Source organism: Podarcis bocagei, assembly GCF_964188305.1.
Source record: "Podarcis bocagei genome assembly, chromosome: Z".
NCBI lineage: Eukaryota > Metazoa > Chordata > Lepidosauria > Squamata > Lacertidae > Podarcis > Podarcis bocagei.
Genome location: NC_138140.1, coordinates 41,867,873 through 41,939,961, shown reverse-complemented (window position 1 = coordinate 41,939,961; position 72,089 = coordinate 41,867,873). Strand labels below are relative to the sequence as shown.

The following is a 72,089-nucleotide window of genomic DNA, read 5'->3' as shown; positions in this document are numbered from 1 at the left end:
ACCTACTGTTGTTCGTCCTGCCTTCCACTATACCAGTCCCAAAGAGCACCAGTCACCACTGCATATATACCCCTTTCTCACTGACAGTAAATGTACGGCTGTTGGGGGCCATGGCCAGTTGTCATGGGAAGGGAGGAGCCAGTGGGTGCAGTCCTATCACCCAAAGGGTGTGGAAGCATCTTCATCCTGAGAGATCATGTCCTCCTCCCAGAGTGCACGTGTTGTGGTGAGATTATCAGGACTGCCCTCACTGCTTGTGTGGGTGGGAGTGATTGAATGGCCACAACAACCCGATTGGTGGTCCCTCGGTTGCTGGGGTAATTCTGGCCATTGGGATTGTTCATGCATTAACCGAGGGACCTATATATACCACTGCACATTGCATTGAACTTCCTCTTTTTGCCTCGTGCATCGGATCACCCACCCACCCTCCCTATATTTAGGGTCCATTATGACCTTGCTATGCCGCTGTGGGTCGTCTGTTTTTGGGACAGGGTCCCGGTAGGAATTTTCCCATTTGGTGGATTGGCTGGTACCACTTGGGTTTCTCCTGCTGCATAGCAAATCGTCACAACTTTGTAAGGTTTGGTGGTTAGGCATTGGTTCAATGTGGAGTTGAGGGGAGGTTGCCACATCTGCCCCTCCAATACGTGAAAGGGTATTCCATTAAAGGAATCCAGGGGCCTGCCTTGCTTTTGTCCGATCCCCTTCCAGGGGTTAGGGCCACCCCAGAGCCCCTGGGAGCATTTGGGGTGAGCTTGAGGCTGCGCCTAGTCCAATGCTCCCCCACGATGTTTACCTGCACTGACCTCTGCTGGTGTCCAGTCATCAGTGCTGCCTTGCTAAGGTCAGGTGCAGCTAGCCAGGAACCGATGCCTAAGCAAACCACTCACGATCTGTAATCAATAAAGTTGTGGCAAAATTATGCCAATAACCTTAAACTAAATTCTGTGTCAATTGTTTATTTATTGGGGGTGGTCTTGGGATTTTAACATGCAACTGTGCAACCTTCCAGGTAGGTCACACGACAGAGGCAAAACTGAGTGGAGCAACAGATTTAGATTTCACCCGTTTACTCAAGGCTGCAATCTACATATACAACCACTTTCTCTATCCTCAATCCACAGTAGCAGGAGGCATTATTAGAGTTAAAGGCTGCATTCCAGCCGAGGTGCTGTGGTTGAGTGTTTCTTGGGCAGAGCCCCAGAAAGAGATACAAAGGCCTGGATGACTGTTTTCACCCCCCAGAGGTTTCCTACCCTTGTGCTACCCCTTCACACCTGCACTTAATAACAGAACAAAAGAAGAGCCCTACTGGATCTTGCCAATGGCTCATCTAGTCCAGCGTACCCTCCAACATTTCTCCAATGAAAATAGGGATGCCCCATTCCATAATGATAATTTTACTCTTTACACCCCATACATCTGACTGGGTTGCCCCAGCCACTCTGGGCAGCTTCCAACATATATTAAAACATAATTAAACATTTTTAAAAACTTCCCTATAGAGGATTGCCTTCAGACAGCTCCTTTGTTGGATAACTCCATACCCTCCAACATTTCTCCAATGAAAAGAGGGACATCCTAAGGAAAAGTAGGGCATTCTGGGATCAAATCAGAAACAAGGAAGGCTTCTCTAAATCAGGGACATCCCTGGAAAAACAGGGACACTTGGAGGGTTTGGTCCAGCATCCTGTTCTTGCAGCGGCCAACCAGGTGCCTTTTGGAAGCCTCAAAGCAGGACCCGAGTACACTTGTGATTCCAAGAAACTTGCATTATTTAGAAACATCATGGCTCTCACAGTGGAAGAAGAATATGGGCATTGTGGCTAGTATGCACGTGCAGGTTCATATCAACCCCCTATTGCGCCAATTCCAGGAAGTGTGACTGCACTCACATGGATGATTAAAGTTGCATGTGTGTGACCTCCCCTGCTTTTTAAGGCCATGTAGATTTTAAGCTGCTAGGAGTGAGGAAATGCAAACATTAGAACACTAATGCATGCTAACTACAACCTTTTCTGGGTGGTTAGATCTTGCCTCAGTTACCCAAGCACTGTATGGCTAAATTCCAACCAGTTTCCCTATGGCACAATTTTATGGAGACTACAAGGGAGATTTTACATGTTATTAGGCCGCAACGGCAAATGTCTTCATTATCCAGCAAACATGTTAATTAGGCATTCTTCTAATTACTGTGATTACAATGTACTTAGTTCATTCCTAAGAAGAATTGTGCATCAATTTTATTGCCCCCCCCAAGTGTTAAATATTTCCTTGTCACATTTAACAGACTGACTTATTGAGAATATCCAAAAAGCTGAAATGCAGATACAGTTTGTCTCTGGTTTTAAAAAGACTTTAAAAGGTCACATGGTTCTATGAAGTAAGTTACCCAAAAGGAAACTTAAACCTGACCTAGCCAAATGTAGTCACGAAGCACGAGTTGTGAATATGAAAGTCTCTCTCTCTCATTCGCAGCACACACCTGCAGTTAGGGGATAATTATGACACCCTGCCTTGCAGGAGTATTTGTAAGGATTACCAAAATAATATATACAAAGAATTTTGATCATTCAGAAGTTGTTGTTGTTGTTGTTGTCGTTGTTGTTATAGGACTGGTGCAATAGGCCCTGCTGCCATGATGCCAGGCCTTTAAAGATTATTAAAGGTAAAGGGACCATTAGGTCCATTCGTGACCAACTCTGGGGTTGAGGTGCTCATCTTGCTTTATTGGCCGAGGGAGCCAGCGTACAGCTTCCGGGTCATGTGGCCAGCATGACTAAGCCGCTTCTGGTGAACAAGAGCAGCGCACGGAAACGCCGTTTACCTTCCCGCCGGAGTGGTACCTATTTATCTATTTGCACTTTGACATGCTTTCGAACTGCTAGGTTGGCAGGAGCAGGGACCGAGCAACAGAGCTCACCCCATCGCGGGGATTCGAACCGCCAACCTTCTGATCGGCAAGTCCTAGGCTCTGTGGTTTAACCCACAGCGCCACCCACGTCCCTAAAGATTATTATGATACCTTTAAAGGTCATAATGGTGCAGTGCTGTAAAACCACAGAAATGTGGCTCCCATTGTGCCATGGATGGAAGGTGCCTCTGCAAAGATGTTGCCCAGAGGTGTCTGGAAATGCTTATCTCTCTGTGTATCTTTATACCACAATTACCTTGCTTCCGTTTGTCCAGGCCAAGGCTGGATCTACACTGACCCATCTAAAGTTATTTCCCTCTATTAGAATGATATTAGATATGTCATTCTAAAATGTCACAGGGCATACTTGTAAATTAAAACATTTTTTATATTGGGTTAAACTCGGCCACGCCCTTTTCCAAACACTGAATCTCTACTTGCTGCTGGTCGGTGGTTGCTCTGCTCCTCCTTCTGGTGCCACATTTTAATTCTTCCTCCCTCCATGTCTTTTGTTATTTGTACCTCAAATACCACTGGAGTGGGGGTCAGAGTTGGAATACAGTTTTTTAAAAAAGGTAAAACACTACATACAAGCAGTGTTTCACCAATGTAGCAGCATAAAATGATTAAAAATGAAACAATAAAAAGGCAAGGTAATAGCGCATTATGAACAGAAAAAGTAGGACATCATGTGTCCATCTGCATTATCTTAATGTTAAAAACCATGACTATAGATCCGTCCCAAGTATTTAGCCATCTTACTTGTAGCCAAGAAGATATAGCAAACAGGTTTACGTATATTAATTTGATTTCTAACATTTTTATGCCTCCTTTTCTTTAGACATTCCGTTTGTCCCCCAGGCCACACCACACATTGATCTTGCTCTGCACCCTTCCTGAATGCTTGAAATGTGATAATACCCCCTTCCTTGCCTACATAAGGATGGAGAGAACGTGCGTGCAGCTTACAGGACAAAGGTAAGAGTCACATCCATTGTTCTGCCCAATCTTGACCCCTGGAAGACTGCTGAGAAGAGAATGCAGCCCTCAAGCAGAAAAAAATTATCCACCTCCACTAACATCGCCATAAGCATTATGCGCCAACGAGTTCAGATGTCAGCAAGGCCTATGAATTCTTAAACCTCAGATGCTGCCCATTAGCCTTGGCTTACCCACCTGCGTCTTGTGTTACAGTGATTGTTTTTGTTAAATTCTCTTTTTATTTTATCCTTCATTTGCTGCACTTCAGTGATGAGAATGAAAGCTTTTACCAAAGAGTGTGAAATTAGCATCCCTGTTGCTTGGGGGTAAATGTGAGAGCTGATTTATAATGTTGCAAACTGAAGACAGATGGAACTATTAAAAAAACCCCAAAAAACCCTCATTTCTTTTCTCACATATACATAAGTAGTCTCATTAATACTTGTGTGCCAACATGGGTCTCTCCAACTTTAAACTCCAGTGGGTCAAACTCAAACTGTTTGACATACAGAAAGAAGAAGGTGAGGTGTCCAGGTTTGATTCCCCCTCCCCCCCCCACCCGGATTTATGAGGTGTAACTGAAAAGGCCCCTAGTTACAAGAAAAGTTGCTGAAGGTGAAATTTGTAGGGGGAAATGGCAACGATGAGAAAGGTGGGAAACCTACATCCTGGGGGCTAGATGTAGCCCTCAAGTCCTCTTTGTCTGGCCCCTTCCCCAAGTCACACCATGTGACTCTGCTCCGCATCCTCCTCAAGTGTTTTTGCCTGGCTGGAATGTGCCTTCAAATGATCAAAATACCTTTGGGTGACCTTGATAGAGCATCAATAGATGAGCACACACTGACCTTTGCATGGCTGGGATGTAGCCTATGTATAAAGGTAAGAGTCACATTCAGTGCTCTGCCCCCTTTCACATCTGATTCTGCCCATCACTGGAATGTGACACCCAAAAGATTGCCCAGAATAGAAAGCAGCCATCTGGCTGAAAATATAGTTCACCAACCCTTGGTCTTTCCCAACTCCCCACAGAAAGTGGCAGCCTTCCTCCACTGCTTTGCAGCTATTTAGTGTAGCGGCTCAAATTATTGGGGTAAAATATAGGAACTTTTGTTGTTTAGTCATTTAGTCGTGTCCGACTCTTCGTGACCCCCTGGACCAGAGCATGCCAGGCACTCCTGTCTTCCACTGCCTCCCGCAGTTTGGTCAAATTCATGCTGGTGGCTTTGAGAACACTGTCCAACCATCTCGTCCTCTGTCGTCCCCTTCTCCTTGTGCCCTCCATCTTTCCCAACATCCGGGTCTTTTCCAGGGAGTCTTCTCTTCTCATGAGGTGGCCAAAGTATTGGAGCCTCAGCTTCAGGATCTGTCCTTCCAGTGAGCACTCAGGGCGGATTTCCTTCAGAAGGGATAGGTTTGATCTTCTTGCAGTCCAAAAAGATAGGAAAGGATCCCTTAATTCAGAGATTAGAGAACCCTTTTCAGGTCACGCACCACATGTCCTCATGGGCAACTTTCTGGGGAGGACGGTGCTTACTAATCATGGGTGTTGCCAGAGACAAAAGTAGGTGGAGCAACCAATGTGATAGCTTTGTACAGTAGGGTATGTTCTTGCCATGGAAAAGTTAGAGGTCAGCAAAAGTCATCCAGATAAGCAGGAAGCACCTTCCATCCAGATGGAACCACTCCTGCATGGCACAGATGAGTGTAGCCTAGAGAGATTTCCAATAATTGGGTAGAGGGGTTCAAATTTAGCTCTATGACCAGAGGTTTCCCACCCCTGGCTTAATGAAATCTACAAGCCACATCTCTGGACGCCTACCAGTTTTAGCCAACTAAGACCCCCACCCCTCCTGTAACCATCTACCTCACAAAATGGAAGTATGCCAGGGTTCTCTGCTACCCGCACCCCTTTAATGTAAACAGTGACTCAGCCAGGAACCGCCAATCTTAGAATGATCTCAGCCCACTGTTATTCTCCCCTATTGTTGAATTCCCTTTCGTTTTTTAAGACATGCCTATTTCTTCTTTGCCTTTCAGATTATATTAAGATGTTGACTCTCACGGTCATAGCACAGAGCACAAACAGCCCATCAGCACTATTACAGAGGCTTGCTGCCCCTAAGTCAATAAATGAGTTGGTTTGGGTTTTGTTTTTGTTTTTTTAACCAACTGCATTATAAATGGCTCACAGTGAGAGAATGAGAAGATGCGTGGGGGGGGGGAAGAGTATTTTTGCAGGACCATGTGGTTAGCATTTGGGTTGCAAATCAGTTCTAGTATATTAATCTTATACTGTCACTGTCCATCAGCATCTAAAGCACAGCATGAAATAAACAGCACAGAGATGGAGGTAGAAATGGTTTTGAACAGATGTGTGAGTGTGGGCTCCTTCCTCCAGTGGTAAAAATGTGTTGGGTCTGTTGTTTGAATTTATATTCCACCCTTCCTCACCAAAGAGCCCAGAGCAGCAAACAGATATACAATTTCAAAAGAAGAAGAAGAAGGGAAAACCATTCTAAAAGACATCAAAACATTGTGAAAGCAATTATAATTAAAAATATACTTCCATACAATTATCTCAAACATTATTCTTCTGTGACCAAATGCCTCGGTAATCAGAAATGTTTTCAAGTTCCTCCTGAAAGTTAATAATGATGGAGACAGGCACATCTCACTAGGGAGAGCATTCCACAACCAGGGAACCAGCTCTGAAAAGGCCCTGCCATGAGTCAGTGCCAACCAGACAACCACCAGTGGCAGCAGCAACAACAAAGCCTCATCTGCTGGTCTGAAATGGTTGGTATTTAGGTATCCCATACTCATTGTGAGAAGGAACTGGGTTGTTATGAGAAAATATGGGGATATTTAATAAGTGTTTACCATTCACGTGAAAAGGATAGGATCTCACAAAAGTTTCCTGAAGGAAAGGAAGGGAGGGAGGTTGTTTGATCAGCCCTCTTAAGCCCAGGGCTAGACCTGCAACACCTGAGATCATCATCTGAGGCCCTTCTACATGTGCCTCCTCCACGAGAGGTCTGGAAGATGTCAATAGAAGAACGTGACTTTTCTGTGGTGGCTCCTATTTTTGGAATGCTATCCCCAAGCAGGTTTGCCTGGTGCCTTCATTATACGCATTTGGGCACAAGGTGAAAATGTTCCTGTTTAATCTGGCCTTTGGCCGATTGACATGTGCCTTTTAAATGTGTTGTGAGCAGGGCATTTTTTCAGCTGGAACTCACTGGAACTGAGTTCCGGCACCTCTTTTGTGCATTCCAACATCTCTGAAGGCGGCTGTGGGTGTCACAGTGACATGACAGAGGCTGTGGGTGGCAGCTGTGGAGGGGGCGATGCAGAAACCCGCGGTGGGGTGCTCCCCCCCTAAAAAAAAGTCAACATGTCCCAGCACCTCTTTTTCTAGGAAAAAAAAGCCCTGGTTGTGAAAGAGGGGATTATTGGGTTGTCTTCATTCTTATTATTTTTATTATGTGTTTTTGTGTTTTTCATATATATTGTAATTTTATGTTGTGAATCACCCTGGGATCTACAGATGAAAGGTGGTATACAATTTTGTAATGATGATGATACAAACTGAGTCCATATTTAGTGGGTGTGATTAGCATTTCAAGAGACCCACATGTCATGAAGTCCTTGAACAGAGGTCCAGTCAGTCATCTCAAGGCCAACACCTGTGACCATAGAGCACATGGGAGTTTATAGCCTGCTGCCTGTGCTTAGGTGCCACCTGTTGCCAGAATGTAGAGCTGCAGCTCTCGACTGAGTTGTCAGGGGACAAAAAGGGACCATTCCGCCATCCTACAAAGCCTCAAACTTTATGAGCCATTCATTGCCTGAGCAGTTCAGTGCCTTAGTAAAGACTGAGCTGCTCTTGTCCTTTTTTTGTCTGTGTTGTCAATGCCAGTTGCTTGGTCAGTGCTTGCTTTGCATCCAGAGGAGCTTGCCAGGCTTGGCAGCACGTTTTGTTCATCTCTATTTATCTAACATGCTATATTCCATAAAATGCAGTTGGCTCAGAGCAAAGAATTTTTACTTCTTGGCCCACTAAGATGAACCATTTGCTCCTTTTCAGTGCCGCAGCCTAGTAAGTCCCCTCTTGCGTGTTGCAATGAGATACCACATGTTATTTTCAAACCTGACTGTGCCGTGTGTGACAGTAACTTGTTACATGTGGCAGACCAAACAGTTGGCTCTCAAGATTAGGTTGGGCAATAAAAGGTAATTTTATATGTCACTGAAAAGATAATTAATTTTTTTCCCCCGAAGGGAACTCATCATCTGAAGAAGTAATCTCTGCATCAGGAGCCGGAGGCTACCTCATCTGCTTCCAGTACACTCTTCATGTTCAAGTGACACAGCAAGGTCACCCCTCTATTACAGCTTCTCTTGTTAGGCATGATTCTAGTGATGACAGCATGTGCCTTGACTGTTTGCCTGCTTTTTTGTTTCTTATTTGGGTATACACAGAAAACGTTCCTCGAACAGCAATGATCAACAATGCTTTCGCTATGTGGAGTGCATTGCTGTGCAGGAAAATCTTTGTATATTGTCACTTTGAAAGGGTGGCAATGCACAAGGGCTTGTTTTGCTATGAGTATACGATTTCCCAATATTTCAAAATACATGGGATCTGTTCCTTTCCTGGTTACTGCTCATTTTTTTCCCACCAGGAGATGCTCAAAGAATTGTTGCATTGAAGCCACAGACACAGCAGTTATTTATTAAAAGTACCAGCTGGGAGTGCTCAGCGCTGCTTGGGTGTTTTATTTTATTTTTGATGTGATTTTAAAATGGATAGTGCAATTTGTGAGTTTGGATCTGTCAGTGTCCTGAATTGGATAAATCAATCCAAAGTCATGTTTGGTCCACCATCTTGATTCAAAATGACAGCAGGCACCACCTTAGGAATGTTCGTGCCAAGTTTGGTGACAAAATCTCAAGAGTCAGCAGAACCTATGCCCGAAAGCAGGTGAAGTCATGTGAAAATCATCTTGACTTAAAATAAAATGTTGTCCAGGACTCAAATATAAATAGAGACTGTTGCCTCTACCTAAGGACCCGCCATGCTGAGTTTGGCAGTGATATTATGAGAAACACCTGAACCCATGCCAAAAATGGGCAAACTTATGCTAAAGGCATGTTTTGATTCAAAATGGCACTTGGCACACAGATGTTAAAGTAGGCCCTCACTCCTATCTTGGTGATGATATCTTGAGAGGCAATTCAGCTTGGTTATGTTGCAACATGCTTTGCTAACATCAAGTCAACTAGCCTTGGGTGTTGAAAAGGAAAAGGAAAAAAAGATTGCGGCTTTAAGTATGGACTCTTAGAAATCTGATCATTGGTGCTGCCATGAGGACTATGAAACAGATGAAATAGATGGCACCTAGAGGATGAAAGGCAGCTTTGTAAATATCAAGTCATCTCAGAGTGAAGGCAGGAGTGCAAGTTCACCTACATTTCAAACTTATTTGTGGGAAGTACCGTATATTCATTTCGGCTCATTAGTAATGTTTAAAGCCAGTCAGGACAGAAAACTTTAGGAATCAGCTGCAATGTGCATCCAAGAGTGACTTGGGGAGTTCAAAATGAAACCTTAGATACTTGGCCTGCTATGGCCAGGCTAGCAGTCCAACTAGCAGTCTTTCCACAGCCCGACCAAGTGGAACTCCTCACAAAACACTTTACCACACAAGGCACATGTTTCTGTGTTTTGCTGACAAGATGACTCAGAGGCAACCGAATGCACCAACATTAGCTCCATTTGAGGCCAAGACATTTTTTGGCACAATCTAGCATCACCAGGAGACGCTGTACAATGGGTGCTCTCTACATCTTGACAATGTCTGCATTGCTGAGACACTGCATTCCATGTACTCCGCTCTAATGTGAATGATTTGCAATGGAAAATCATAACAATTTGGATTGTGTCTGCTGTCTGCATGTGTATTCAGGGACTTTAATTTATCTACCCTCTCTTCTTTGTTCATTTTAGGGTGATTATAATGTTGGAAAACAGCTGCCTAAGATAATATTGTGTGTGGAGGGGGGGGGATTCTCTTGAACTTTCTGTACACTTTGAGAACATTTAAACAACTACTGCCATTCACTGGGATGTTTATTTACAGAGGCTAATACACATAAACAGCTTCTGTGGGAAGATGCCCTGTAGCCTCTAGTAGCTTTTAAAGAAATGTTAGCAAACTGTGCATGGCAAATCTACACTAATCTTGTATGCTAGAGTATATTATTACAATTTTGTTTTAAACATTTCTATACTGCCTCTCACATCAAGTCTCAGAGCAGTGTATAACAATTGCATATTAAAAGGAAGATGATGCAACTGAAGAAATTGGGCAGAGTTAGAACTATGATATATCAAGCAGAGGCCTGGGAGCACAGATGTGTTTTTAAAAAGACATCTAAACTTTATTGCGGATTCTAGCTGCCATCAAGTCAGGGGCTGATGGAAGAATTGTGTTGCAGGGGCCGCCCTGTCCTACTGGCCTGGCCATTGTCACAAACTCTGTTCCTTGATCTGAATTACAGCTCCCATCATTTCTGGCCACTGGTCAAGGTGATGGGAGTCAGAGTTCTGCAACATCTGAGGTCCAGGTTGCCCACACTTACAATAGCGTGAAAGGCACTCCTTCAGGTATCTCACCATATTCAAGTATTTTACTTACTGGCTTTTTTTTTTTAAAGATACTTTATATACTAAAACGTTCTATGTTTTTATATGTTAAAAAGAAAATTCTCTTAACAGTTCACAGGTATTACCGTAAAACCAAAATGCAATTGAAATACGTAAGATATTACAGATAAAAAATTAACAATTATAATTAATACATTGCAGAAATTCCATTAATTAAAATAATTAATTTGCATTGGATGATCTCCAGAGTCCCTTCCAACTCTACATTTCTATGATTCTATGATTCTGTGTATTGTTATTGGCCAACCCAATCCCTGCCAAGCCATTCATTATAATCTAGGGGGCATGATTCTCAACTAGGGTCATTACTCCTTTGGAGAATTGAAGACACAGTGGAGGCTGTCTTGGAATCCAGTGTGGCAGATTGCGTTCTCCCTTAAAGAGGGCACATGTTGTGGTGAGACCTGGAGACCGACTTCCTGTGTTGTGGGTGGGTGAGATTGGACAGCCACAACACCCGATTGGTAGGTCCTTCGATGCTGGGTTTAATCTGGCCAATGGGGTGCAGTCCAAACGGATTGAGGGACCTATAGATACCCATGCATGTGACCCAGAGCTTCCTCTTTCGGCTCATGCATTCAGAACACCTGCCTACCTCTCCCTACTTTTAGGGCATTTTTTTGCAATTGACCTTGCTATGTGTTGTCTGTCGTTGGACAGGGGCATGGCAGGAATTTCCCCCACTTGGCTGATTGGCTCTTGCCATTTGGGTTTCGCCTGCCATGTAGCAAATTGTCACAACTTGTAAGGTTGCGGATAGGCACTGGTTCAGGTGATAGGGATGGGAGAACGCTCTCGCCATCCCTATGTGAAGGGTATTCCGTTAAAGGAATTCAGGGACTCAACTGGTTTGGTCAACCCCCGAGAGGGGGTTGTGCCCGTGCCTGAGTCCAAGGGGGCATCTGGGTGGTGAACATAGTTTGTTCCTGGCTTTTTGCCTACCCAAGTGTTCACCCTTGGCTGACCTATGCTGGTGCCCTGGGTCAGCACTACCTGCAAGGTAGTCAAACCAGAGCCTATGCAACCACTCACTTTCTGTAATCAATAAAGTTGTGGCCTAAATTCTGCCTAAAAAGCAAAACTAAAATTTGAGTCGAATGTGTCTTTATTTAGATGGGAGATCTCTGGGTCTGAACATGCTACACCCCCATTTGTGCCATGCCAGACGCTGCTGCTGCCGGGGAAGTGAAAAGTGATGGCTGCTTCCGGCAAAATCTCACGAGATCTCATGGAGCTGCTGCCTCGCACTAAGTGAGGTTTTAGCAAGGGACTGGGGAAACCTCCCTCTTTCACCTGAGGTGGTAAAACAGGATGGGCCTTCCCCGTGTGCTAATGATGAGTCCAAAAGACACACTCTGCAAACTTTGAGAGAAAGAGAGATAATGTGGATGCTGAATACAAGGAGAAATTGTAGGCCCTGCAGGTATAAACAGTCACATTTATGAAAACAGTTCCCTGACACGATTCTATCTCTCCTCTTCAGATTTCGACTGCCATTATCTTGAAGTAGGGGAAATGCTATCTCTTTGTCTTCCGTGTGGAATACATTTGTTTCTCGGGATGCTCAGTACCGATATTGTAAGACTATGAGACAAGCGTCCTTTTGGCAGACGTTCCAGTTTGTGCAAGAGGGGCCATTCTGTTAATCAGAGCCCATCGTGCTGCTTCTTTTTAAGCAAATTAATCGTATTATAGAGATAATATGTACATGGAGCTTGTTTGAAGCCCCAGTTTGTTCAACATGAGAGAGATTTGGTTGATTCCCCGTGTTAGTCCTTTGCAGCACAAACCCACTGAAATTGATAGAAATGATTAAGTTAGGTTTATTAATTTCAGTGGGTCTACTCTTGACTAAAACGTAGGTTAGATACAACCTGTTATATATAAAGTCCAGAAACCAATGTTCTAAATGCATTGCTTTCGGGACTTTATAACAGGTTTCACAACAGTGTTCTATATTTGCATAATGCTATTCAGCTGCTCCTTCCCTCTAAATATATAACCTCTTGTACTCTTCTGTAAACCTCTCCTATGAACATAGGAAGTTGCCATATACTGAATCAGACCACTGGTCTATCTAATTCAGTAATGTCTACACTGACTGACAGCCCTATCTGGAGAGTAAGTATGGAAGTTTCTGCATGCAGCACATATATTCTACAGCACAACTGTGACCCCTTCAAATGTGTACTTAGGCAAAGTCCCTCTTAGGAACAGAAGTAGCTGCTTTATGACACATTGGATTATTTGTCCACCTGACACAGGATTGTCTACTCTGAATAGCAGTGGCTCACAAAGGTTTCAGGCAGAGTTCATTCACAACACATCCTACCTGGCATTTTAAACTGGAGATGCCAGGGAAGGAGGGTGGAACCCCTTTTGCATGCCAAGTATGTGATGCTCAGCTGAGCTACAGCACTTTTCTTCTGAAGGTCTGACGCCCTCCAGAGCAGAATATGATGGAACACTAGGGGCTACAGATGGATGAAGAAATCAGCAATCCTTCTGTGCAAGTAGAAAAGTTCCTAAATGGCTGAAAGGAGTTTTTCAGATCCTGGCCAGAGTTGGAAACAAACATGGCTATTCCATGTTTTATAATAGCTGGTGCATTGACCTTCACAAATGAAAGATGCAATTGCTATATAGGGCACAGGACTTTACATGCCTTAACTAGCTTCGCAGTGCCACAGCTGGTTGAGAACATATATATTAGTGATGAATCCAATAGACTTTTAGTGAAAAGAATAAAGCATGAGAACAGTTGCATTAAAAATGGAATGCACAGCATCCTATTAGCAAGAATGTTGCTGCAGAAGACATTGTTTAGATCCAGTAGGGCAGATTCAAAAATATATTTCATAAATTATTCCTCCCATGTGAATATATCCCATCAAATTTGCTGCTGTGTTAGGAACTCCTCACATATCCAGTCCCACTTGCACCCCAAGTATAAATCTCAATCCTCAGAATCATAACTATAGAATGCCAAATGAAGCCATACAGATCCAACTTCCCGCACCCTCTGCCAAATACAGGACATTTAGCATGCATTAAAGTCTTGACACTTACATTTGTATGCAAGTAGGCCCAACACGTACTGTCCTTTCATGACATTTTGCAGTGGGCATGAGTGGGAACTATTTGTTAAATCTTGGTTCACATACACCCATAAGTAGAGAAGGAGAGCATGCAAACTTAAGGATTCCTCCACAAGAAGGATCCATAACTCTTTAATAAAGCAGCTGTTTGACATGCAGAAGGTCACAGGTTCAATCTCTGCCATCTCTAGCTAAAAATGAAAGAAAAAAGAAACCAAATGATATGGTTTCTTGATATGGTGATATGGAAGACCTTTCTGCTGGAGAGTCACTGCCAGTCAATGTAGAAGATAATTGGTTTTCATCTGGAAGGTTGAAACTAGGGCTAGACCAATACATTTTGGCTCCTGGGTAAATAAGGTGTCCCTACTCCACCATAACAAGGCTGAGAGTAGACCAGCAACACCTCCTATTCATTAAGAGGCCACTGTAGAGGTGATATCAAAGGGGAGAAGATCTGGCCTCCAAGGAATGTGCCACAGCTGTTGCTACCACTGTGGCAGCAGCAATGAGTGATGCATCCCTTGCCTCATGGGTAGGCCAGTCTGGCTGGGACCCAGTACCAGGTGGGTTGAAAAACAGCACTACCCACATATAAGTCCATGGGGTGGGGGTGGAGAGAGATATGGGTTCCCAAATGTATGTTTGAGTTAAAGGTGAGTACCGGGTCAAGAAAGGCTGGATACTACTGGTGTAGATAATCTGCACTAAATAGATGGTTTGACCTGGAATAAGGCAGCTTCCTGTGTTCTCATGTGAAACAAATGCACCCAGGAAAAAAAGAAAATCAACAAAAGGCTTTATTGCATTCCCAAAGCATCATATATTTGAATATTCAAAGGACACATTTGCATATCTGCAAATGTAATTATTAACTGCTTAATGAGAGATTCAAGATGGTTAGAACACAATTTGGTTTCAAATGTTTGCCTTAAAATTCCTCCTCTTGCCTTTCTTCCTTAAAGGAATATTGCTATGCATTTTGGTAAGACACTTGTCATTTTGAGTGGTTCTGATTTTTGTGTGATCTCAGATGAGGACCCAAAACGAGAAACCAAAGAAATTACAAAGTATAAGGCAAATGAGCAAGTCGTGTAAATGATCAGCGAAAAGTCCATTATGAATGATATTGCTGATGTCAGTTTAATGTTGAGCTGCTCTAGTTATTGGTGCCCCGAGGCAGACACAGAGCTTCTGTCAAATCCAATTCGCTCACACAGCCAGTGACCTTCATGCTTTTGTACTGTGGTCTGTGCTATACATAGGTGGCCTGATGCAACCAGCATCAAAGGGTAATAGTTAGAGGGGTCCCTATTCCTTTCTTCCTGAAGCTTAAACAACAGAAGCAGCCTTAAATTCCCAGGAATAAATTCAACATTGGGGGAAGGGATCTGATTTGCACAGTTTATCTGAAGTTAATATTTCCTGCTGCACTGGACATGGGAACAAGGAATCCAGATTCTCTTTCTTCCTTTTCTTTCATTACTACAACTGTGTTCAAATGCAATTTTCACACTTAGCAAATGGGAATACACAATTCATTTGACTTTCAAAACCACTACCAGGTGAAATTGGTCTGGAATAGGTATACGTCTCTCATTGCCCTGTCCCACCTCTGCCACATCCTCACTACACCCCTGGAATGCCCCTTTTTGGACTCACACTAGCATAAGTTACATGGTCTTATGGGCTGCTGACTGAGCCAGGGTGACTTAGCCTGGTGCATCTCCAGCTCAGTTGAGGTAAAGGGCTTTAGATCCACGTAAGCCAAACTCTCTTGTCCTTCTCATATCTTGTGTGTGGACTGTGCTGTTAGTGTAACTAACCCAAAGCAAAACAACCACTTCCCCTTTCTCTGCCTACTCATGCCTCTTATTTCCCCACTTCCTCTGTGTCTGTTTTGGATTATAAGCTTCCTGATGAAGGAATTCCATATATTAAAGGTCCATGTACATAAACATTATTATTATTATTATTATTATTATTATTATTATTATTATTATTATTATCCCCTGCTTGTCCTGCCACTGCAACCTAAAACAACTTCCTGAGCTATTCAAGCTACTGCAAATTATAAGGACTGAGGCACAAATGCTGAAGGTAGTGTACAGCTACCATGGCCTCTGACAGCCTTCTTGAAGTTGTCTAAACCATTTTTAAAGCTATCCAAGTTGGTGGTGGTCACCACTATGTCTTGCAGTAGCTTCATTTGACTATGCATGGTATGATGAAGCATTCTCTTCTGCCTCTTCTCTTGAGTTTTCCGCCGTTCAACATCAATGGATGGCCCTAGGTTTTAGACTTATCTGAGAGGAAGAAAAAAACAACTCTCTATCTACTTTCTCCACGGGATGCATCATTTTGCACATTTCTATCATATTCCCAATTACACAGCTCTGTCTCCTGCCCTGCAACACTTCTGGCCTGACTATATTGACGATTGGTCAGGCTCATTATGCTGCAGCATTGGCAACAAGCCCCAAACTCTCTGGCTCCTGGCTAGGGTTGGCAGAATCTATTCATTTCAGTTTGTCTCAGTTTCTCATATTTGTTTTTTTCCCCAGTCTTGAATTTAGTTCTCCACATTTCCTTGTCAGATTGCAATTTATTTATTTTTCAAAAAAGTACCCATGAAAATTCACCAGCATTTAGATGCAAGTTTATCCCAATATACACATACTTTTCTTTTAATATGTACATTTTTGAAAAGCAATTTCCCTTGATGTAATGCATTTATATATGTTATTTTCTCTGATATATACATTTACATGCGCACTGTACCCTCATGTATTGTGTTGGAAAGTGTGAAGTAGATGCGTTTGCCTTTAAATGTGAACTGAGTTGAATTTCTCACCCAGCTCTGCTCTTGGCACAACCTCAGAATGAGGCTGAAAGAAATAAAACAACAAGAAATATACAGAAGAAGAAAAAGAAGACAGTGGTACACTGTTCACAAAAGGTACAGAATACACAAAAGAAGTGCAATAAATAATATAAAGAAGTTAACAATTCAATCATAAACACAAACAGAACTAGGCAGCAGTAAGAATGATAATTAAAATGTCCAATTTAACCAGATAACAGGAAAAAATACCAGGGTGTTTGAAAACAACCAGATGTTGGAAATGTTACAAGAAGGGAATTATTGGACAAGGCCTGCTGCTGCTGCTGCTTGCATCTTCTGGTGAAAGATTTGAGAGGCAGTGTTGGTGCTGCTGGTGAAAATTGTTTATAAGCCAGTCTTAAGATTGTCAAGTGAACATGAAGAGAGAATGTGTGGCGATAAACCTTGGTGCCTCAAATTTCAGCGGCATCCTGTGTGATGCCAAAATTTGGTGTCCTCCCCCCTCCCTGCTGCTTATGCTCCACTCTAAATCATAGTTGTGGCACCCCCCCCCCCAAGGTTTGGTGCAACCGAACTGGTCACGCTCCCCTAAATCTGCCTCTGCAAGCACTGATATCATGGCTCAGTACGTAGAGCTTGAGACTCTTTATCTCATGGGTTTCAACCTACACTGGGCAAAAGAAATTCTGCATTGCAGAGGGTTGGACCAGATGGCCATTGTGATGCCTTAAAATCCTACAATTCTATGATGATCAACACACCATCATCAGTAACAGAATTCCTTGCAATCTTGGTTTTCTCCTGCAAAATGCTGGCATCTAAAGGCTAGGCCAGGGGTGGGACCCTCTAACTGTTGCTCTAGCTTCCATTATCCTTTGCAACTGGCCATGCTAGCTGGAGCTGACAGGAGGTTGACTGCTACAATGACCAATGAGCTAAACATTTCTCACCCCTGCTCTAGGCAGGGACAAACTTCCAGAAGCTCTTGAAAAGCTTTCTGCTTTGCTCTGCCTCCGCCCCACTGCACTTTTATTTCTGGTACCATCAGGTAGCAAAGTGTTTCTTCTAAATTGTAGACCTCAGCAAAAGCACCCTTTTCTACTCTCATAATGGGTTTTTAAATGAAGATCCTCTTTCTCTCTCCTGAAGATGTTCCCTTTCTTTGATGCTGTCCCCTGCCATCCCATGAATTATTTAAATTCCCTCAGCAGATTTAATTTGTTTAGTGTTTAAAAGTTGTTTGTGTCCTAAGGCAAGGAAATGTCCCTGCCCTGAAAAAAAATAAAAAAAAATTAGAAGTCTTGCATATCTCCCAGATCTACCAAGGGGGTACGCCTTGGGACAGGCTGCACTGTGATATATAGCAAGGTCTGATGACTCCAGTGTCTATGCAGCAACCTGAATGTGCATTTGGATCTCTAAGTGAATAGAGGTTGCTTTTTTATCTTCAGTGTTGGGGGCTGGTCCATGTATAGAATTGCATTGAGGTAGAGCATCCCCTACACCAGTGTTTCCCAACCTTGGGCCTCCAGCTGTTTTTGAACTACAATTCCCATCATCCCTGACCACTGGTCTTGCTAGCTAGGGATGATGGGAGTTGTAGTCCAAAAACAGCTGGAGGCCCAAGGTTGGGAAACACTGCCCTACACACATACACCACAAGCCTGATTAGAGTTCCGTATGTGCAAAAGGGACCAAGAACTTCAGATCACAGTAATTCCATTTTAGAATTCAGAGGGGGGGGGGTTGGCCTTGGATCCACAAAGTGGATACAAGTTGCATGAATGTGTGTCTCCTCAGCAAAAATGAAAATGCATAGCCATTTTCCTCTGACAAGCTCAAGAATAGTTAACCTGTGGCCCTTGATATGTGCTTGGGCTACAATTCCCATCATCTCCGACTATTGGCTATATTTGCTCGCACTGATGGGACTGCAGTAGATGGAGTGCTACTGGTCTAGGACATCCAGTCTTAGTCTACAACTGGAAAAGAGACATTCCATTATGGCCTGGGAACAGTCTCTGCCCCAAGTATTTAAGACTTCTATTTTTGCTGAGCCTTGTAAAGCTTTATCTTTTTGCCCAGATGTTCCCTGACCCATAACTTTTGTCCCCTGCTTTATGTGTTTGAATCTCCTGAAATTCTGTTTTGTTTTTATGTGCTCTTAAGTTGCTGTTGTATTGGTTTTAATGATATTGTTTGTTTTTTATATTGTACACTTCTTTCAAGATTTTTAGAATGCTACACCACTGATGTGGGGAATTCCAGATTTTGTAGGGCTTAAACCCTAGTTCCCATTTGCAGAGTATGCAGAAGTCAGCCCTCACTCATTTGACCCTTGAATTAGTTCTCTTTCCCCGTCCTCTAAAAACTGTGCAAAACACTTCTTTTAAAGTTTTTTTTAAACAAACAAACAACTTTTACTTATTGTGCTTGCAGTTGCAGATTAAATATACAATGCAGGCGGATGTTTCTTAAATTGCTAATTTGCGTGGCCACGTGTGCTGTTTTTTCAGGACACATCCTCTTTTTCAGGATAAAATTTGAGACAAATTGCATTTATTTGCTTTGAATGGCCATCATAGCATCCCCTCTCTTTTGCTCTTCAAAATATGGCAACCCTAACATATATGACTAACATTTACAGGCTGACTGATACTCTGAGGCAGACAGCAGCACAACTTAACATGCTTGCTGCTCTAACCATTAAGACTGTTTACTAATTGCCATAACTGTATCAACTGAAAATAAATGTCTCAGCCGTATGGCATCACAGAGTTCTACAACTCTTGCAATTAACACTTTACATATGCATTTGGGATGCTAACATCCCACAGATTTGACCCCCCAGGCCTGAAATTCACCACCCCTGTTCTGGGGATGGTGGGGGTGCTGTCATCTTCTCTACAAAAGGGCCAGCGCTTGGAGAATGAGTTCACCATACTTTTACCACCCACCAATTGGGCACTGCATACTTCCTGTGTTTGCTGAGTGTGGGCATAGAGCTGTATGCTCTTCTCCCCTTCTTAAATCAGTTGTTAATTTGAGAGCCCCAGATATAAATGGTTACAGAATTCCGGTCCAGGGAAATAACTTTAGAAGACCTATAGAAGATAAGTGTTTGCACTGAATAATAAAGCCCAAATCCGCATTTTTAAATATGGGATTAATTTAATCACATCTTAATTACAAATTAGTAAAAGAAAGAAAAATACAAAGCGAAAAATTTCAAAAAGGGATGACTCAAACTAGATAATGAGATCACTGGTTTGTAAAGGAATGCTAATTAGGCGTCACAAGTGGAGATCTTGTAAAATTCTGTGTGTGCGTTTTCACAACACCAAACACTGCCTGAAAATTCCTTGCAGAGAGAATGTACCATAGAATTAATCTTTCTGCAGGTGACACAAGGCACAGAGTGGAATGTTTTAACAAATGTTTTATTTAAAGACAGGCTTGGAGAGTCTGTGGGAGTAATTGCCAGTTTGTCAGCTGAATCATTTTAGCCTTTGAAAGAGCTTTTTATCATTATATTAGATGATTCCTGATGTCAGTCCAGAGTGTTTTACTGGATAAACAAACCCCAATGTCACTGTGCTCCATTAGTATACATCAAAATTGCAGATTGGGGCTTGCTGTACAATGTCGCTGCACCATTCCCATATGAATTCCCATGCTTTTTAAGGCTGGGCAACTGAAACCTCATGTTGCTTTGGCTAAATAAATATCATTTGCCATTTGACGTACATTGGATGTTGCTTACACTAAAATGAATGAAACATTTGCACAAATGCATTTGCACACAGAGATGCTTGAGCATTTTCATCTTTGCAAATTCCAGCCTGATCTGACCTTCTGGACCAATGCATGGATCAGGTTAGTCATCCATGAGCTTTCACCCTTCCTAAACTTTTCTATGCAATTTTCCTTGAAAAATGCAAAAAATGTATGTTTGTTTGTGTTTTAAAGAAAAATGTTTAGAACTGTTTAACATGTATTTAGAAATCTGTATTTTAAAAGGAAAAACATTCAAAAATTGGTATTTAAACATATATCTGAACGTGACTTTTTTATAGATTCTTTTTATTATTATTTTTAAAGAGGAGGGTTCCTTGGCATCTACTTCTGCTGGTAAATCTTTGTTAACATTTCAAATGTCTGCTTTACATAAAAGAAAGAAAAACCCACTGAAACTCTCTGCTGCCTCCTATCATATGGAAAGTTCTCCACCTCCTGAAAATGTATATAATTTGTATCCCCTTTCCCACTTTCCATAGAAGAGGATGAAAGCTGCCTCTCTTTATAGGACACAAAGGTTGCCAGTTTGATCCCCATATGGGACAGCTGTGTATTCCTGCATTGCAGGGGGCTGGACTAGATTATCCTCAGGGTCCCTTCCAACTCTACAATTCTATGGCCTCGCTAGGGCCCCATCTGCTCTATGCATTTAAAACACTGATGCCACTTTAAAGAGTCACAACTTCCCCAAAAGGATCCTGAGAACTGTAGTTTGCTAAGGCTACTGAGAGAGCCTTATTCCTTCTCCCAGAGCTGCACTTTGCAGTTTGGTTAAGCATTCAATGCACCCTCTGGGAATTGTAACTTCTTGAAGGAATAGGGGTCTCCTAGCAAATCTCCGTATAGTTCATAAGGTCTGTATAGTAAAGCTATGGTTTTCCCAGTAGTGATGTATGGAAATGAGAGCTGGACCATAAAGAAGGCTGATCGCCGAAGAATTGATGCTTTTGAATTATGGTGCTGGAGGAGACTCTTGAGAGTCCCATGGACTGCAAGAAGATCAAACGTATCCATTCTTAAGGAAATCAGCCCTGAGTGCTCACTGGAAGGGCAGATCCTGAAGCTGAGGCTCCAATACTTTGGCCACCTCATGAGAGGGAAGCCTCCCTGGAAAAGACCCTGATGTTGGGAAAGATGGAGGGCACAAGGAGAAGGGGACGACAGAGGACGAGATGGTGGGACAGTGTTCTCGAAGCTACCAACATGAGTCTGACCAAACTTCGGGAGGCAGTAGAAGACAGGAGTGCCTGGCGTGCTCTGGTCCATGGGGTCACGAAGAGTCGGATACAACTAAATGACTAAACAACAAAAACAAATCTCAGCACGCTTAACAAACTACAGCTCCCAGGATATTTTTTTTTTTGGGGGGGGGAGCCATGACTTAAATATTGTATGATGCTGCTTTAAATATATGCCACAGATAAGACGTAGAACTGGGGAGAAATGGAGATTAAACAAAAATTGTGGAATTGATTGAATAATTTGAGAATTATTATTATTATTATTTTGAAACAGTCCATCTTCCAACTTTGTTTCTCCAGGTAATTTCATTAATTCTTCAGCATATAAACTCCATTGAATTCGGTGGGCCTATTTCTGCTTATACATGCAAAAACACCCAATCCCTCCCCCCAAAAGAAGCTTCTTTTTTGGCAGGTATGTTGCAAGACATTCTTAGGGAAAAAAGAGAAAGAAATCCAAACATAAAGAAGTTTGCCCTAGTAGTTCAGAGTTAAAAATAGGGTTGCACAGAATAGCACACTGTGACTTTGTATTTCTAACAAGCCTACTTCAATCACTACCCTTTCTTTATAGGGATATTCAACACTATACCTCTTAAATAAAATGAGTTGCTGGATGGATGGTCTGCCCACTCTGTAACAGTGTGTATTTTTCTGCAGATATTCAGCTGCTGTCTACTACAATGGTATTTGCCATTTGTAGCAAAGGAGGCAGTCATGTTTTTTAATCCTGGTAGCCATCTTGAATGCCCCAAAATTAAAAGAATGGCAGCTCCAATTCTCTTCACCCCAAAAAGGATTTCACCTCATTGCCCAAGTATAGCTGAAATGAAAAAACTGATTTTGAAAGGGTGCTTTCCAATTCTGTACAGTCTTAGGCACCGCAAACATAGAGTGGGTCCAGAGATCTACATTGTTTGCTTGTTAGGCATTTATTTCCATTAAGTATTTAGACAAGCAAAATTAGAGCTTCATTGCCAGTAAGAAGAGTTGCATAAACAAACTTAATCAATCTAGCATTCCCTCTGCTTCGCAATATTCTTTTCTTAAATAAGCCACTTCACTTGCTTTATTTATTTATTTATTGTATTTTTAATTTATTTTTCAATCTTTTGATTTTTTCTTATTTTCAATTCTTTCAATTCTTCGATTTTGGATATTTTTAATTTTTTTAAATTTCTTGATTTCTTGATTTTTGATTTCTTGATTTTTTTAAATGTCAAAATCCAAAAATCAAGAAAGCAAAAACCGAGAAAGCAAAAAATAAAAAACACATACAAAAAGGAAACAAAACAAACAAACAAACAAATAAATAAAACAAATAAAATCACCTGCTTTTTTTTTTAAAAAAAGAGAGGAATAAATTGCTTCCAAGTATATGTGTACATGAGCTAGTCTTTCCTTTTTACCTAGTTGTTTACAAAATTGAAAGTAGACATTTTGTGGGTCAATTTGTTCAGACATGATTGTGTCTGAATGACCAGACTCTGTAATAATATAAGCTATATAAATCAATATAATTTCTCCATCCCTTTTATTTCAAGATCCGTCAGTCTTAAGAGATGAATGAATGCATCATTCATTATTTCATCTCTTAGCACTTTGTACCACCCCCAGTGCAACTGAGATGTTTGTGGAGGAAACATCAGAGTCCCCATCAAGAACAGGCAACATCCCAGCCATCTGGTCTCGGGAACCACCCACCAACAGTGCCCCAGTCTAATCTGGATTGAGCTTCAGTTTGTTGGCTCTCATCCAGTCCATTACTGAGGCAGGACACTGGTCCAGCACTTCCACTGCCTCACCTGCAGATGTAAAGGAGAACTAGAGCGGAGTGTCGTCAGCATACTGCTGACAACGTACTCCAAACCTCCAGATAACCCCACCCAGTGGTTTCATGTAGACGTTAAACAACATGGGGGATAGGATTGAGCCCTGTGGAACCCCACATTGAAGGTTCCACAGGGCTGAAAAGCATTCCCCAAGTAACACCCTCTGGGAACAACCATCCAAGTAGGACTGGAAGCACCTCAAAGCAGTGCCACCAACCCCCAGTTTAGAGTCACTCATGAAGGATACCATGGCTGATGAAAGGTATTGAAAGCCGCTGAGAGGTTGAGAACAATTAACAGGGACATGTTTCCCTTGTCTCTCTCTCGACAAAGGTCATCATACAGGGCGACCAAAGCAGTTTCTGTGCCAAAACCAGGCCAAACCCTGTTCCAGGAAATCAGTTTCTTCCAAAAGCGCCTGGATCTGGTCTGTGACCACTCATTCCAGAACCTTGTCCAGGAAAGGGGGATAAGCAACTGGCTGGTAGTTAGGTTTTCTGAATCCAGGGAAGGTTTCTTAAGGAGTGGTTTTACCACTGCCTCCTTCAGGCAGGCAGGGACCACCCCCTCTTGTAAAGATGTTAACAATTGCACCCCTTATTCTGAATCAAGATCAGGGCCTCCACAAAACCCAGGGCTGAATTAATCATTAAGCAAAATAAGCACATGCTTAGGACATCAAGAGAAGGGGGCACCACACAAATTTTCTATTACCAGATTTTTAACTTTAGTGGTCACAAATTGATCAACTGGGTGTTCATTTACGCAGCTGAAGTATATTAAAATTCCAGCAGAAAAACTATGCAACAAGGGAGGCTGGATGCATCAACTCTACTAAGTATAGAAGCAGATATATTATGTAAGATTAAAAAGGTAAAGGTAAAGGTACCCCTGCTCGAAGCCCAGTCGTGTCCGACTCTAGGTTGTGCGCCCATCTCACTTAAGAGGCCGGGGGCCAGCGCTGTCCAGAGACACTTCCAGGTCACGTGGCCAGTGTGATGAAGCTGCTCTGGCAAGCCTGCACCAGCGCAGCACACGGAAACGCCGTTTACCTTCCCGCTAGAAAGCGGTACCTATTTATCTACTTGCACTTTTAGGGGTGCTTTCGAACTGCTAGGTGGGCAGGAGCTGGGACCGCAGACAGGAGCTCACCCTGCCGCGGGGATTTGAACCGCCAACCATGCAATCGGCAAGCCCTAGGCACTGAGGATTTACCCACAGCGCCACCCGCGTAAGATTAGTTCTGATCAAATACCTTGCAATTAGAAAAAGTAGGAGAGTTTTTTTCAGATATAAATAAGGTGAAAATATGCAAAGATAAACATTATTTGCAATCTTGCTGTAGGTTTTGCTTCATTTTGAAAAGCACCATTTTATTTTACTGTTTATTATTATTGTTTGGGGCCATCTAAACCTTTTAAGTACTTAGGGCCTCAGAAAGTCTTAATCCAGCCCTAACAAAACCACATCTTTCTGCCACTCTGTTGATTCTGTGCTTTTGTGTACCATATAATGTACCATTCAGGAAGGCAAAGCATGTGGCTTCAGTTCAGGTGGCAGAATGGATGGAGATTGCAGAAACGGATGGCTGAGTAGTCCAGCAAGACTTTTTAAGCATGCCCAGCTTAGGGAGGAGGGAGATCTTGGTGCTCTCCTTCAGGCCAGCACTGCCTGGGATTTCCCTGCTACCGCATTCTACCGCAGCCTGTAAGATATTGAAGCAAGGCCCTGCTTAGGAACCATTGCTCTAATGCTTGGCTTGCAGAGCTAATTAGGGCTCGTGAGATCTCACTGAAATCTTGCAAGATCTCTCAGGCTCCATGCAATCTCACATAATTTCAGCAAAATTCCACGAGATGTTGGCATAAATCAGTGCTGATCCTGGTGCTGCTTCTTTGCCAGTGGCAGAGGTGGTGGTGTGGTGCCCACATGGTTGCCTCTTTGGGGGTCTCTACCCCTGAAGTGGCTGCTTCATCCCATCTCATGAGCAGGCTGACCCTAGACCCAATCAATATATACTGTACAGGGAATCATTGTCCATTTTAAGAACCAAATGAAATCTGATTCTTTTCCTTCACTGGTTGGATTTTTAAGGCTTGTCTACAAAATTCTGCAAGTAGGAGAAGTATGAAATATGCAAAGGTACAGGTAGCCTTGACATACTTTTTCCATTATCCATTCTTTTTGGCGACAGGTAAACTGAAAAGGGAAAAAGCTGAAGAATGCCAAAGTACCTCTGGCCAATAGGAAAATGGAAGCCATTGGAGGTTTTTTTCCCCCAGAGTCTTTTTATTAAAAAATGAAGCCTGTTTTCATATGATGTCTTTTCATATGAGTAAAATGATATCTGTGAAAGAAAGTACTGTAGAAAATATTACAGTAGCATTTAGGGTACACCTTGTTGAATCAATCCCATTTCTCTTTTATTAAACTGCTGAGAATAATATTCCAGCAACCAATTCTGGTAGTTGTACAATATCATTGTAATATTACTGTCGCACTCACCATTTTATTTGATTTTGTCCCTTCCTGTACTGGTACTTATCTTTGCATGGTTCCCACATGAAGAGGCTTTCCCTCTTGGTATAACAGCTTAGCATTTTATTTTTCCTTCGCTAATAAATGCTGAATTTGCAGACTTGTTTCCTAATAAATTTGCTAAATAATGCTTAACAAAAAAATTGCAAAGCAGCCAGACTCTAGGATAAGGGATGACAAGTGGGACCTGCAGCAAAATCATGCAGTGTATCCTCGCTTCCTAACAGCAGTGCTACAGTTCAAGGTTTTCAGCTAAGTTTCCCTCAGAGAAGACTCAGTTAAATTACTCAACCTATCCTACGCCCCACCTGCACTAGACATTTAAAGCAGTATCATACTACTTTAAACAGTCACAGCTTCCTCCAAAGAATCCTAGAAATTGTAGTCTGTTAAGGGTGCTGAGAGTTGGTAGGAAATCTCTATTCCCTTCCCAGAGCTAAAATTCCCAGAGTTCCCTGGTTAGAGGTACACTCTGCGAGTTGTAGCTGTCGTAGGTGAATAGGAGCAGCCTTCTACAACCTTAGAACATTAAGAAAAGCTCTGCTGAATCAGTCAAGAATCCACCTAGTCCAGCATCTCGTTCTCATTGTAGCCAACCAGATGCCTATTATATGTGTGCAACAGCAAACACCAGACTTGTAATTCCCAGCTCCTGGCCTTCAGAGGCACACTGTTTTCAATAGGGAAAGTAGACCATAACCATTATGGCTAGAAGCCATTATTATCCTCCACGAATTTGTCCAATCCTATTTCATTTCACTATATGAACCCCAGCCACCATGGCCAATAGTCAGGGTTAAGTACCTAAGAAGAGCCTGTTGGGTCAGGCTACTGGCCCATCTAACCTTGGATCCTGTCCTCACAGTTGGTAACCAGATGCCCATGGGGAGCGCAGAAGGAGGAGCTGAATGCAACAGCATTAGTCTTTCCTGCAGTTTTCAGCAATTGATCATCAGAAACATACTGCCTCAGGCAGCGGTGGTAGAACATAATGATCAAGATGAGTAGCTGTTAGATAATGGAAGTCCTAGTCTAAACATCAGGAGGACACCAGGTTAGAAAAGGCTGCAATAGAGTGTGTGTATTCTTCCAAACAGATGGCGGTGTTTATAGCTGCTTATCACTTAATATTTATTTATTTTCCCCGCCCGAGAAGTGAAGCATGAACCGTAGAGGAGTGTGCAAGAAGCCAACCAGATCTATGGAGCTGCACACAGCCAAGTGTCTCAAAATATATTATTGAGCTCAAGCAGCCAAACAATTTGGCAAGCTATTCAGCTAAAGCAGGGAGTTCCGGCTCACTGCCTCTCCCCCCACCCTCCGCTTGCTGCTCAAAGAGGCAGTATGGAAAGCATCACCTGTAAACTGCAAGTGGTGATGTCCGTGCGTAGAGATGCATTCAAAACAGGCAGAGGCATTATACTGAACTTGAACTGAGATTGGCAATTGACAGTCCTTTTGCGGTGCTCTGCTTCCTTCCTCTGGCTGTCGGGGCGTGATAATGAAGTAAGCTCTGCAACACTGCATAGCAAGACAACAGCATGCAGTTTCATTTAAGAAGTACATCTATGGCAGACACTGTAGGATATCACAGCTTTACAGCTCCACAGGTTATAAGAAAAACAAAGGAAGGAAGGGGGGGATGCAGTAAAGCCATGGAGGCTGATCCATTAGGTCAAATGGGGACTGCCTAACCACCCCCAGTGTGCTCTCAGCCAGCCACCACTTGCCTGCCATCTCATTTGCAGTCAACTCAGAAGGTGGCTCCGCCTGTCATTTGCTTTTGATCCACCTACCATTGGCCTCCCTGCCTTGCACCCTACTAGTTCCAATAGGCAACAGTCAGCACTGCTGTTGTCAACATATACCTCCTTTGTTGTGTCAGTCAAGAGCCACAGCATCATCTCTATTCTTTCTACGCAAAAGGAAGAAATCTGATTTTACAGACTAGGCAGAGATATGAACCAAACTTTATGTGAAAAAGCCATTCCAGGTGGGGAGCATGCTGGGTGGGGAGCAGGCTGGCACAGTGAGCAGTTCAGTTGCTAGACTAAACTCTAACCACATAAATTAACCCATTGGCCTGATGACTTGGGAATTCAGCAATGGATATATAGAATGCTTGCCCCAGCATGGGCAATACAGAGTATTTTTGGCCCCCAAACATTCCTCTTCACTCTGGCATGTGACAGTATGTGATGGTGTCTTGTCGCTGATCAGCGGTCTTTGTTTTTGGTCAACTGTAGATTCGTCTAGTCTTGATTCTGTTGCTTTTCTTTATGGGGTAAGTGCTTTTAGTATATGGCTTCACTGTTTTTTATTGGGTTGTATCCCACTAAGTTATACTGAGACCAGACCCATTTAAATTAATGTGCCCAAGTTAGTCATGCCTATGATTTTCAATGGGTCTGCTCTGAGTAAGACTAGCTTTGTATGCAGCCCATTGTTTGGTTTTAAATTTTGTATTTCTATAAACTTCTGCATTTGTAGGAATTTGATCGAGTGTCGCAGTGCCTGTACTTTGGAACTCCCTGCCTATTGAGGCACCTTCACTACCCTTTCTGGTGACTGCTAAAAACATTCTTTCTAAGCATCTGGGCAAGCAAGCTGTAAGAAGGTCATCTTAATCTGCTTTAGTATTTCAACACTGATATGTTGTAAAGTATAGTTGTGAATTCTTTCTCCATTTTATTGCTTTATCTTTTTGTGATCTACTTTGAGATTTGTTTGTGTGTTTTTTTACAATCAAGTGGTGGATAATATTTTACAGGCTCACAAGGCAGTTTACAATATAAAAATGCAAAAATACATAACATAGTAACAAACCAAAACACTAATACCCATAGTGTTATTATTTTTTATTATTAATTTTATGAAGTAAATTGTGTGTGTGTGTGTGTGTGTGTGTGTGTGTGTGTGTGCCCACCCTTGGGTCATTTTTTAGAACGGTGACTAAGAAATGTATAATAATAATAATAATAATAATAATAATAATAATAATAATAATAGCAGTCGCCAGGAAAATATATCAAGAGCAACTGTTGGATTAATATAATACAGACAGACTTCACAGTGAGGTTTCTGAATAGCACAGACCCATTTTGCTCTAGTGTAGAACTAGATAATAGGCTTGCATTTCTAAACACTTTCTGTTTGTCCAAAAATCAATGCCTCCCTGATTAATTGGGGTCTTAATGATATTTTTTCCCCTATCAGTGTGCTTCTTTGATTACAGGGAGAGATGAAATGAGTTGGAGTCAAGTATCAGTCAAATAATTGGGCAATTGCAGGGAGAAACAAAAGATGGAACACAGTTTTGCAATCCTTAACCATTTGCTATATTTGATACTTGATGGCTCTCTGCTTAGTAAGGATCATACGCTGATGGGAAACTGATGTCCTTTAACAGCTTTTCATTGAATTATAAAAAAAAAACCCAAATACTTTTCTCACTGCTGACATCTATTTTTCCTTTAATATTATTAAGCACTGGATCTGATTAAGAACACAGGAAGCTGCCTTATATTGATTCAAGCCATGTAGCTCAGTATCGTCCACACTGACTTGCAGCAGCTCTCCGTAACTTCAGGAGCAGGTCCTTCTCGAGTCTACCGGACATGCTAGGGATTGAAGTAGGGACTTTTTCTGCATGCAAAGCAGGTATTCTCCATCCCCACGTGGATAACTCTGGAGCTTAAGCAGACCAAACCTCTGGCCTGAAGGTAAGCACTTCTCTTCCATTTCACAGACTCTTTCCTAGGCACGTCCTGCACCACTGGACTGGTAATGTACAGTGTGAGGCATATCACAGCCCAGGAGAAGGGTTGTGAGGGTTTGGGTTCTGGCACTGCATGTCTTGGTGGTTAAGTTCTTATGAGGGCTCCTGTTTGACAGCCTCATGTGCAGTAGTCTTTTGATCTCCAGCAGTCAGTTCAGAGCCCTGAGTTTGGTCTGTTTTCTTAGCTGCTGTGGATTCAGGAATCATAACAATGCTATTTACCTTGGCCATTTTACCCACTATTCTCCACTCTGAGTTGCAGTGGCATGCAGTAGTGTTGAACACAGGTCACCTAATCCTTTTGAACTGGAGAGCTATCCATGGTCCTGAAAGCCTCTAACCTGTCCTGCCACTTTCTCTGTGGGTTCTGGCTTTGAACCAGAACTCAACTCCTATGTTCCTACCTGCACTTTACTACTGAACTAGGACTCATTCCCAAATTTATCCAGAAGGTTTATTTAGTGCAAGGTTTTATACACCATAAAATTGGTGGCATGGCCTAGCTAGATCTTGCGACCAGTTTTTTCGTGGTACAGATCTCTCACTGGTGAACCGACCTGGATAAATTAGGGGGAAAGATTAATTTGCTCACTTCAGTTAAACATGTTATCTAAATGGTATGTGCTTGTCTCTTCTTTTTTATTTTATTTTTCTAGGCTATTCAAAACAGCTAAGGAAGTGTTGTGAAGGATAAAACAGTGGAGGAAAAAACACACTTCGAAGGTTTTAAATTAAACATTTTTGTATTATTATTCTTTTTAAAAAACCACCTTAATGGTGGGATTAAGATGCAAATGAAAAGAAAAGAGAATGCCAGTCAGAAAACATGAAATCACTTCTTTCCTTTGACCCATTCATAAGCCATAAGCAGGCAAGTTAACAGATTAATTATTTCAATATACCTATTTAAATGTCACCATACTGTAATTAATTTTGAACATCACCACAGAAACACAGCAAATATTATTGGGAGGGGAAGACTTTTTATCTTGCTTTTGGGGGGGATGTCGTAATGTTGTAATGCATTAATTAGTTCTTTAAATGAGTGACAGCCAGAGCAGTCTTGAACAAAGTTGTCGCCAAAAAGGTCTGTTCCTGTCAGTTCTCTTACAAGTAGATTTCTTTCCTTATGAACTACATCTGCACCCCTCCCCCCACCTGTTCTTTTCAAACATAGCTAGGAAAATTTTGTGACGTGGCTTTTAGGAAAAAATAGATTTTGTGGGAGTAAAACCTTTTAAGGATGTGGCCTTTCTCCCTCTTTATTCTTTTAAAAGAGACTGGCAAAATTCATTTGATGCATTCCAAAGCAAGGGAAGCCAATGTTGTGCTCTCCAATTTAGTTGGATTATTGTTTCATCATCCCCAGCCACCATAGTCTATGAAAAGTGAGGGTGGGACTTAAGGCCCATCTCACCATGTTGGCTACTCCTGTTCTAACGTTCAACTGACTAAGGCATATGGAGTTTGCATCTCTGTTTTCTTCTCATGATCACATATAAAAGTGAAAGCATTCATCAAGGTTGGGTAGGATTCCTTGGGGAATGCCTGCAGTTCAGTGGCAGAGCACAAACTGCTCGCCAAAGGTCCCAGGCTCAATCCCATCATCTCCAGGTATGCTAGGAAAGACCCATGTCTGAAAACCTGGAGAGATGCTGACAGGCAGGGGAGACAGTGCTGAGCTAAATGGACCAATGATCTGACCAAGCAAGATTCTTTTGCTCCTTCTTGCATTGTAGCTCCTCCTTGTCTGCCTTGACTCAGTAGTAAGCACTGGTCTTATCACTTAGGAATACTAGGTGGCTGTCACAGGCAATGCTTCCTCCTGGGGGTGGGATACCTGTGTACCTGAAGGAGCATCTCCACCCCCATCATTCAACCCAAACACTGAGATCCAACACCAAAGGCTTTCTGGTGGTCCCCTCACTGTGGTAGAAACCATCATAGGGAGACAGTGTAGAGAAAAATGTGTATCTGTCTCTCATAACAGTAGAACCTGGGTGTCATCCAAACAAGTTTAATGGTGGGAGGTTCAGGAGTGACAAAACAAAGGACTTCTTCACACATTGTCAAACAATAAGATTGGTTTCCACAAGATGTGGAACCAACCAGATAAATTCATGGAGGATAAGGCTACTAAGTGGCTGCAAGTCACAATGAAGCCCTTGCTCAGCATTTTATAGCATTTCAATAAAGATCAGGCTTTTGCCCACTGATGTCATTCAACAAAGCAAACATGTTTGTATTATTGGCCCCTCTGCCATTATCTTGATGAAAATTTCATGACCTGCAGTGACCTTGCTCAAAATATCTCTTGTGAAAACCAGTCTTAAATCCTGTAAATCTGCCACTTTGGGAATCTTCAGAAAGAAGACATTGACCACATTGATATATATATTTGTGTGGGGGGGAGGGGTGTGCACACGTGTGCACACATGTGAGACAATATGACATCATAATTAGAGTTTGTACAAAAACTCATTTTTCTGAGATTGGGAGAAGGTGATTTGGGGTCAAATCCTTAAGTTCCTGTTTATTAATAATAATAATAATAATAATAATAATAATAATAATAATAATAATAATAATACCCCACCCATCTGGCTGGGTTTCCCCGGCCACTCTGGGCTGCTCCCAACAGAATATTAAAAACATGATAAAACATCAAACATTAAAAACTTCAGATGTCTTCTAAAAATCAGATAGTTGTTTATTTCCTTGACATCTGATGGCAGGGTATTCCACAGGGCGAGCGCTACTACCAAGAAGGCCCTCTGCCTGGTTCCCTGTAACCTCGCTTCTCACAGTGAGGGAACCGCCAGAAGGCCCTTGGCGCTGGACCTCAGTATCCAGGCTGAATGATGGGGGTGGAGACGCTCCTTCAGGTATACTGGGCCGAGGCCGTTTAGGGCTTTAAAGGTCAGCACCAACACTTTGAATTGCGCTCAGAAATGTACTGGGAGCCAATGTAGGTCTTTCAGGACCGGTGTTTTATAGTCTTGGCAGCCACTCCCAGTCACCAGTCTAGCTGCCACATTCTGGATTAGTTGTAGTTTCCGGGTCACCTTCAAAGGTAGCCCCACATAGAGTGCATTGCAGTAGTCCAAACGGGATATTACCCCATAATGCCAATTGATTTCATGGTCCCAATTCAAAATCTCTCTCCAGGTATGCAGTGGTGCCTGGTCACCAGTGGCTATTGAAACCAATAGGGTGGAAGGCAAGGAGGTGAAGTGTAGGTAAAGCCAGAGCTAATTACAGGCACAGCCAACTCATCTAAGATTTGTCCCCATTCTTCTCTCAGTTGTGTTCAACAAGGGCAGCGCTGATAATTAGGAGAAGGGAGCTGACTGCCAATGACACCACTATGACAAGTTGTGAGAAGGCAAGCATAGGTTCTGGCTGAGAGCAGACTGGGTTTGGTGGAGAAGTGCCCCAGTCTCCCTAAAAGAGGAGCCACCACCGTAAATACATGTGTACAGTTCTATCTATAGTCACAACTATGTATTTTCTGTGTGTTTTTAGTTCCTAGACTACAAATTATATTGCAGAAAGATCAGGGGTGAAACAATGATGTTTCTAGGATCTTGTTTATTTATTTGGTAAAAAAGCTATAGTGTGCCATGCTATCAATCTTGACATGTACCCAATGAATGAAACTTAGGTTAGGGGTGGCTTTAAGTGTAAAAAGGGTACCTTCATGTCACCCAGAGGCAACACCAATTAAAGTGACCTATGCCACCTCATCACACCCTGTCTGGTATTCATAAACATTCCCCAGAGTTTGCTGTTCAAGGTATTCCAAGCAGCTGCTCTGATCAACATGAGGAGCAGCTCCATGCAATAATGAGCACATTACATTGACAGCTTCCCCATTAGGGGTCTACGAAAGGTTATTTCCACAGTTGGAAGTGCCTTGAGTGGTGTGCTTGATGTGGCAATCTTTCACAGGAGCAATGTGGGGGTCACTGTATCTCGCCTTCTTGCCAGATTTTGTGAAGGCACTCTCAAGTGTCAGCAAACCACCACTGAAATTGTAGGGGTGCAGACTGGTCACTCTGATTCCACAGCAATCTTTCTGCTGCCCTTGTATTTATCTGAGGCACAGCCACACTTGAAAAGTTCACATTTCTTGCTAGCAGACAACAGAAAAGCAAACCTGTCATTTTCTTCTATGCATTTTCCCATCGGAAACTGTTAAATGTGTTCTGCTCTGACAGGTCTCCTAAAGCCAGGCTTTTGTTGTGAGCCCTGATCTGATTGACTCAACTTACAAAGGTGGCTATGCTTGCAGTTGTGTTTTGTAATTTTCAATGTAGGTTTCTGTATCAGAATGAGAGTAGGATGAAAGCCTAAATCGCAGAGCAGGAGAAAGATTCCATATAGTTGTCTGCATCCTTATCTTCCCCACCCCACCTGCCATGGACAAAGTCTGACAGGTGGGCAGTGTGGGCCTCCCACCTGTCATTCACCCAATGGCATCTGGTGACTCGGTTTTGCACATTCAGTGTGAAATTAAACAGTGAGGGCAAAGGCACAGCTGATTTTCAGGACTTGAAAGTACAAATCACACCCCTTTGGCCCATCCACATCCTGGCCTGCCTCACAACTGACCTCGTATATGACATCAGGCATACCTCAGTTAACTATGGCAAGGCCAAAACAGACTTGCAGGGCAAATGGGGATACTTAATTACCTCCATGGACTGAAGGATCTTCACCACTGTTGTAGAGCACTGCAATAATAATAATAATAATAATAATAATAATAATAATAATAATAATAATAATAATAATAATAATAATTTATTATTTATACCCCGTCCATCTGGCTGGGCTTCCCCAGCCACTCTGGGTGGCTTCCAACAAAATATTAAAATCCTGTAATACATCAAACATTAAAAGCTTCCCTAAACAGGGCTCCCTTCAGATGTCTTCTAAAAGTCTGGTAGTTGTTCTCTTTGACATCTGGTGGGAGGGCGTTCCACAGGGCGGGTGCCATTACTGAGAAGGCCCTCTGCCTGGTTCCCTGTAGCTTTGCTTCTTGCAGTGAGGGAACTGCCAGAAGGCCCTCGGTGCTGGACCTCAGTGTCCAGGCTGAACGATGGGGTGGAGACGCTCCTTCAGGTATGCTGAGCCGAGGCCGTTTAGGGCTTTAAAGGTCAGCACCAACACTTTGAATTGTGCTCGGAAACGTACTGGAATAAAACAATTAGAGCTCTGCCATTTTTGGGTGTGCAGTTTTTGACCATTCTGCACCAATTATTGAGTAAAAGTAAATGTACCCCCAAAACATCAAAATGGAAGGAAAATCTGTCTGCAATTCTGATGGGTGGGGTACAGGTTCCTTTTGTCACTTTTTCTTGTTTTCCAGGTGCTTTTCATTCGACAATGGTCTGCATTCTGGAGCCTTTCCATGGATCAATGTTTCCTGAAAACCCAGCCTTTTCTGTAATGGGAGGGCAGGGAGGCTGCTTACTGTGCACATGACGGATTTTTTTTTTTAAAAAAGTGGATTCCTTAAAATGCACCCTAGGCCACCCCCAACCTCTCACCACTAAGGAAACACAATGAACGAATAGTAAGAGAATCCACACAGGTGACGCTGACACAACCCCCCCCCCACTAAGTAGAAAAATAGAAACATAACCACCTGACCCCACTCACCATTCCCCCTTCTTTCCCCCTCTTTTCTTCCCAACCTAACATTGTATGTAATACTAATGTTTCACACCAAATGAAACTGAATTGTAGAAAACACAACTTGAAAAAGAGACAACGCATGTGTTTTTGTACACAAAGAAATCTTTAATAAAAATATATTTTTTATTTTTTAAAAAAGAAATATATCTTTCTGTACTGGTGTGTGTGTGTGTGTGTGTGTGTGTGTGTAAAGGTACAAAGTAGATTTTCTCCTAAAAACTAAATCAGCAAGGCACTAATCCCAGGCATTCAGCAGACAATAGACAGTCTCTCTAGCTTCCTTTACTAATTAATTAATTAAGCCAATTGGAAGTGCAACAGCTGAGATCATTCAGCATGTAACTTAAAAGGTTAATTTTGTTCTCAGTAAGTCAACTCGCCAGGACTGAGTAGGTGCAAGTCCAAGATAGCAACCATGGTCTGGGTGTTCACTGTGAGAACGGGATGCTGGATTAGATGGGTCATTGGCCTGATCCAGCCATGGGACTTTTCTTATTGTCTTTACTGAGGTAGAACATGGTCAGCTGTTGGTAAAGTAAAATGCACAACTGAACAGTAGTACCTTGGCCAGGCACCTAAGAACAAACAAGCAAAGAGCCTGGCAGGGCTTTAGGGTCAGTGAATTCCAGAGCGACATAAAAGTGAAATAAAAAGTGACTTGGAAAGTAGCAGAGGGAAACAACCTTACTGCATTTCAAGCTTCTAATGTACATATACATAGTTTTAGTCATTCTCAAAGTAGCCTCATTAATGGTGGCACATTATTGGAAAGTCCTGACTTTCCAGTTTGAATAATTTGATGCCAAATTATGGCAAACTAAATTGACAGAGAAGCTCACTCTGATGTTTGGGATATTGAAAGGAATGAGTCACACAGACACTACCGATAGGCACGATTTTATGTTGCGCACCAATAAACTGACAAGCAACAGGAGCATAGCAGCTGCATACAATAAATATACACAGATGTGAGCTCTTCACAAATGTAACTAGCTCCTCTTCAACTAATGGACATGAAATCTCAATTTTTGGACTATTTCTCTGAAAGTAAAATTAAAGAAATAATTGACAGTGGCCAAAAATACACTCTATTTTGAACAAGGTACTACTCAATTGGTTATTGATTTGTGTGGTGTTATGTCAAAAATGTGAATAACACCACCACCACACCCACAAAGTAGACTCATTGAAATTAAGGGTAGTGATTAATTGAGGTTCACTGGTTTTAATTGGTCTACTCTGAGTATAATTTCATTGGATACAATGAAAAAGTCATGAAATCCTTGGATCAGGAATTTGATGGTCTTTGTCAGAACGGTAAAATTGACTGCATCTTCTTTGACAGCCGTGAAGATACAACTAAAGTTAGGTTGAAAGCAGACAATTTAGATCAGCAGTTCCCCAGCATCATCACAGAATGGCATTATTCTGTGTGCAGTGAGCCAGGTGTAAGATATCTTCACTCTGGATAAAGGCTCGAGAGAAAAACCAGCTAATAGTCTTGTAGATTTCATGAACAAGGACATTGATAAGAGCCTGCAGGCCATTGGAGATCATTCTACAAATGTTAGCACTGGCTGGGAGGGTGATACCATGCACTGGGTAGAGGTCTAGCTTAGTCATAAGCATCTGGTTGGTTTGTGTCCTCCACACCCCTGTGGCACTTAATCACAGTGCTTAATAGGAATATATTTTCTAAATAGCAAGTGGGCAGGTAGCATTGGCAAGATGCTATAGATCTTGAAATTGATCCTTCATTTACCAAACTCTCAACTGGAGAACCTCTTACTTCACTGTCATAAAGGATCTGTCTGCAGATCAAGCATATGGGAATTGGATCACACAGGCCATAAGGACAGGAAAATTTCACACAGATCTGGCATTTCTTAAAAATGGTCCAGTGAGCCATTCAGGGTGGTTAACAACAGTAAACAGGCTTTGTTGCATATGGGTTTCAAAAAATGGTCTCAAAGGCAAAACCCTCAACAACTTAAGACTGATAGTAGAATGCATTGTTTGCATGTACTACCCCTGCTTGTTCAACATCAAAGTAAAACAATCTTGGGTGGAAGGTCCACACCACGCCTTGTTTCAGGCTGCAGAAGAAGGCTGTAGTGGATGCTGTTTTGCCAACCACACAGTGGTATGCATTCAGTGAAATGATAATCTAGCCACTCTTGGGCTCAGATGACAGTGAGGAGAGGAGAGCTAATGTCCAAAAGATTGATGACTTGAGGGGTAGCGATGATGACACATGGGGAGATTTTCTGTACCCCCGAGGAAGACATATTCCATCAACCCTAATGCTTTGTCCATGTTGGAGTTGATAGACTGGTCTGGTGGGGTATATGAACCTCCTTAGACAAGTAAACTTACTACAGTGAAAATTCATTGATGAAACCATGTAAGTTCTACAGTGGTCCTGTCCTGCTCAGTCTATAGTGAGGTGTGTGAAACAAGTTATAGAGGTAGCAGGCACATAGGGACTGCATCACTTAAACCTTTCTGCATCCTGGGGACAAAAGAGTTTGGAAGATTTCTGCTAGGTTATTGATTGTGGGGCCAGGGAGAAAACAAAGCAGTGTCACCCCACCGGCATCTCTTGCTTTTAGAAGAGATTTAGGAAACTGGTGATAACAGACGCAAGTTTGTACTTGGCCTGAAAACATGGCAAAGCTCTATTGCATCTTTCAGTGCAAGTCTTGTATGCACAGATAGGGATGCTTCAGTGCAGACTGAGGTGATTCATCACTAACCAAGAGGATGCTCTTCCACATCAGCAATTGTTCAATTTCCAAGCTCGTTCAAGCATCTATCCACCTATCATCTCTTCATGTCTGAAGAGTAGCAAATCCCAGTTGAAAAGCAGTATTTTATTTTTTTATAATGTGATGGATAGACTTGGGCCAAGCAATTTATTTCAAGGAGGGCACCATGTTTCCAATGCTCTTTACATAACACATGGCCCACGAACATAAGAAGTTAGGAAAGGGATGAAAGCAGCAAATGAATCGCCCTGAGGCAGAAGTTAGGATGCTCCCTGACCATAGCGTGCTTTGCTTGGGATTCTCCTCTAGCATCGTTGCCCTGTGCTATTCCTTGCCAAGCAATCTGTCCTTGTGGATCAAAGTGGCGCAAGCATATTTATATATTGGCTTAGGATTCACAGCCCAACATCATCAAGTAGTGCTTGGATGAGGCATGGACAGAAAAGACATTGATTAACTTAATTCAGTCCTATGTTGTGTTTTCCTTCATCAATTATAAAAATATAACTGTTTTAAGCAGCAATTGTTTTAAGCAGCAAAGTCAAAGAGGCAAGCCTTCTGCGTTTATTCTGTCCCTCAACTGCCTGATATGCAGCCTGACAGAATTACGAGAGTTGGAAGGAAATGCAGAGATCATCCCAAGCCAATGCAGGAAATCTACTGTTTCACCATACCCCAGCCTCTAATGAAGAAGAGCTTACCACCTTCCAAGGCAGCCTCTTCTATGTCCAGCAGCACATACCATCAGACAGTTCTTCCCAATGCTGCTGCTTTGAAAATGGAAGAGGTCCTCCAGGCCACTCTTCCTGCTGTTTCATGCCTGTTTCCAAAGTGAACAAGTGAACAAGACACCACAGCTGCAGTGATATTGCCAGAGACTCTGCCTCCAGCAATAGGGCTTGAACTAGTCTACAAGCCTCATGTTCCCTGCCCTAATTGCCAATGCAATAACATGTAAGTGTGTTAAGCCTTAAAGTGGTTACCAGTCTATCATTCATGGGTACCAGAAGGCCCACCAGCAGGCCCATTCAGAGCTTGCTTGAGGCACTGGGTGGGAATCTTGTTAGAATAAAATTATAAATTCAAACAAAAAGGCAGCCAAGTCCCTGGTGGGGCTCCCTGACCAGCTTAGCCCTCTAAGTCCCTGAGCTCCCCCTTCCTCTCTGCATGGGTCTAGGGTGCCTCCTAGGGTGTCTGCAGAATATCTCAGTAACTATCCCCTCAAAACTCAGCATTACACAAGAGACTGTTTGCTTTTCCTCCTCAGGTCCTGCATTGAAGATGCTCTCCCTTGAACATACCCACTATTCATTAGATGCCAAGATTGGATGCCTGCTGTCCTACCTGTTCTGAACAGGATGGGTGGGCAAAGAGCTTCTATCTGTGAGGGTGCCAGTGGTTGATGTAAGTGCCTTTTCCCCATTGATGGGGTGGCTGATGGGGAAAGCATCCAGTTTTGTGGTCCTGTATTTTTTCTGTTCTTTTAGTAGTGGCTGTCATTATGCCATGGCCCCACTGCAGCCATTTTGTGATATGGGACAACAGACTTACGACTGTTGGGCTTTCTCAAAATTCTGAATGTGCTCATTGAATGTGCGCAAAAGGTTGGCAACCTTTGCATCTTGTAACATTTCTACTTCTGAGCATGTCTGGTTCTCTTTCTCTAACCCTCTAAACTCTTAAGGGTTTTCCATAACTGTATAACGATCAGTCCAAAATTCTGCCTCATATAATTCTGCCTCAATCCCTAGTGAGGTTTTGAACAAATAGCACAAATTTGAAAACTAACAGGGGTCATAGACAATATTATGCATAATCTCTCTGTCTAGGTATAAAAGATCTCAAGATGTATTTGTTTGAATTACTGTGTACTATCAACGTAGGCTTCTTCAATTGTCACATTGTGGAAGGAGTTTGCATCACTCTTCACATTTCAGTGCTCCCTTTTTAAAAAACAGAATGCTAGGAGTCATGTTGCCATGACAATGCGTTATGTTTGTAAAATGAAGTTGTGACACTTCCTTCGCTGCTTTTCATTTATGACGCAGACATTGTTCCTCCCCATCACTGCACCTCCAGCATTTAACATTTGCTAGGTTTGGCAACTAAAATTGAAGGCATCATTTAGGAAAGACCTGGGCCCCATCTGCACTATAAATCTAAAGCAGTATCACACCACTTTTAACAGTTGTAGCATCCCACAAAGAATCCTGGCAGCTGTGTTTTGTAAAAGTTGTTGAGAGTTGTTAGAAGACCCCCTATTCTTCTCACATAACTTCAGTTCCCCGAGGAATTGATTGTTAAATCACTCTGGGAATGGTAGATCTGTGAGGGAAACAGGGGCCTCCTAGCAACTCTCAGCACCCTTAATTCAAAACAGTTCCCAGAATTCTTTGGGGGAAGCTATGGATGTTTATAGTGGTATAATACGGTTTTAAATGTATGATGAAGTTGGGGCTCTAATGTGTTTTCTTCTTAATGAAAATGATACTGTGGGGCGTCTTTGTACAACAAGGGTAGAGAAACTCAAGTCTGGTGACTACATGTGACCCTCCAAACCTTTCTACCTGGCCCTCAGAATTCTCTCTGGGCAACAGTCCCTCCTCCCAGGCTGCTTCTTCTTATCACCTCTGCTCCGTGCCATCCTCAAATGCATTTGCCTGACAGGAATGTGTGTTCTTGAACTGTGATACTGCATTTTGCTTACCAAGATGGAGGAATGAAAGGAGTGTGGGTGGGTTGGTCTTAGAAACCTCTGACTGGCTGGAATGTAGCCTAAGGAAAGAGTCGCATCCAATTCTCTGCCCACTTTTGCATCTGGCTTCACATGCATGGTTTCCGACAAACCAGTGTGGCCTTTGGACTAAAAAAATACCCCCACTCCTGCTACACAGGAAAACTGGCACTACTGAAGCGGGGAGATTTGGCCTGAAACATCACCTTAATGGCAACAGCAGTCCGCAGAAGAATGATAACAGAAGAATATGAATCGGGCATGCTATTGTCATGCTCAAGTCAAAAGTCTATGTAAGGAAAAATAGGCTGTCTAAGAGCCCAATTTAGGCAAAGGGCTCTCATTTCAGACGCTCCAAGTGTCTCTATTTTCCAGGGACAGCCTAGGATTTACAGAAGTCATCTTGGTTTCTGATTTGATCCTGGAATGCTCCACTTTTTCTTATTTTCATGGAAGAAATTTGGGAGGGTATGGAGTTATTCGACTCCAATACCGAGCGATCTGAAGACAGCCCTGTATAGGGATTATTATTTTTTTAATGCTTAATGTTTTATTATGTTTTATATATGTTGGAAGCCACCCAGAGTGACTGGGGCAGCCCAGTCAGATGGGCCAGATATAAATAGTGTTGTTGTTGTTGTTGAATAGGACATCCCTATTTTCATTGGAGAAATGTTGGAGGGTATGTGACTTAGGCTGCACACTGTTTGCATATTTTATGTCTATTAAAAAATGCCTTCTCATAGTCTAGTGATTTCATTGTTCTGTACGGAATAATGACAATAAAGATTATCATATTGTATCGTATCGTATCATATAGTTCCATTTGGAAAACAAAAGCTCAATACAGATTGATTCTGCACTACCCCATGCTGCCCAAGGTGTGTCCATTGGAATATGGCTGTAGTAAGTCCTGGGAACTGAAAGTGCATCCCCACATGCCCTATAATGTTCTTCAGTCACCTGGCAATCTGCACAAGCTTCTGTTACAGAAGCTTTTTGTTGCTTTGTTTTACTTTATTGTATTTCATTTCAACAACAAACCATCTTCCAACAAACCACCTCAGAACAATTTCACCATGCAATTAACAAATTACAAAACAATTTCCATATATAAAAATAGTTTACATATCAGCAGTTTACATAGCAACAAGGAGCCTTTCCACGTGTAGGATGAAGGCACTAGCCTTTGGATCAGGCATGATTGGAAAATGAAGCCACCATTATCCTCGTCAAATCAGAGGCTTCTTGCATCATATGGGGTCAGACATTGCACCAGGTTATTACGCACTTCAGATCTAGAGTCCTTCACAGGTAGGTTTTCATATTTCTTTCTATCTCTATCTCTATAAACTGAAACTCTTCTTCTGGTTTTCAAAACACTCCAAATCCCATTTCCTGATATCTTGCCTTTTATTTCACAAGAGGGCCCTCTCCCCCCCCCCTTTCCTACAGAGTAAAGAGCTGCTGGTATTTTGTTTACTCAAACAGGTGGGAAACAACTCAGGTATTTCTGTGTGCACATCAGCCTGTGTAAATATGCGAGTGTGTTTAAAGTGCATGCAAGTTAACTGAGCTAATGAGCCTTGGCAAAGTTAATTTAAATCAATAGTGAGTTTAGTAACAGGTAAACAAATTAAGGCAGCAAAGAAAAATAGCAGCAGCAAAAATTTTTACTCGAGACACTTGAAAGGATGCATAAACATGACCCAAATCTGGTGAAATTGCCAAAGGAAGATGTACAAGTGACTTGTGATGTGTTTCAAGGGAACAACTCTCAAAGCTTGTTGCAGCAGATCCTTCCTTTTGAGTGATCCGAAGTGAAAGTGATTAGTGTACATCTGATGTTCCTCCCAAGCTTTAAATATCATGTTTTTATAACTATGATGCTTTCTCTCATGCACACACATGAATACCTGTACACACACTTCTTGCCTTAGCAAATGCATTTCCCTGATCTAATGGTTTTGTGGAGTAGCCATTGGGAACATAAGGGAGACCACTGAAGAGGTAATCTGCATCACAGTGATGTGGTGAACCTTACCCCACATGCTAAATGTCTGAAAAACAAATGATTGTATATTTTATGTTCATACTAGTCTCTTTGACATATTTTCTCCCAAGTAAATCCTATTGATTTTTTTTAATGGAATCTTAAAACATTTCAGAATCATCTTGATAGGAGAGTTCAAACTGGTCAAGTGAGCATGCTTATTGAAACCTTATTTAAATTTCCAGTTTATGCCTGTTATAATTTCCACAAGATTTACACCAACAGGAGGAAAGGTTGCTATTTCTTAGGCAAACACTTGCCCCTTTCACTCCTCTCTGGTCTTGCCTATGTGAGCAGATGGCAGCTGACTACCAGGCCAAGAACCAATGGCCATACCATGAGAACCAGTATGGAGGAAACTAGGACCTGGGGTGTAGTTCCCTAGTGAAGAGGGTCAGTGGTGGAGCTTCATGCTCTGGCTGGGGGTAGCGGAGAGCAGGTGGAGGCAGGGCTGGCGCACGTCCCAGGGGTGTGGAACGCTGCCTGCAGGGGAGTGGCGTGTCCTGGGGGTGTGGCTCGCTGCCCGCAGGGGTGTGGCATGTGTCCTGGGGGTGTGGTGCCCAGCGCGTGGGGGGGCAGCCGTGATGGCACCCCACCAGGATCGTGCTGCTGGGGACGGTGCTCTCCCCCCGCACTCCTCTTCCTCCGCCAGTGAAGAGGGTAGAGCTTTGGGACTAGGTAAGGAGCTGAGCCCTCTGGAGGGATGTAGTGAAGGTATCCTTACCTCTACCCACTACTGAAGTTATTTTCTCTTCCATGTTCTCATAGACTTTGGGGTAATGTTCTAGGCTCATTTCTGAATGCATGCACAGCTAGAGGCCTGCAGCCAGCTGGCCCATTATTTAGATCTTATATCTGAAATTCATCAAACCATCTCATTTTACTGCTTCTTGATTATCAGGATTGTTGCATTCCATGACACCCCAATATCTTAGGAATAGAAAGGAGAATTTTAATATGAATCTACATTATCTGTACTTCTCAGACCAAATGTGGACTGACAGATAGATATCCTTCTGCAGCCAAACAATATGTACGTAAATGCACATATTAAGGGGAGAATGTGGATAAAATGCACATTTTAGTGAAAAGGGCATACAGGAATTCATGTTATTAGGGGAAATTGCTTGGGGAAATGTGTATATTACATAAAAATCTGTATAAAATGTGTTTATTAGGAGAAATTTGCACTAAACTGCTGATTAATTAAATTAACTGGATCTGGGAAATTGTTTTGGAAATGTGGAGCACTGAATTTAAAATTGGAAAAATGATAAACCTAAAGAAATGAAATTGACAGATGTACTGATCCCTACTTAGGGACAGGCACCTTGATGTCAGGAGCTAGAGTCAGGCATAGGTCAGCAATAAAGCAATAAAGCAACCAGTGTCAGTGAAATTAGCTCTTTATTCAAAGAAACCTAAACAGCACACGCCTAGTGATCATAGCAACCCTTCCCAGTAGGTCTTGCCCCAAGGATCCCCTCCTGGTTCCTTTCCCAGCAGTCTAAGGCTCTGTCGTCTTATCTCTCATTGCTGCACCATCTTCATTTCTCTCTGTGTTCTGGGAAATTGGGGTGGAGGTGGGGGGTGGAGCTTCCTGCTCACTAAACCCTGTTGCCTTTTCAGCTTCCAACACCTTCTCCTCCAGGTCTGCTCCCTCTTCTCCCTCTGACCACGCACCACCAATCTCCTGGCTCTGAGCCTTCTTCCCCTGTGGGTGTCCCCCAGCTTGGGCCTCCCACCACTCCTCTACATCCAGCCAATTCATGACACTTGGTTCCTTCCAGACAGAAATGCCAACCTGTGAGGCAGATGGGGGGGGGGAGGGTCAATGTCATATCAGGACATTGGGAGGAGCCAGGGGGCAGAGCAGAACATGGTGGCAGCAGGGGTTCAATGGCTGGCGGTTCCTCCTCTTCCTGCCACTGTCCCCTGCCAGGGGCTGCTTCCACAGCAGGAGAAGGAGAAGCTCACCACTGAAGCTGTGCCATGCTCATCTCTGCATTTGGACCTGATCTTTTTGAACGTAGGGGTGGTCCTCCCCAAATAAACAATGGAGGGGGGCAAAAGTGTTGGGACCCCAGTAGGTTGTGCCCCTGCTTCCAGATGTTGACTCCCATCATCTCTGTCCAGTGGCCATGCCAGCTGGATCTGATGAGAGTTGGAGTCCACAACATCTAGAGGGCACCTTATTGGCTACCCCTGCAGCAGCTCAATAAGTCAATCTGAGAGGCTTCATTGCCACATGTGTGATACAATATAGATGGCAGCCATAGTGAAAAATATACATTGATTTACTGCTTCTGAGCTGGCTTTCCCCCCAGATGGCCAGGGTGTTTCATGGGAAATAAATCATTGTTCCCCAGCATATAGCAGTAAAGGAGGAAGTGGAGACTGAGTAGGGATTTTGCAGAATTTTGATTAAACCAAAAACGAGAGTATAAATTGGAGATGTATGCTTATTCATCCCACTATTCGAAATGGAAATTAATCTAGTGAATACATTCAGTATTAATTGCTGTTATTTTCACTCTGCATATGATGCGCCATCTACCATTGCCTTGTGTTTCCTTTGCATGGAGTAGAATAACATAATGACAATATAATTAAACTTCACCACAGTGGATAATGTAGTTTTGGGTGGAAGATGATCTGTAGTGGAACAGAAACAGTGTTGCACGTGATGAAGGCATGGTGGAAAAGAAAACAATGCCTTCTTACATTTCTCAAGATGAACTCATATATTTCCACCCTTCAGGGTATGATGAAGCATCAAATTGTTAATAAGCTCTGACTTGCTTTATCTTCAGTTCCAATTGCTCAATATTCTGCAGTGGTCATTTCTTTCCAAGTGCATATTTGGTGACAAGTGTTTGAATTAAGGTGCTTATGCCAAGATTCAGTCTGTTTAAGAAGTCAGTCAGCTAAAGGTGAATCTTCACTGTCTCTCCATTATCTCCCTTTGCAAATATTTCTTCTGCAGCAGGATGTCTGTCTCATCACATTTCTCCAAAACAGAGAAGGATGTAAGTGTGGGAATACTTTGGGCCCCTTAGAACTCTCCTATCTATGGATGACTTTGGAACATTTTATGACTCTCTATCTGTTCCACTTCAGAGGTTCCTTTTGACACTTCAAAATTAAATGCAAATTCCTTAGAACATTTAGTTGTAATAGCTTTGAAGAATTAGGCAGTTAAATTTTGGGCTTTTTGCAGCAAAGTCACTGGAGGCTACTTCCCTACCTACCTATCCCTGTCTGCCATCAGCCAGCCCCAATCTTCCTGCTGTCTTATTTGCAGCTTGTCATTGATCTCCCTGCCTCCCACCTACCAGCCCCAATGGACACTCACTGAGTAAAGTTCTACTGACTCTGAAAAGTGAAGTGTGTGTGCACTTTCTCTCTTCTTGTCTTTCTGTGTGGGGAGGGGCATCCACTACAGCATGCTTTCAAAACTCCAAGTGTACCCATAGGCCTAAAGAGTTTGGTTACCCTTGAGAATCCCCAGGTTGGTCCTTCACTGACTTTGTTGAAGTAAGACTCCACTGACTTCATGCATGATGATAGCTTTGTGAACTGTTCTCAGTAATTTGGTTTCATTCAACTAGCACCTAGGTGGGGATCCTGTCACCCTCCAGATGTGGCTGAACTACAACACCCACCATCAATCTTGAAAATTGCCCATAGTGACTGTAGCTGGTGGGAATGAAAGTCCGATGACATCAGGGGAGTGTCCACAGTCTCCCTATATCCAGCAGTGGAGGAAGCCGCTCGGGCGCCTGGGGCAGCATGCACAGGAGCAGGGCGTGCTGCCCATAGGGGCAGGGCAAGGGTGGGACGAGCCATCCATAGGGGCAGGCACACCATGGGGCCTCCAGAGTCTGCCTGCCTCCCCCCACTCAGCCGCCCTACAGCTGGGGGGAGGCAGTGGGTGGACAGTTTGGGCAGCGCGGAGCCTGTGTCGCCCAAGCCACCAAGTCTTTCCCAGGAGACACGTGTGGCTCAGGTGCACTGCAGGCCCCGTGGTGAGTGGCATCTGGCATTTTGTCACACACACCCCAGTGGTGACACCTGGGGCGGCCTGCACCCACAGCACCCCCTTCCTCTATCCTAGCAGTATGTAACTAAACTTGTGGGAGTTTTTAATAAGCCACTCTTTCACTCCCTTTATGGATTCAGGAATAATCATATAGTCAGTTGCTTCCTCATCAGTTTATGACATATTTGCAAATAACAACAAAAAGCAATAATTGGTTAGATGATGTGACAAGATTTTACTTCCTCCCATCCCAACTTTTTATAAGTTTAATCATTATGGTTTGTGCATCAGAGTTCTTCATATTTAACTTAAGCTTTTAAGTAAAGGTAAAATGTAAACAAAGCTTTTAGGTTTTCATCAGATTCTTCATTAATGGAACTCAAGTGGACATGTGGACATCCCTTAATTGCGTCACTGTAATTCAGTTATTCCTACTTGTAATGCTTTTGAAGATGCTTTAATAATTGCTTTGCCTTTTTGTCTTCACTTGTGCCGATAATAAGAACAACGAGTCACTTCATGAATGAAGTGGCCATTTTTTTAAAAAAACACCACAATACTTAAATGCATAATAAAATAAAAGTCCTAGGAGGAGAAAGTAAGTTTGCACTCTTTTCTAGTAATATTGATAGGCATGTTTTATGAAGCTGGATAATGTGCTTATTATCTCTTCCTATAGAGTAGGGATAGGGAACTTGTGGTCCTCCATATATTGTTGGACTGCAACTCCCATAATCCCTGACCATGAGCCATGCTGGCTGCGGCTGTTGGGTGCTGGAGTCTACCAACATCTGGAGAGGCATAGGTACCCCATCCCAGCTATAGAGCGCCTGGACACCCCCTCCCCCGAAGTATCATTTCTATTCGTATAGACATATCTGTTTTCCTATAGTACAAGCAAAGGAGTGAGCACAACTCAGTTTAGAATTGAATAATCTAGAATGAGCACAACTGGATTAGACTTTAAATCAGGTCTGAATTGGTTTGCTTTATCTTTGACATTCAGAACTTACTACACCCCGGTGATGAACATAAAAGGGAAAAGGGAAAGTCAATATGGTTAAAATGCTCTGGAATGCTTGGGGGTTATTCAGTATCAGCATACTGTTCCTGAAGGAGCGTTTCCACTGCCATTGTTCCGCCCAGACACTGAGGTCCAGCGCCAAGGGCCTTCTGGCGGTTCCTGCGCTGTGAGAAGCAAAGTTACAGGGAACCAGGCAGAGGGCCTTCTCGGTAGTGGCACCTGCCCTCCCATCAGATGTCAAAGAGAAAAACAACTACCAGACTTTTAGAAGACATCTGAAGGCAGCCCTGTTTAGGGAAGCTTTTAATGTTTGACAGACTATTTTATTTTAATATTTTGTTGGAAGCTGCCCAGTGTGGCTAGGGAAACCCAGCCCGATGGGTGGGGTATAAATAATAAATATTATTATAATTATCATCATCATCAGTTTGGCTAGAATGTGTATTGTAGAACAGGGAAGGCACTACACAAGGCCAAGTAGGTGACAGCGTGGTTAACTATCATTTTTTTTTTTTTATATAGATTTTTTATTGCGTTTCTTTTCACAGGTTAGCAAATTTGTTTACATGGCAACATACAAGAAACATTTTTTATATATATGTATATGAAGAAAAATAAACAAAGAAAAAATATTAAGAAACTTTCCTTAACGTCCTTCAACAGTCCTTCAACTTTTGGACCTCCTCACATCCTCTCAGCATTGCATTCATTGTTCTAGCCAGTTCAGCAATTTGTTATCTTGTTTCTCATCTTATTATACCTTTAAATATATTATGTTACCAATTTCAAAAATTTGTAATTTAATTTTAAGACTCTTAATAAACATAATATTTTGTTTCAAATATGTCTCGTTTTTTCCATCAATGCTTACTTTATCATTTGCTTAAAATAAAATGCAGAAGCATAATGTTTCTTAATCGTGCGCTATCTTAACATTCAAACAACTTATAATGTTTTTGCAAATAGTCCTTAAATTTTTTCCAGTCCTCCTCCATTGTTTCTTCGCTCAGATCTCGGATTCTGCCAGTCATTTCTGCCAACTCCATGTAGTCCATCAACTGCGTCTGCCAGTCCTCCAGTGTGGGTAAATCTGGTATTTTCCAGAACTTAGCGATGAGAATCCTAGCTGCTGTGGTTGCATACATAAACAAGGTTCTGTCCTTCTTTGGCACCTTCCGGTCCACCATGCCCAGGAGAAAGGCCTCTGGTTTCTTAGAAAAGGTATATTTAAATACCTTTTTCAGCTCATTATGTATCATTTCCCAAAAGGCCTTTACTTTCGGGCAGGTCCACCAGAGGTGAAAGAATGTCCCTTCTGCCTCCTTGCATTTCCAACACTTATTATCAGAAAGATGATATATTTTAGCCAACTTGACTGGGGTCATGTACCACCGGTATACCATTTTCATAATGTTCTCTTTCAAGGCACTACATGCCGTGAATTTCATACCGGTGTTCCATAACCTTTCCCAGTCCTCAGACATAATGTTGTGTCCTACATCCTGTGCCCATTTAATCATAGCAGATTTAACTGTCTCATCCTGTGTGTTCCATTTAAGCAGCAAGTCATACATTCTCGAAAGTACCTTAGTCCTTGGTTCTAGTAACTCCGTCTCCAGTTTCGATTTCTCCAACTGGAAACCCACTTTTTTATCCATTTTGAATACCTCTTGAATTTGAGCATAATGTAACCAATCTCGCACCTTACCTTTTAGTTTATCCTGGCTTTGGAGCTTCCAATTATCTCCAACTCTTTCAATCAATTCCCAATATTTTGGCCAATAGGCCTCCATATTGGGCCTTTTTTTAGAAATCTTAGCTTCCACAGGTGATAACCACCTCGGGGTCTTACTTTCTAGTAGATCCTTATACTTCATCCAGACGGCAAAAATTGATTTTCTGACAATATGGTTTTTAAACAGTTTGTGAATCTTCGCCTTGTCATACCACAAATATGCATGCCAACCATACACATTGTCAAACCCTTCCAGATCTAGGACATCGGTGTTTTCCAACAGAAACCAATCCTTCAACCAGCAGAAGGCTGCAGCTTCGTAGTACAACCTTAAGTCCGGCAGGGCAAATCCCCCTCTGTCTTTTGAGTCGGTTAGTATTTTAAATTTTATTCGGGGCTTTTTGCCCTGCCAGACAAACTTAGAGATATCCTTCTGCCATTTTCCAAAGCATTCCATTCTGTCCACGACCTGAAGGGTTTGAAATAAGAATAACATTTTTGGCAAAACACACATCTTTATAGCTGCGATTCGGCCTGACAAGGTAAGTTTCAATCTTGACCATATATCCAAGTCTTTTTTGATTTCCAACCAACATTTTTCATAGTTATCTTTGAAAAGATTTAAATTTTTAGTGGACAAGGATACTCCCAGGTATTTCACTTTTTTAACCACACTTAACTCTGTCTCTTTCTGATACCCCTCTATCTCTGTAGGTGTCAGATTTTTAACCAAAACCTTAGTTTTTTGTTTGTTTAACTTAAATCCCGCCACCCGACCAAACTCCAGGATAAGTTCCAAAACTCTTTTTGTGCTAGATTCTGGCTCCTGTAATGTCAAGACTAAGTCATCTGCGAAAGCTTTCAGTTTGTATTGTTTCGCTCCGACCACTATACCTTGCACCAACTGGTCCTCCCTAATCATATTCAGCAATACCTCCAGAACAGAAATAAATAGCAGAGGGGATAAAGGGCACCCCTGTCGTGTCCCTTTTTCAATTCGAAGTTCCTCCGATACCACATTGTTCACTATCAGTTTAGCTTTTTGTTCTGCATAAATTGCTTCTAATCCATTTTCAAACCCCCGTCCCACTCCCATCCCTTTCAAGTTCTTCTTCATAAACATCCAAGAAATGTTGTCAAATGCTTTCTCCGCATCAATAAAGATTAAAGCAGCCCTTGTGTTTCTAATTCGCAACAGCTCCAATATATCAATAATGTTCCTGGTATTGTCCGACATGTGTCTACCAGGGAGAAAGCCTGCTTGGTCCTTGTGAATTACTTCATTTAATACATTTTTAAGTCTACTTGCTAAAATGTCTGCAAATATTTTGTAATCCACATTCAGGAGTGAGATGGGACGGTAGTTCTTAAGCTGAGTCTTTTCCCTTTCTGACTTGGGAATCAATGTGATGAATGCTTCTTTCCACGTTTCCGGTGCCTTTCTCCCCTCCATGATCTGGTTACAAACCTCCAACAACGGTTGTATCAAGAAATCCTTCAAAGTTTTATAATATTTGGAGGTGAGTCCGTCCGGGCCTGGAGATTTGCCCAGCTGCATGTTTTGGATGGCACCTTCAATTTCCTGTTGAGTTATTTTGCTGTTAAGGATTGATCTTTTATCTTGGCTTATTTTAGGTAGTCCATTTGTTTCCAGAAATTGGTCCATTTCCGATTCTTTCTGAGGCCCCTGTGCGTAGAGCTCTTTGAAATATCTGTGGAAACACTTTCTTATTTCTTCTGGTTTCTGAACTATTTTTCCTTGAATCTCCAAATTTGTAACCGTATTTAACTTTTGTCTTTTTTTCAATTGCCAAGCCAGCAACTTTCCACATTTATTTGCTGATTCAAACGATCTCTGCTTCATTTGTTTGATTTTCCACTCAATCTCTTGATTGATCAGTTTCGAATATTGTGCTTGATGAAATTTGATCTCTCTGAGCACCTCTTTTGACTTTGGTTTAATTCTCAGCTTTTTCTCTCCTTCACTTATTTTCTCTAAAATTTTTTCTTTTTTTCCATTCCAATATTTTCTTTTTATCGAATTCTGTTGAATCAGAAACCCTCTCATTACAGCTTTACTTGCGTCCCAGATTGTTCTTTTCTCCACCGTAGTGTTCAAATTTATTTCAAAGTAGTCCTTTAATGTTTTTTGGGCCTTCTTCACAATCTCTTGATCTCTTAACAAGGTGTCATTCATTCTCCATCTGAAGGATCCAGTTGGAAAAAGTCTCAGTTCCATTTTTAAGGCATTATGGTCGGAGCAGGTTTTTGGGCAGATTTCCACTTTTCTCGTTTTCGGAGCCAGCCCTCTAGATATCCAAATTTGGTCGATTCGTGTCCATGACAAGTGGGCCTCAGAATAGAAGGTTCCTTCTTTACCCAAGGGGTTCCTTGTCCTCCAGATGTCAATCAAGTCCATATTGTCTGTCATTTCAAAAAAGGTTTTAGGGAGTCTGCCGTCTGTTGTCAAGTTTTGATTTTGGGATTTGTCCATATTTGTAGACACCACCCCATTCATATCTCCCATCACAATGATATTAGCATAGTCCAAATAGTCCATCATTGTCTCATGCAGCTTCTTGTAGAATTCTGATTTTCCATCATTTGGCGCATAAATTCCTAATATCAAAATCTTCTCTCCTTGTGTTTGAATTTCAATTGCGAGAATTCTTCCATGATCATCTTTGAATAAAAATTTTGGCGACAGGTTCTCCTTTGCATAAATTACAACACCTCTTTTTTTAACTTTGTCTGATGAGATAAATTCTTGACCAAGTCTTTTATTGATTAATACTTTCCTGTGGAGCCTAGTCACATGTGTTTCTTGCAAACATATTACATCCAATTGTTCTTTTTTTAGGATATGAAATATCCTTCTCCTTTTTTCCGGAGAATTCCCGCCATTTATGTTCCAACTAAGTAGCTGCAGAGACATCCTGTTTTATTTAAAATGTTCTTAAGATGGGGTGTCTTCCTTTTTCTCAGATCCCGAGGGTGTAGGCGTTGGCCCACTTCCGGGCAGTATTGGTGCTGGTAAACCTGGAAGCCAATCCGCTCCTTTTTGGAGATCTTCTCCGTGGTCGTGAAGGAACTTTTGGTTATCTTCAGGTGTTCTTATTTTAACCTTCCTTTCTTTGTAGGTGAAGGATAATCCCTGTGGAAACTCCCACCTATAGGGAATTGCGTTGTGTCTCAGCAATTTTGCTAATTCTGTATAGGTGGCTCTAAGGTCCAGCAGTTGCCTCGGGATATCTCTGTAAATTTCCACCCTTTTGTCTTGTATTTCAATTGCTTTTTTGAAATGAAGGCCTAGGATCTTGTCTCTCTCTTCTTTTGTTCTTAAAATTATCAAACAGTCTCTGGATCTGTCTTTCCTTACCAGTCTTCCCAGTCTATATGCCGAGACTATCCTGAAATCTGTATCTTCCTTTAAACCCCAGAACTTCGAGAATTCCTGTGTTAAGTATCCAATCAAGTCTCCTTGCTCGAGTTCCGGGATGCCTCTCAATTTGATGTTGCTCTCGCGGTTTTTCAGTTCCACCATTGACAGATAGACTTGTTGTTCACCCACCTGTTTGTGCAGGGGCCTAACTTCTCCTTTTATTTCTTCAACCTCTTTTTGTAGAACTCCCACTTTCTGGATTGCTTCTCCAGCTAATTCCCGATTTTCCGCTGTTGCTCCTTGCAATTTCTCTATGGCTTGCGTGTGCTGGGAGACTTGGTCAGTCAATTTTTGAATCGAGGAAGTTGCTTTATCTATCTTCACAGACTGGTCGTCCACCTTCTGGTTTAGACTTGATAATTGCTCCAATATTTGTTTTAATAGTGTATCTGACCCACCTGCTGCCATATCTTCCTCAGTGGACTTCTCAGTTGTTTCCCCTTGTTCTCTATGGGTCACCAGTACAGCTGGAACCGACGAACGGCGTCCTTGGGTCAACGTTGTTTGTACAAATTGTCTTCTTTCCTTTTCTTTTTCCTTAGCCTCTTTAGTTTCCTTTGCTTTAGATGCTCTTGTTCTCCCTGCACCACTCATTACACATCTGTCAATGTTCAAGGTCAAATTGTCTGTTGTTCCATGGGAAAGGCAAATTCAGAAGTAAACAACCAGTGAGATGGAATTCAAAACAAAAGTCAGTTCCCAGGATTTTATAATCCGAAAGCCCTGTAGGGGGAGTACCACCAGGTTTCAAAGACAAAGAAGGAAGTAATCCGCCATTAAAGTTCCAAATTGTTTCAAAACAGTAGATTCATTAGTCCAAAAGTCCCTTCATAAACTCAAAGTTTCCCAAAGCACCTTTTATAGATCAACAAAGTTTCATGAAAGGTGCTTGTAACAGTATCCCATTCAGTCTTTTCTGCTCAAATATAACAGTTACGTTTCAGCAAAGTTTTGCAACTGTTCCCGCAGTTTGACACAGTCTCTCTCTCTGGCAGCCCGACAATCTGGCTCTTTAAAAAAGACAGCCCAAAGGAGAAAAAAGATAGGAGGAAAGTCACCATTTACTACTTCTTTTAATCAATGTCCATTTCCACCTTCAGCTCAGTAAAATAAGCAGATCTTATAGCACGAAAAAGTTTAAGCTTCCCACAGTCCCGTTTCAAACGCTTCCGTTTTTAAAAGCTTTGCTTTGATCTTGTCAGCAATGTCGGAAGACGGACTTCCCTTTTCTCGTCTCCCGCTTTCAGCCAAATTTACCGAATTTCTTCTGCCAAATTTAAAACCCCTTTACTCACGGGTATGTTGCTTGCAGTTTAGCGTTGATTTTAGGAAGAAGGATCAGCGCTCATCTGTAACAGCTGCGCGGCTTCGCTTCCGCGGAAAGAGCGATGAACTCACAGCACCGCTACCCCTCCTTCACTCCGGGTCTCCTTACGGGGTCCCTTCTGTGTTTTCGGAGCAGCTTCTGGTGCCCGCCGAGTCCCACGGCCACGGGCTCCCTCTACCCGTGGTTTATCTTGATGGGTCGTCGCTATGCCGCAGCGAACGACCCTTTTCCGCGGAGCCCCTCTTCAGAGCTCGAAGAGGACCGCCATTACAGTTTCGCGCCGCCCCCGGAAGTCGACAGCGTGGTTAACTATCAGAAGCAAGGAAGCTATTAAAGGCAATAAGAGAATTAATGTTCAGATGCAGAGAACCAGAAGAAACACAAACTTTGAAAAAAGGAAATGCTAGCAAACAATAATGGATGTAACAATAAAACCTTGCCACCCAACCATGGCAATTGAAGGCTGTCTCCACCCAATGCAGAAAAAGTCAGGATCTCACCAAATTGGCATGATTTGGTCTTGGTGCATTGCCCTATCCAAATGCACCATTAAAGCTGAAAATATCAATTCAAAATATCATATCAGAATCCATATAAACAATTCAGTTTGCTACTACTATCAGTATAACATTTTAAATTCATTGTACAATAGGAAATATATATCCAAAAATAAATTAGTTGATATTGTTTATGCTGGCATGTTAAACCACAGTTTGTTATGAAAAGGGGAAAAAAATCAGTTTAGACAGGTATTAACAAATAATATAACCAGCAGACTGTTCCTCAAAAGTGTCAAATGCAGGAAACGGCAACCAGATTTCTCAGAAGCTGCAACAGCTGATCTCTCACCCCACCCCAAATAATATGGTGTAGCTCTGAAAAACTCCAACAGGAACATGGGGAAGAAGGAAGGTCAAGTCTCTTCTCACTAGCCTTTAAAGGCTCTTTCTCCATAAATCTGTCTAGTCCTCATTTAAAGCCATCTTAGGCTTCACCCAGACAGCACCCTATTCCATTTTCCTGATGATTGTGTTTTGTGTGATCTTTCACATGAGACATGATCTTTCACTTCTGAAAACCTAGCAGAATCCAGTAGAATTTCAGCACTCATTTCCACGCTAATTGCTTCCAGAAAATGTCTATTTACAACCCTGCTAGCCCAGGAAATCATGGGACAAAATTTGGGGAAGTAACATACAGTTATTTCCTGCAGTTTTTATGGGTGAATCATGGGGAAACATAAGCTCACATACACAAAGTGTCGTGTCTGATGACGTTGTGTCATGCCACACCCACTAGTTTTAATGAAATCTATCACAACATTTTAGTATGTTGGTCAACAAAAACACAGTTCCACAGCACAACAGTAATGTATTGTAAAAGGGATGTTAGAAACTCTTTTCATAAACTTTTCCTATGAAAGGGTTAAATAATGTAATAATGCGATAGAATCATTAAGAGTGCAGCTGTTGCCAATGGTAATTTTGTAAATGCAGTAACATCAAGAAGATAAGGTCACATCAAGAACAGCACGTGGAAAGTCACTTAAACAAAATTGTATTAATCTGGAAATAATTTGTATAATTTGTAAAATTGGGTTAAAATCTGGTAATTCAACAAAAAATAATTGGGGGGGGGAGGAATGTTAGAAATTCATCCAGAATCACTAACATTATAACCACTAAAACTAATTCCATAATCTCCACATCTGAATGCCCTCTTAAATGGTGGCCATTGCTGCATTTTCTGATAGTGAATTCTATAGTTTCCCAGTATTTCCTCTACACACCTCTGCAAGTGATTATCAGTATTGTAGCCAATGTCAAGTTTGCCTCATGCACAGAGACCAGGTTTCCCACAGAGATCTGGCTGGCCACTATGAGAACAGGATGTGGGAGTAGATGAGCCATTGGCCGTTGACCTGGTCCAGCAGGCTTTTCTTATGGACTGAGGGGGGAAATTGCATTTTGCCCAAGGTTATCCAGACACTCCTATAAAATCTTAATGGAATACTGGGCTTCCTGTTGTGTTGATGCATTTGTTTCGTACACATAAACAAGCGTGCCATCTGTCAGAAAGATGATAAAGTAAGGCTAGAACATTTTGTTCTAGCTGAAAATGCTGCTTTTGGCTCAAAGCAAACATTTGTTTGCTTTGTAATCACAGATGTCTCAGATCCAAAACACACAAAAAAGGTCATAAGACACTCATTTAATCATAGGTGGTATTGCCTATGCTTATCACTGCCTTATGAACAACATTTTCTATGGAGGGGTGCTTCTGAAATACTCCTCAGCTGGGTTTTTGAGTTTCAGAATTCCTGGTTCATTGGACTAGGGTAATGAACCATGTTTTGAGGACATTGCTTGGAGCAGACGTGGGGAACCTGTAGCCCTCCAGCCACTGCTGGAATACAAATCCTATCATCCCTGACAACTGGTCATGCTGGCTGGGCATGGTGGGAATTGAGTCTATGACACCTGGAGAACCAGGTTCCCCATCGCTGATTTAAAGTATGGAATGTTAAGATAAGGAGGAAGGGGCAGCTGAAAGGAAAGTGGAACAACACTTAGGATGGTGATGGAAATATAGGAAGATGACAGTAGAAAGAGGGAAGAGGGTGGAAGATAGAGGGGAATGAGCTGGCTGGGACTGGCTTTGGATGATAACTAGTTCTGCTTGGATTCTTCCCAGACACAAGTGCACTACAAATTTGTTAATTGTTAACCCTGGGAAAATATGCTAAAGGATTTGAATATCTACCCCAATACTGAGTAGAGATAGAGGAGAAATATGACAGTGGTACCTTGGTTTTCGAACAGCTTAGTTCATGAACAACTTGGAACCCGAACGCTGCAAAACCGGAAGGAGGTGTTTCGGGTTTCAAACTATTTTTTGGAAACCGAACATGCTCTGTTTTAAGTCCCCATGCTTCCTGTTGCGCTGCTCATTTGCTTCCCTCTGTTGTAATTCAAGCCTTCCATTTCTGATTGCAGTGTTCTAAGTTGATATTTGGAGCTTATATTTGGTGCTTTTGTTTTTGCTATTTATTTTGCTTTTTTTGTTTTGAGGGTTTTTCAGTTAATTTGTTTTTGTGACTGTGTGGATCCCAGTTCAGCTACTGAATGATTGATTGATTGTGTGACTGCAGAAATAGATAAAAGCCCCCCATCCAAACAATGACTATCATCAGTGCAGGTAAGAAAAAAAAATAATTTTAATTTTTATCATCTACAATACTGTTTTATTTATTTTATTTTATTGTACAGTACATTGCTTATTGCTTTCATTTTAAGGATGAATGGTCTCATTAGAATGTAAAATCCATGTTAAATTGGTGTTTTAGGTTTTTTTTTAAAAAAAGTCTGCAATGGATTAAACCATTTTGCATTACTTTCTAGGGAAAAGTGCACCTTGGTTTTGGAACACTTTAGTTTTGGAACAGACTTCCAGAACAGATTAAGTTTGAGAACCAATACCACTGTATTGAGTTCCTAATTAAATCCACTAAATTCATAATTTTTTATTCCTGGAATGTTTCATTTTTATTATTAATAATATAATTTATTTATTTTTTAAAAAAACCCTTGACCCTGAAGTTCCAGGCAGGTTACAACACTAAAATGCAAACAAGAAAAACCAATTTAAATTGCAATAAAATATGTGAACAGAAGCATTTATTTACTCTGGCCTTTGACATCTAAGATGTGTTTCTGTTCAGGGTCATCCTATTCCTCTGGCTGCAATATGTTTAAACTGATTTTAATGTTAGATTGTTGAAGCCTGCCCTGGGACCTGCTGCTCAAGGCAGGTAATAAATCATCCATCAAAATTCACACTTTTGGGGATTTTGCAATGCAGTTCTCCGGCCCAGTAATGGGTGCAAAAATACTTCGGGCACCACAATACTTCATTGTTTTAGTTTCTGATGACTAGCTGGGTGATATCAGCTGGGTGATATGATACTTTCATTTTCACCTGATCAGAAAATGCCAAGAAATTTCCTGTTGACTGAGATCATGTAAACTAAAATATTTATCAATGGTGTTAGTCTACACATGCAGCTGCTGTTCATCAGGAAATTCTTCCATCATATGTGAAGGAGAGAGTGTGAACAAGCCCAGGGTCAGGGGAGAATTTTTAAAGGCATTCATTCCAAATCTGGCACCCATTCATATGTTTTTGGATGACAGCTCTCATTTTATATCTGAATATCGGCCACACTGCCTGATACTGATGGGAGATGTCCAACTCCAAAACATCTAAAGTGTCTGAATTTGTACAGACTCCTGCTAGATTGGGAGGTTAAGGTGGAAGAAGTTAAGGATGTGATGATTAAATGGTCAAAGGACTTTGGTTACTCCATCCAGATGGACAATTGGTAAAAATTATGGAAAAGAGATATAAAGTTTACTGCTTCTTACACATTAAAGGAAAATCTTAGGAAAATGCTTTACAGATGGTACATGACCCCCAGCAAAATGGCCAAAATATATAAAACAAATTCAAGCCTATGCTGGAGATGCAACCAAGCGGAAGGAACAGAATGTACCACATGTGGTGGGGCTGTGAAAAAATTAAAAAGTTTTGGGATATTGTTTATGATGAATTTAAAAAATATATGTTTAAAGAAACATTTGTGAAAAACCTGAAGCCTTTATTCTAGGCATTTTAACAACTGATGTCCCAAATGATAAGAGGAGGGTTTTCTTATATGCAACAACAGCAGTGAGAATGCTGATTGCTAAAAATTAGAAGGGAGAGAAAACCCCTACGAAGGAAGAATGGCAAACTAAATTATGTGAATTCCTAGAACTACCAAAAATGACAGAGGCAATCATAACCAATCAAACCAAAAATTCATAATGGAGTGGGATTGTTATAGAGCGTGTTTAGAAAAACACTGTTCCCAACAAAATCATTAATATGCTTTGTTTAACTTTCGCAAAGTAGATAACAGATAGATAATGTACAGTATGTAGGGTGAATGAAGAAAAAGAAGAAAAAGGACACAGTTAAAAAATAGGGAATGGGTAAGGAGCCACTCCTGGAAGACAGGAGTGCCTGGCGTGCTCTGGTCCATGGGGTCACAAAGAGCACACGACTAAATGACTAAACAACAACAAAGAGCTGCAATGAGGTGGAGGGAAGTCATTTCTAAAGACTTTAAGACTTAACATAGCAGTATTATTTGATGTTGAACGATTTCGGTTTTCTTTTTTGGGGTGTGTAGCATATTATGTCTTGAATAATGAATGGAATAACTGTACAAATGATCAAACTTAATAAAGATTGGAAAAGCAAAAATATAGAGAGAGTGTCTGAATTTGGGGAGAGGCTATTGTGGGGTGAATTTCATTTGCTATAAAATACCTTGTCAAACCTTGATATGGCAGGCAAACTACAAATACATAAGGTATGCATAGTTGGTTTGTGTGGGGTTTTTTTTTTACTATTAAAAACTTTTTTCTGCAAGGGGTACACTCTCAACAACTATAACATTTTTGGGAAGTGTGTGGGTGAGAGAGAGAAAGGTGGGGGTGTCTATGCTTTATCTGAAGCTAAGCACCTATGCCATCTGGTTTATCTTCGCCATTTCTGAAAATCTGGCTGTCTGGTGCTATTTGCAGATTTGAACTCATTGGCTAGTGAGGTATCTTGTTAGTAAGGAATGCGGTCCAACTGCTTTATGTTCTGCAGTTTCCAGTAGCAATTGAACATCAGACTCAGAAGGGCACTTTCTGTGCCAGGATTCTTCATGTCAGTTTCTGTCATCTTCATGTAGGGCTGGGGAAAATACGACTCTGAAACCCTGGAAAGCTGTTGCCAGTCAACATAAAGCAGCTTTCACCAAGTTGGTGCCCTCCAAAAGTTTTAGATTACTATCTCATAAGCTCCAGCCTATGGCAATTGCTTGTGTAGACAATACAGAGCTAGATGGACCAATTATCTGACTCGATATTAGGCAGTTTCCTATGTTCTACTGTCAAAATACTGCTCCTTGCATTAACAATGCTTATGCATGTCAGGTTATAATAAACCCCTTACTGAAGATTATGGTTTCCATTGTCAGAGATTTGAATTCCATATTTAGCGGTGTAACTTTTTTAGAGTAGGCGCCCAGCCCTTCATTATCTATTCAAAATACACTGTGCAATATAATTCTCTAATACAATTGCATGCTCCATCAATGCTCAGAACAAACAAGAATATTATGAATTATAATGGTAGTTTTGCTGCGATCAAGGAATTCCCAGTCTACCACATCCTAGAGAATGCATATGCACAGAGCATTAGGGTTATTTCCACACACACACCCCTTTTCGTTTGCATATGCGGAACTGACAAACCCCGATTTGAACATATCTGCTTGAAAGACTTTTTGAACTTTGGAATGGGAAGGTATGTTGCTGGAGTAAAGATGAACACCTGCCTAAGCATACAGACCTCTTCCATGTGGATTTGCAGATAACAACCCTCCCTTTCACACTTTATGTGGAAAATACATACAGGGGCAGAGAGGTCATGTAGTTGCTGGCTGCATGTTCAGTGGTGGCAACCCCAGATTATCTTGAGTGGAGTTGGGCTGCCTGGAGCAATCTGGGGCTGTCACAGGGAGGGATATTAGGCAAGAAGAAGAGGCAGGCAGCCCCAGCATGTTCCCCACATGGAGATTTGGGGTTGTCACCTCTGAACTTGACTGAAGCCCAGATCCCCCTTAATTGGCCCAATCTGGTGCACAGCCCTAATATGTACACTCTGTCCACATGATTATGAATCTTTGTCCAGACAAGGTTTCAGGTCATGTGGACATTGCCTACATATATACCATGTGGGTGCGTAATGTGTTAAAGGAGCTATATAGACATGTTAAGAGGGAGTCAAAGGTGGTTGGAAGACATGGCTTTAGTTTCTGCCTATCCTTTTGGGCACTTGAGTTTCCCATTTCCTCCTAATTTCTCTCCCAAACCCACTCCAAAAAATTGGAGGCCGTTACTAATCTTCCAGTGTCCCAGCAAACTGTTTTGTGATGCTGTCTGTATCTAGTGAAGCAGATCCACAATGGGACATAAATCCCACCTGCATATCAAGACTTGTTATAAAATGATTTGTGCCATAAGCATTTCACTGGCGAGATGAGATGTAAAAAATAAAAATAAAAATGCTGTCATTGCATTCCATGAATGCATTAAAAGGGTTTTCTTAAACATCTTTGAGGACTTTAAAAACTCTCCTTTATGTTCCATTCATAGCTAACAAACCTGGAATGCAATTCCTTGTGGAGTTTTAATGCTGCACAAAGCTATACACTGCACAATGCCATATGCTCTTAATGGGCCAATTTCAGAGAGGTACTGAGAGCTGTCAGCAATTTCCTATTAAACATCACTCCACTCTGCTATGTGCCACCACTGGAATTCTGTGTGTCATGAAATTGCTTCTTCCTTCCTGCCCACACAAATGTTGGGCACAACACAGACATTAGGACTGTGAAAGCCCTGAAGTTTCAATTGGAGTGAGTTAAACACATACTTTAAACATTACCGTGAAATCCATATTTCAGAAGAAGCCATTGGCTTGGATCCAGACTTAGGGCTCGTCCAGACTTCTGCTTGTCCTGTGCATAGAAAACATGGGACTGAGCAGTTTTCCCCTTGCCTTATTCCTTTCCCAGGGAAACACCCCCCCCCAGTGCTCAATCGAAGCAAACATCAATCCAGAGAAAACCTGGATTGTTGTTTGCTCCAGTTGAGCACTAAAAAGCAGGTTTCCCCAGGGGAAAGCAGTGGAACAAGAGGAAGTGTGGATAAGACCTTAGATTAGGCCTGTTGACACCAATGTAATAATTTAAGGAAGAGCCATAGCTCAGTGGTAGAGCATCTGCTTTGTATGCAGATGTTAGGTTCAATCATCAGCGTCTCCAGCTATGGCTAGGAATGTTCCCTGTCTGAAACCCAAGAGAGCCACTGCCCAGCCACTGAAAATCAGGGATAGCCAATGTGGTACCCTCCAGATGTTTTTGGACTCCCAACTCTCATCATCCCCAGCCAGCATGGCCAATAGTCAGGGATGATGGGAGTTGTAAACCAACAACAGCTGGAAGAAACCATGTTGGTAATACTGAGCTAGATTGACCAATGGTCTCACTCAGTATAAGACAGCACCCTCTTTTCCAAGGGATGTAAAAAGAACTTGGTTTGTTCAGAAAAGGGTCCGCCTCAACAAGCATTCTGTTTTCAACAATGGTTGGCCAGATGTTCTGGGAACTCATGATGGTCATTGGTTCAGATGCCATTAAATGGGAAATGTCCTGCCCTTTGACCACATCCAGCAGCTCAGTCTTTTTGGGAAGTGGCACCCAACAGTGCATGCTCCTACAGTCAGGGAAGACTAGAGCATTTGTGTGCTGCTGCCTGATGGGGTCTCTCTGTTTCCTCAGAAAGCAGAGCCGAATAGCAGACACTCAGGATCCAGGTGGAGAGGATAATTTGAAATCCATTGCTTAAGAATTCTGTATTCAGTAATATATACTGGTGGCAAAAAGAGAGAGAAGTATCTCCCTTGACCATAGAGTCACGGCATAAGGTCAAAGGAATGTAAACACCAAGCTGCAATGAAATTGGGAGCAGAGCACTTCCTACCCGCAGAAAACCTTTCTGTGAAGTTATAGGTTTGCTTGTCTATTCTAACAGCCTTATCTTTCCTACCTCCTTATCTCCATCTGTAAGATACAATTTGGTATATTTTTAAACATTGTACGTGTGTGGGTGGGCATCATTGGAGGCTTGCCAGTGCTAGAGTCTCTGAATTCTTGTCTCCAATCAATGATAAGCCAGGGAGTGTAAAAGATGTCAGCCTCTTCACCTGCTGTGTACAGCAGCAGCAGCAGCAGCAGCACAGCTCGAGAGGAAAAGGGAGACAAAGCACAATTCAAAGTAGAATGAAATGAAACAATTCTATACATATCTTTTTGTAGCCTTCTTTTGTGCTATTTAGACCACCCAGCATATCTTTGAGAGCAGCCCCTGTGCTGCTGAGATATCATTTCAAGGAGGAAGCCACATGGGTGAGGGCTCATCACATGGGTCTTCCCTACAGAATCAGGGATGGGTACCAATTTTGTAGGTGCAGGGCCTAAGGCATGTTCAGATACATGGATGCAGCTGGGAGACCACAGCAGTCCAAAGGCTCAGAGGCAAATCACATGGCTGAAGATAGGCTGGTCAGTTTCTACATCACAAGGATATGCCATACACTGAGTCAGACCATTGTCTGTCTAGTTCAGTATTGTCCACACTGATTGGCTGGATTTCAGACCTGGATCTCTACCTGGGGATTGAACTTGGGACCTTCTACATGCCAAGAAGATCCTTGGCCATTCCACTGGATCAAGTAGACAATGAAGGAGGAAGCAATGTGCAGCTAGGCAAATCTTGAGAGCCTGCATGCTTACTTAGTGAGACCAGTTGCTGAGATTGAGGAGCTGACTTATATATTAGGGTTATATATCAGGAGCCCTGCAGCACCATTGGGATCAAGCTTGGATTAGCAGTCTCTGATGGATGAGAAATTAGGAGATGGAGAAACAGAAGAAGGAGTGAATGGTGGGAACCTGTGTTGGAAGAGGGAGAGGGGTTTTCCTCTTTGGCCGCTATTTTAGCCACTTCAGAAGAGGGTGTAGGAGTGCTGGGTCTCCCTGTCAGAGGAAACTGGGAAGTGCTTGGGTCAGCTGAGGGAGGAGAAAGAACAGGAGGCAGCAGCATCTGAACAGCAGGGTGTTGACTTGTCATCTAGAACCGGTGCCTCATTTCCACATGGGAGCAAACCCACCCATCCTGACAGAGCATGCATTTATAATCCTGACATTCCTCCTTCGAAGTGAGTGAGTCTCCCATATAAGCATACACACCCATTGTTGTTTTTTTTTATAATAATATTTATTCCTTTTACAACAATTTAAACACTTACAAAAAAACAAAGAAAAAACAGTACATTACAATACAAAAACACTACATAAAAATTAACAAAACAAAACAAAAACAATTTAAAAACACATCAAAAGAGGGGGAAAAACAAAAACTTCCAATATCTTATCTTTCTTTCACATATTTCCACGGCCTCCTCACACCTCCCTTTTTGTATTCCACTTCTATTAATTATTTCAGCAATTCCTTTCCATCTTCCCCTGTTTTCTATCCTATAATTATCTTAACACATTTTAACCTTATTTTCCTTTAATACTCTATTAATCTACTTATACTTAATTCCTTATAACATTTCTACTGAAGCCATATAACTTCATTCCAACATTCTTCTAACATTCATTAATTTTACAATATTTCTATAAATAATCTTTAAACTTTTCCCAGTCTTCTTCCACCGACTCTTCTCCCTGGTCTCGGATCTTGCCAGTCTTTTCCGCCAATTCCATCTAGTCCATCAACTTCATCTGCCATTATCCAACACTTCAGTGCTTCCAAGAGACAACCATTCTCTCAGCCAGCAAAAAGCAGATGGTTCACAACAAAGTTTAGGGGTCTGGCAGGGCAGGTCCACCTCCTTCTTTGGCATCCGTCAATATCTTAAATTTTACTCGAGGCTTCCTGCCCTGCCAAACAAATCCAGAAACATCCCTCTGCCACCTCCTGAAACAATCCATCCCATCCAAAACTTGCACTGTTTGGAACAAAAGCAACATCCCCGGCAACACAGCAACCCTCATCCCCACCACCACAGCTCGGCCCAACAATAGCAACTTCAGATTTGTCCATATTGCCCAATCCCCCTTCTCTTCAATCCAACGTCCTTCACAGTTACCCTTAAATAAATTCACATTTTTGGCGGTCATACTGACCCCCAAAAGCCTCTCTTTCTCAACCGATGTTAGTCCTGTCTCCTCCTGAAGCTCTGTCAAGCTTTCCTTTCCCAATTCAGGTAGGGCTCTGGTCCTCAAATTCATCTGTTTTTCTTTAAGTTCCATCATATCAGATGTCAACTTATGTTCATCAAGTTGCCTTTGAATGGATGGGGCTCTCTCACACTCCAGTTGTATTGTTTTACATTCAGCAGCAAGGGTTTTCTCCCTGACTTCATCCGCAGTTTGCCGTATCAAGGTAAATTCCTGTATCAATCTCTGGATGGTTTCTGTGTTGGTGTTCACCTCTTGTCCCAAATTGTCTGTTTTCCTGTGAAGCCGTTCCAGCGAATCGTTTATTTTCACTAATGCGACCACTAAGGCCTCTTCTGTCGACATTTCGTCTGTTTTTTCCTTTCCATTTGCCATAACACTTGAGAGATTCAAGGTCAATCCCAGAGTCTCACAATTTTTATCTTACAGCTGGAAATCCCCTTAGCCCAGCTCTTATAAAGTAACCAATTTCAGAGACTTCCACTAGGGGGAAACAGTTTCTATTTATAATAGTCAACAATGTCCCCTTTAAACGCAACTCATACAATCCAAAGTTAGTTTCAGATTTCAGTTACTTTTTACTCCTTTTTAGAAGCAGCCGGAGACAATAGAAACAATGTATTTCTCTTACTTTGCTAGCTGTCAAGGAACGTTCTAAGTGCTGTCAGTGAACATTCCAAAACGTCAGTCCTACTGGCAGCCTGTTTCCAGGGTCAGAGCGGCGGTATTTTAACTCCCTTCACTCTCTCCTGCAGGCATACTCAGTCCACAACTTCCCCCCCTTCTCCTGCCTCCAAGGGAGGTTTTATGCTCTTTACCGATGAAAATTTAGTCTTTTACAAAAGGCTTTCCAAGACTTCAGCCTACAGCCTCCTTGCCTCAGTCTGTTTACAAATAGGGAAGGCGGACTTCCTATTTTGAACCTCCCCGTTTCGATGGCAAATTAAACGTTTAAAATCCAATTCTCCCGTTTCAGCTCTACTCACGGGTAGTTACTTTGAAGTCAAATTGCCCACAGGAAAAAGTCAATGCTCTCCGGCAACAGCTATGCGGCTTCACTCCGTGGAAGAAGCAGACGATTCGAAGCACCGCGCCGCTCACCCCACGTCGCTCCGGATCCCTGAAACTGGGTTTCCCTGCGAGTAGGGGAGGCGCAAAAGGTGCCCCCTGAATCCCACGTTCACAGGCTTCTCCTGCCTGTGATTTTTACGGGTCTCCGCCTTCAGGCATACACACCCATTGGGAATGAAATAACTACATCAGCTCTAGAGCTTGTGCTGCCCCTACCCCAGACTCCCCTGTACAAAGGAGCTTTTAATCCACAGTCTCCTTGATTTGCCCCGAAGATGCCCCTGGTGATGATTTCTGTGGCTGCTAAAATGAGGGTATCACCAGTTATAGATGGATAAAGGTAAAGGTAAAGGGACCCCTGACCATTAGGTCCAGTTGTGACCGACTCTGGGGTTGTGGTGCTCATCTCGCTTTATTGGCCGAGGCAGCCGGTGTACAGCTTCCGGATCATGTGGCCAGCATGACTAAGCCGCTTCTGGCGAACCAGAGCAATGCACGGAAACGCCGTTTACCTTCCCGCCGGAGCAGTACCTATTTATCTACTTGCACTTCATGCTTTCGAACTGCTAGGTTGGCAGGAGCTGGGACCAAGCAATGGGAGCTCACCCCATTGTGGGGATTCGAACCACAACCTTCTGATCAGCAAGTCCTAGGCTCTGTGTTTTAACCCAAAGCGCCACCCACATCCCTTTTAGGTCCACAATATCTTATGCCCCTGGGATTCTCCACAAGAGAACATAAAATTGCACCCTGCACTTCATTATTTTCCTCCAACCAGTGCCTTTTGCAACATAATTGCTGCATTTTTTTTCTTTTTACAATGCTTTTATTTTTGTTTAACACCAAAACAAAACACAGCTACAAATATCCTTTTGACCATGCTGCAAAGGAGACAGAGAGAAAATGTGTAAGCTGACCTACCCAAGGTCAAATAGCTAGCATGCATCAGAATTTGGGTGTTTATTCCCCAGCTGCTCATGAACATGCTTTAGTGCTGTGACCAGCATTATTTTCCTTCAGGTGGAATAATAATTGCTTACACAGTTGGGATGATTAATCACATCGGTAAGGTGCTCTGAAATAGACGGATGCTATCAAGGTGCTAAGAAATATTTTGACTGCTTTGGAAAGGGAGAACGGATTGCATTTTTGTTTACTCATAATGCAGCCCTTCTGAAGCCAGATGCAACGAAAACACTTTCTAATGAATGAGCTTGGTAAAGCTTTTCTCATACTGAAGCCTCTCTCATCTTTAGAGCATTAGCAACATTTGCTGAGAAAGCCAACAAAATTATCTGCTAGAAACTGGAGCAAAGAATATTGAATTTGTGTGGTTTTTTGGGAAATGTAGTTCTATGATCTACAGTGTGCACCCCTTTAGAAGCTGGCCTCAAAATAGTCCCCCCCCCTTTTTTCATTTTTGCTGGTGGTGTTTGAAATCAGCTCTGTGGCAGCCAAGATAATTTATGGATCCCAAATCAAACTGAACTTAGCAAGTTGGAAACTGAGCAGCACCAGTCACAAATAATCTCTAAGAACATTGCACAAACTAACTTGGGAAGATACTGGCCAGCACTCTTCAGAAAGAAGATAATATACAGAAAATAGATTAATGTCAGTTGGGCTAATGCACTGTCTCCAGTTTCCTGTATGTTCAAAGCTTTATTGATGGATAAGAATATAAGAACAAACTTGCTGGCTCAAACTGTCTAGTCCAGCACCATGTTCTTGCAGTGGCATCAGACACAAAGAGACTTTCTGTACCCTGCACACTGTAACTTGGGAGATTGCAGGGATTTAGAAGTTAGGTCCAGAAATGCCATTAAGATAATGAATCTCTTCTGTTCAAAAACTGAATGTATGAAGTTGCTAACTACTGGGTCAGTTCATGGACCAAACTAGCTCAGTAGTATCCTTGTCTAGTCTGATTTAAGTCTCAGTAATAGCCTTGTCTAGTCTGATTTAAGCAGTCTTTTGTGGCCCTTCTGCATGATGTATTGTAAAGGTACCTGGCTGGGATGTTCCTTGTGCAAGGCATGTGCTTCCCTCCCCCATTGAGCTATAGATTCTCTCAGATATCTGAAAGGCAGCCTCATTCCCCACAGTTCCTCTTGGGAATTAAGATCAGCAGAAGGGGCCTTCTTGGTTCTTCCACCACCCTCAGATACTCAGGGTGGCGGCGGCCAGGGAGAGGGCATTCTCTGTGGCAGCCACCAGGATATGGTGTTTCCCCCTACAGTGTTGTGTCTGCCATCCTCATTGTACAGCTTCTTCTGTATGCTGTTGACCAGGGCTGGAGAAGTTGAGGGTGTCTGCTCCCATTTACCAACGGTCAGAAAGTTGTGTTCCAGCAACATCTTGAAGGACATGACTTCCCTATCCCTGCAGTAGACAAACTGCTTTGCCCTGGCCTTTGACACATGAAGGGTGTGTGTGTGAGAGAGAGTGTGTCTAACGAAACAGTCATTTTAAATTCTTATATCAAAATGTTTCAGCTTCTGACATAATCAGTTGCTCTGATGAAAATGATGCTGTGTGCAGTTATAGGGCTTTGAGGGTGTAAGGCTCAGAAGGGCTTCATTCAACCTTCCACATTGAGGCCATGCAGTGTTAATATGTCCAGCACATGCATCCAGAAGTTATCCCTCCTGGCTTATATTGTTGGATCTGTTGGCATCTCTATAGCAATTACTGATAAGCCCAATAGGTATATGCGCATGCACACATATATGAGAACCCACTCTATTCTTTTAATTACTGCAATCTTGTATTTTTATATTATTGCACTCTGGCCTGGAATCAGAAGAAGAGGAAGAGGAAGAGGAAGAGGAGGAGGAGGAAGAGGAGGAGGAGGAAGAAGAAGAAGAAGAAGAAGAAGAAGACGATGACCAACAATAAAAGCAGCAGCAGCAACAACAACAACAGGTGAATATAGAATATAATTATTGGTGGTAGTAGTTTTGCAATGGAACCAATGAACCACAGAGGCAATGGCCTCTCCCTTACTGCAGAGTCTTCAAGCACTTAAAATCTCAATTTCTTAGTAGGGCTATGTTTAAAACTTGTTTGATCTCTGCCCTGTTTTTGAGTTTGTCTGAAACTTCAAACCTTAATTTTGTATCACTATTGCTTGGTCCTCTTAAATAGGCCTATATTTAAAACTTGTCATTGAGGTTTTCATACCTTTCTTTAACATCAGCAGCCAGGACAGCCTCAGCCCTGTTTTTGAGTTTGTTTGAAACTTCAAATCTCTATTTATTATTACTTCTGCTCGGTACTCTTAAATAGGGTTATGTTTAAAACTTTTTTGAATTTCTGCCCTGTTTTTTGAATTTGTTTGAAACTTTAAAACCTCAATTTCTTATCCCTACTGCTCGATTCTCTTAAATAGGGCTATGTTTAAAACTTGTCATTGAGGTTTTCATACCTTTTTTTTTCAAACTCGAAAAAGCATTGAAAGTAGGAGGAGAAAAACCCCCCTGCTTGGCAGGGGGTTGGACTCGATGACCCTTGTGGTCTCTTCCAACTCTATGATTCTATGATTCTATGAAGCATTTCCAGCCCTGCTCTTGAATTTGTTTGCTATCACTTAAAATCTTATAATTTCTTTACTTCCTTCTGAGGAAACTGATTAGTTCAGTGAAACGAGTTTTGTAGCTGGCATCTCGTTAAGTTTTTGTTTAATTCTAGTTTTTTTTATTTTTTTGTTATTCTATAGTCGATTACTTCTCGTTTCAGGGATTTTCATGGTAATTTCTTTTGTTCTGTGTAATTTCTTGGTTCCGTGACTGTCTTTTTTTCACTGGAGTCTTCAAGCACAGGCTGAACAACCATTTGATGGTGAATGCTCCAGCTCTGAATTTCCTTTGAGCAGAGTCAAGATGATCTACAAGGCCCCCTCCAACTCTGTGCTTTTGTGGCTCCCTTGCCTGTTTATAATTGCCAAGGAAGTTCACCAAGTGTGCACTATAGACAGTATAGCCAGAGCCAAAGACAGGTGGAGCCAACAAACTTTGCCCCCATCCTCACCCCTGTTGAGTTCTACAAGAGAAACACTGAGGCTAAGGATTAGGGGAAAGCTGACAGGCAGTGCCACCCACAGAAGTGATTGAAAGACAGGAGGCAGGCAGGTGGGGCTTGCTGGGGGCAAACTAGATAGTGGGACAATGTCCCATTCATTCTAATGAACCAGCCTCCATTGACTATACAGTAGAGTCCCATCGGATTTATATAAGCATTGAAAGTAGGAGGAGAAAAACCCATTCAGTGACTCCTGTGACAGTATATAAACGTTCTCTCTCCCACCTTTCTATGTTAAAGCTATAATTTTAAGAAACATAGTTCTATGAATATGCTGCTATTCTTATGGCAAAGACTGTGTATTTAATAACCTATTTTCTAAGTACTGTTTTCATTCTTACGAATCTTCTCTTCTTTTGGATGCTGTATTATTATTTTATTACTTATTATTTAGCAAATACGGTACATATTCTGCTCTGCAGACAACAGATACTCTCAGTGCCTTTCTTGAGAACATTCATTTCTCCTCCTCCTCCTCCTCCTCCTCCTCCTCTTCCGTACCTTTATTTCCATTCCCCATTTGCTGAACTCCCCCTCTGGGCCCAATCCTAAGAAAGAGAGAGAACACAAAATGTTCAGAGGTTGCGGCTTCTTCTCCTTCCTCTTTTCCCCACTCACGTACTCAAAGTTGTCAAGTGAACAGACAGCAACAGCAGTAAGAAGAAACGGCTGGGCCAGGATGCTCAAAGGGTTGGTAGTGGCTACCCCTCATAAGACTGTGGTGAGGAGGCTTGACATTTCCTACATTTGTAAACTCCAGAGGTAGATGGGAGGTCAGCAGTCTTCACTCTGGAGCACTGTTCCCTTGGATCCTGCCAATGGAGCTGCAAAGGTTGTCCCCGGTAATTCAGGTACTGAGATTTTCATATATAAAACACAACTGGGACATGGAGTTTCTATCAAGAATCGGCCATCTTATCAACTCAAACAACAAGCAGTAGTTTATCTTCTCATACCTCTGGAATGAATATGGTCCCACCTACCATCATTCACTCTTCATTCTACAGAGTTACTGCAAGCACTTTACCAGAATCATTCCAGAGGTTCATTTGACAGCACTTTCTCCAATGTTAGGCCAGACATGATGGCAACAGATATGTAGATAAAACATATCTTAATCATGGAGAAATAGACTGGGTGAGGTCTGATTGAAAACATCAAGATGACTATTTAAGCAGAGGGTTATGATTTTTCCTTCACCTGCCACTTGCTGGAAGGCTCTCTGCCAAAGTAGCAGCTGAACCCACTTCTGGTACTGGAGCTCAGCTGAAAAGAAAAGTGCCTGCAATTACAGGCTACAGAGACATAAGCTACACAGCAGGACAGCAGGTCTAGAACCCATTTTCCCCCATGCACTGTTTCTTCTGTAAAAATCAGACTTTGCACCCCAATATGCAACTAGACAGATGTAGCTTTAAACTAGGAGCGGCGAATAGGATATGC

General features: G+C 42.1%; 1 long non-coding RNA gene across 1 annotated transcript; it reads left to right on the top strand.

The window, feature by feature from the left end:
- Positions 1–20,133: 20,133 nt before the first annotated feature.
- LOC308578377 lies at positions 20,134–30,582 on the top strand. The gene is made up of 4 exons (XR_014003907.1): positions 20,134–20,447; positions 28,471–28,589; positions 29,570–29,702; positions 30,415–30,582. It is a non-coding gene; the product is annotated as an uncharacterized lncRNA (long non-coding RNA).
- Positions 30,583–72,089: the final 41,507 nt, after the last annotated feature.